This window comes from Drosophila takahashii, unplaced genomic scaffold (assembly GCF_030179915.1).
Source record: "Drosophila takahashii strain IR98-3 E-12201 unplaced genomic scaffold, DtakHiC1v2 scaffold_26, whole genome shotgun sequence".
In the NCBI taxonomy this organism is placed as follows: Eukaryota; Metazoa; Arthropoda; class Insecta; order Diptera; family Drosophilidae; genus Drosophila; species Drosophila takahashii.
In genome coordinates this window covers 1-57,627 of record NW_027221706.1, presented here as the reverse complement: position 1 = coordinate 57,627, position 57,627 = coordinate 1, and the positions used below count along the sequence as shown (strand labels likewise).

The 57,627-nt window shown below is 35.1% G+C and overlaps 11 non-coding genes and 1 pseudogene across 11 annotated transcripts; all 12 read right to left on the bottom strand.

Annotated features, from left to right (window-relative positions):
• Positions 1 to 2,916: 2,916 nt before the first annotated feature.
• On the bottom strand, positions 2,917 to 6,872 carry LOC138914527 (large subunit ribosomal RNA). Its single transcript, XR_011420372.1, has one exon. It is a non-coding gene; the product is annotated as a large subunit ribosomal RNA (ribosomal RNA).
• Positions 6,873 to 7,270: 398 nt separating this feature from the next.
• On the bottom strand, positions 7,271 to 7,449 carry LOC138914532 (5.8S ribosomal RNA). Its single transcript, XR_011420376.1, has one exon. It is a non-coding gene; the product is annotated as a 5.8S ribosomal RNA (ribosomal RNA).
• Positions 7,450 to 8,072: 623 nt separating this feature from the next.
• Positions 8,073 to 10,067, bottom strand: LOC138914525 (small subunit ribosomal RNA). Its single transcript, XR_011420370.1, has one exon. It is a non-coding gene; the product is annotated as a small subunit ribosomal RNA (ribosomal RNA).
• A 13,202-nt stretch (positions 10,068 to 23,269) lies between these two features.
• On the bottom strand, positions 23,270 to 26,018 carry LOC138914529 (large subunit ribosomal RNA; annotated as a pseudogene).
• A 397-nt stretch (positions 26,019 to 26,415) lies between these two features.
• On the bottom strand, positions 26,416 to 26,594 carry LOC138914531 (5.8S ribosomal RNA). Its single transcript, XR_011420375.1, has one exon. It is a non-coding gene; the product is annotated as a 5.8S ribosomal RNA (ribosomal RNA).
• A 623-nt stretch (positions 26,595 to 27,217) lies between these two features.
• On the bottom strand, positions 27,218 to 29,212 carry LOC138914524 (small subunit ribosomal RNA). The gene has a single exon (XR_011420369.1). It is a non-coding gene; the product is annotated as a small subunit ribosomal RNA (ribosomal RNA).
• Positions 29,213 to 35,289: 6,077 nt separating this feature from the next.
• LOC138914526 (large subunit ribosomal RNA) lies at positions 35,290 to 39,246 on the bottom strand. The gene has a single exon (XR_011420371.1). It is a non-coding gene; the product is annotated as a large subunit ribosomal RNA (ribosomal RNA).
• A 398-nt stretch (positions 39,247 to 39,644) lies between these two features.
• On the bottom strand, positions 39,645 to 39,823 carry LOC138914530 (5.8S ribosomal RNA). The gene has a single exon (XR_011420374.1). It is a non-coding gene; the product is annotated as a 5.8S ribosomal RNA (ribosomal RNA).
• Positions 39,824 to 40,446: 623 nt separating this feature from the next.
• Positions 40,447 to 42,441, bottom strand: LOC138914523 (small subunit ribosomal RNA). The gene has a single exon (XR_011420368.1). It is a non-coding gene; the product is annotated as a small subunit ribosomal RNA (ribosomal RNA).
• A 5,630-nt stretch (positions 42,442 to 48,071) lies between these two features.
• LOC138914528 (large subunit ribosomal RNA) lies at positions 48,072 to 52,023 on the bottom strand. Its single transcript, XR_011420373.1, has one exon. It is a non-coding gene; the product is annotated as a large subunit ribosomal RNA (ribosomal RNA).
• Positions 52,024 to 52,421: 398 nt separating this feature from the next.
• Positions 52,422 to 52,600, bottom strand: LOC138914522 (5.8S ribosomal RNA). The gene has a single exon (XR_011420367.1). It is a non-coding gene; the product is annotated as a 5.8S ribosomal RNA (ribosomal RNA).
• A 623-nt stretch (positions 52,601 to 53,223) lies between these two features.
• LOC138914533 (small subunit ribosomal RNA) lies at positions 53,224 to 55,218 on the bottom strand. Its single transcript, XR_011420377.1, has one exon. It is a non-coding gene; the product is annotated as a small subunit ribosomal RNA (ribosomal RNA).
• Positions 55,219 to 57,627: the final 2,409 nt, after the last annotated feature.

The following is a 57,627-nucleotide window of genomic DNA, read 5'->3' as shown; positions in this document are numbered from 1 at the left end:
TTGTATGTCAATGTATATTTTATTATACATTTTTTTTTCTTTATACATATAATATGGTATTTCCATATCGCTATAATTGAATTATATGTATAAGATATCATTTATATATAGCATTGCCAAATAATATGATAAACATAAATTTTGAACAATACGGCCGGTCGGCGAGCACTGCCTCCCTATATATGTTTTTGGCCACGACGTCTAAATATTGGGTATTTTTCGTACTGCGGCCCCGTGTATGTAAATTGTGCATATTTCGTACTGATGCCTACTTTTCTATATGACTCATTATTTTCTTACATATCAATATAACTTCTTTTATTTCAATATTCAAGTAATTTCTTTATTTGCCATATCAATATAAAATATTTTTGGTCATATTTATATAATCTATATGCCGTATCCATATAATGAATACGGCATATCCATACAACTAGCCATATTTGTATGTCAATGTATATTTTATTATACATTTTTTTTCTTTATACATATAATATGGTATTTCCATATCGCTATAATTGAATTATATGTATAAGATATCATTTATATATAGCATTGCCAAAATAATATGAAAAACATAAATTTTGAACAATACAACCGGTCGGCGAGCACTGCCTCCCTATATATGTTTTTGGCCACGACGTCTAAATATTGGGTATTTATCGTACTGCGGCTCCGTGTATGTAAATTTGCCATATTTCGTACTGATGCCACCATATCCATATAACTTATTTTTTGTTCTATATCTATATAATTAATTTTTTTCCATACCTATAACTATTAAACTAATTTTTTTTCCATATCCATACTTGAACTTATTATTTTTCCCATATCCATATAACTCGTTTTTTCCATATCCACACTAGAATTTAGTATTTATCCCATATCCATATAAATCATTATTTACCATATCAATATAAATAATATTTTCCATATTCATACTAGAACTTATTATTTCTTTAATATTCATATAACTCAATATTTTTTCATATCCATACTAGAACTTATTCTTTTTCCCATATCCATACTAGAACTTATAAATTTTCCCATATTCATATAACTAATTTTTTCATATCCATACTAGAACATTATATTTTTGCCATATCTATATAACTCATTTTATTCCATATCCATACTAGAACTTATTATTTCTTTAATATCCATATAACTTAATATTTTTCCATATCCATACCAGAACTTTTTATTTTTCCCATATCCATAGAACTAATTTTTTTCATATCCATACTAGAACCTAATTTTCTTCCTATATCCATATAACTTATTATTTACTATTACATATAATTAATTTTTTCCATATCCATACTAGAGCTTATTATCTCTTCAATATCCATAAAACTCAATATTTTTTCATATCCATACTAGAACTGATTATTTTCCCATATCCATACTAGAACTCAGTATTCTTCCCATATCCATACTACAACTTAGTATTTTTCCCATATGCATATAACTCATTATTTAGCATATCAATATAACTAATTTTTTCCATATCCATACTAGAACTTATTATTTCTTTAATATCCATATAACTCAATATTTTTTATATCCATACTAGAACTTATTATTTTTCCCATATCCATACTAGAACTTATAAATTTTCCCATATTCATATAACTAATTTTTTTCATATCCATACTAGAACATTAAATTTTTTGCCATATCTATATAACTCATTTTATTCCATATCCATACTAGAACTTATTATTTCTTTAATATCCATATAACTCAATATTTTTTCATATCCATACTAGAACTTATCATTTTTCCCATATTCATATAACTCATTTTTCCATATCCATACTAGAACTCTGTATTCTTTTCCATATCCATATAACTCATTTTTTTTTTCATATCCATACTAGAACTTATTATTTTTCCCATATCCACATAACTCATTTTTTTCATATCCATACTAGAACTTGTTATTTTTCCCATATCCATATAACTCATTTTTTTTCATATCCATACTAGAACTTAATATTATTTTCATATCCATATAACTCATGTTTGGACTTGGAATATTTTTATACACGTCACTAATAGGATGACGATTCAGTTGGCTACCTTAAGAGGTACATATACTTGCATATGTCTCTTACTTGTATGTTCGGACTTAGAATATTTTTATACACGTCACTAATAGGATGACGATTCAGTTGGCTACCTTAAGAGGTACATATACTTGCATATGTCTCTTACTTGTATGTTCGGACTTAGAATATTTTTATACACGTCACTAATAGGATGACGATTCAGTTGGCTACCTTAAGAGGTACATATACTTGCATATGTCTCTTATTTGCATGTTCGGACTTAGAATATTTTTATACGCGTCACTAATAGGATGACGATTCAGTTGGCTACCTTAAGAGGTACATATACTTGCATATGTCTCTTCATTGTATGTTCGGACTTAGAATATTTTTATACACGTCACTAATAGGATGACGATTCAGTTGGCTACCTTAAGAGGTACATATACTTGCATATGTCTCTTACTTGTATGTTCGGACTTAGAATATTTTTATACACGTCACTAATAGGATGACGATTCAGTTGGCTACCTTAAGAGGTACATATACTTGCATATGTCTCTTACTTGTATGTTCGGACTTAGAATATTTGTATACACGTCACTAATAGGATGACGATTCAGTTGGCTACCTTAAGAAGTACATATACTTGCATATGTCTCTTATTTGCATGTTCGGACTTAGAATATTTTTATACGCGTCACTAATAGGATGACGATACATATGGCTACCATTGTTAAATATATTTAAATAAAATTTATTTAAATATAATTATTATTTTATATATATATATTTTATATATATATATATTCTGACTTAAAAAAGCCAAACAAAATAAACACAATTAAATTTATGTTTATTATCGAATCATCAAGCAAAGGATAAGCTTCAGTGGATCGCAGTATGGCAGCTGCTCAACCACTTACAACACCTTGCCTGTTACAAAAGTCGTTTACAATTGATTCTAGGCTTTGTCATTGTATTAAATAATGCTTTTATATGTAACTAGCGCGGCATCAGGTGATCGAAGATCCTCCCAATTTACTATGTTACAAATTACATTGGCATCACATCCATTGTCGTTTATAAAGTAAATTATAAACTTTAAATGGTTTAGAAGCCATACAATGCAAATTGCCCCTTATTTATCATTGCAGTCCAGCACGGATACGACCTTAGAGGCGTTCAGGCATAATCCAACGGACGTAGCGTCATACCACTGTTCGCTCGAACAAGTATTGTGCCATTGGTCCGTACCTGCGGTTCCTCTCGTACTACGCAGGAATGCTGTCGCAACAACGTTTTGTCATTAGTAGGGTAAAACTAACCTGTCTCACGACGGTCTAAACCCAGCTCACGTTCCCTTGCATGGGTGAACAATCCAACGCTTGGTGAATTTTGCTTCACAATGATAGGAAGAGCCGACATCGAAGGATCAAAAAGCGACGTCGCTATGAACGCTTGGCCGCCACAAGCCAGTTATCCCTATGGTAACTTTTCTGACACCTCTTGTTAAAAACTCTTTAAACCAAAAGGATCGATAGGCCGAGCTTTTGCTGTCCCTGTGTGTACTGAACACCGAGATCAAGTCAGCATTTGCCCTTTTGCTCTATGTGTGGTTTCTGTCCGCACTGAGCTGGCCTTGGGACACCTCCGTTATTATTTGAGAGATGTACCGCCCCAGTCAAACTCCCTACCTGGCAATGTCCTTGAATTGGATCATACCTGAGTAATTGGAGTTATACCAAATTTTCAAATCAAAAATACATAAATGCACCGTTTTATTAAAGAATTTGTTTGCGATTATATAACAAACTCGTGATACTTTGATCAAGAAGCTTGCATCAAAACCCAATACCATAAGATATAATAAATATATCCGTATAATGGCTAGGAAATGATACACGTTCCATTTAATCAAGTAAGTAAGGAAACAATAAGAGTAGTGGTATTTCATTGACGATACCAAACCGAAGTCTAATATCTCCCACTTATTCTACACCTCTTATGTCTCCTTACACTGCCAGATTAGAGTCAAGCTCAAAAGGGTCTTCTTTCCCCGCTAATTATTCCAAGCCCGTTCCCTTGGCTGTGGTTTCGCTAGATAGTAGATAGGGACAGTAGGAATCTCGTTAATCCATTCATGCGCGTCACTAATTAGATGACGAGGCATTTGGCTACCTTAAGAGAGTCATAGTTACTCCCGCCGTTGACCCGCGCTTACTTGAATTTCTTCACTTTGACATTCAGAGCACTGGGCAGAAATCACATTGTGTCAACACCCGCTAGGGCCATCACAATGCTTTGTTTTAATTAGACAGTCGGATTCCCCAAGTCCGTGCCAGTTCTGAATTGATTGTTAATTGATAATCGTTATAATTAATAAGAACTAATTGGTTTGACCCAATTAGTATTCTTAAAAATTTTAGCAAGAAAGTTCCACAATTGGCTACGTAACTAACTATCCGGGAACAAGTAACTAACATAAATGCTAGAAACTCTATTTACCCAGAACGAGCACATAAACCATGTTATTGTTTCCCAATCAAGCCCGACTATCTCAATCTTCAGAGCCAATCCTTATCCCGAAGTTACGGATCTAATTTGCCGACTTCCCTTACCTACATTATTCTATCGACTAGAGACTCTTCACCTTGGAGACCAGCTGCGGATATTGGTACGGCCTGTTGAGAAGTTTGCGTGTCCCCACCATAAATTTTCAAGGTCCGAGGAGAAAATATCGACACAACAGTATATGTCATGCTCTTCTAGCCCATCTACCATATCTCTCTGCGAAAGACTTCCATGGTAGTACGGCTATAAAACAGAAAAGAAAACTCTTCCGATATCTCTCGACGGCTTCTTTATGGTCGTTCCTGTTGCCAGGATGAGCACGAGGCCCATATTTAATAACAAACGGATACTCAACAGGTTACGGAATTGGAACCGTATTCCCTTTCGTTCAAAATTATTCAAGTATATTATATTAGCTTGATTTGTATATATTGCGTTTTTGGTTTTACTTGAAAATTTTCGGCTTTCGCCTTGAACTTAGGACCGACTAACTCGTGATCAACCACTGTTCACACGAAACCCTTCTCCACTTCAGTCCTCCAAGGTCTCATTCGATTATTTGCTACTACCACCAAGATCTGTACCAATGGCAGCTCCATGCAGGCTTACGCCAAACACTTCTACGCATACCATTGTACCTTCCTACTCACTAAAGTTTCAAAATTTATATCACAAGTAATATAAATCATCTACTTTAGCGGTAATGTATAGGTATACAACTTAAGCGCCATCCATTTTAAGGGCTAGTTGCTTCGGCAGGTGAGTTGTTACACACTCCTTAGCGGATTTCGACTTCCATGATCACCGTCCTGCTGTTTTAAGCAACCAACGCCTTTCATGGTATCTGCATGAGTTGTTAATTTGGGCACCGTAACATTACGTTTGGTTCATCCCACAGCGCCAGTTCTGCTTACCAAAAGTGGCCCACTGGGCACATTATATCATAACCTTAAACTTCATATCAAGAAAGTTAAGGTTCTTACCCATTTAAAGTTTGAGAATAGGTTAAGATCGTTTCGACCCTAAGGCCTCTAATCATTCGCTTTACCAGATAAGATTATTTTATATAATATTAAAATGCACCAGCTATCCTGAGGGAAACTTCGGAAGGAACCAGCTACTAGATGGTTCGATTGGTCTTTCGCCCCTATACTCAATTCTGACAATCGATTTGCACGTCAGAACTGTTTCGGTCTTCCATCAGGGTTTCCCCTGACTTCAACCTGATCAAGTATAGTTCACCATCTTTCGGGTCACAGCATATATGCTCAAGGTACGTTCCAGTTAGAGGCATAAATAATATAAATATCATTATACATAACTATATAGAACGCCCCGGGATTGTGTTAATTAGCTATAAATAGTTAAAAAACTAATCCCATTATTAGTCAAGTTAATTACGCTATTAGGTTTATATCCCAATAACTTGCACATATGTTAGACTCCTTGGTCCGTGTTTCAAGACGGGTCCCGAAGGTATCCTGAATCTTTCGCATTGTTAATCCTACAAGTGCATATAATAAACACAAAAATCAATGATAATCATGCCATTATATAATTCCGAAAAATTAACGCACTGTATTCATATAAATCTATCAGCACTTTATCAAATTAATAACATTTATTCTGTGTTAAAATGCAAGCAATTTAATTTGAATAAACTATAAGTTATATTTTATGATAAATTTGGTATGCTAATAGATTACAATGTCCTTATATGGAAAAAATGCACACTATTATCATAATATTGTTTAAATATTACAATTTTAATGATGAATTTTCCATAACGGATATTCAGGTTCATCGGGCTTAACCTCTAAGCAGTTTCACGTACTGTTTAACTCTCTATTCAGAGTTCTTTTCAACTTTCCCTCACGGTACTTGTTTACTATCGGTCTCATGGTTATATTTAGTTTTAGATGGAGTTTACCACCCACTTAGTGCTGCACTATCAAGCAACACGACTCTTTGGAAACATCATCTAGTAATCATTAACGTTATACGGGCCTGGCACCCTCTATGGGTAAATGGCCTCATTTAAGAAGGACTTAAATCGTTAATTTCTCATACTAGAATATTGACGCTCCATACACTGCATCTCACATTTGCCATATAGACAAAGTGACTTAGTGCTGAACTGATTTCTTTTCGCTCGCCGCTACTAAGAAAATCCTTGTTAGTTTCTTTTCCTCCCCTAATTAATATGCTTAAATTCAGGGGGTAGTCCCATATGAGTTGAGGTTGTATATAACTTTTATTTGCAATTAATTCTTTATATATAATGATAAAACATTTTATTAAATTCGTTTAAAGCTGACGTATATATATATTAATGGCATTTATTTGTAACGAATTAACGAAGAATAATAATATTGTCAACGTTTTTCATATTTCAAATCATTAATAAGAGACAATTCTAGATAATATTTTATGCTAGACATTTCTCAGTATTATTTGATTGAAAAAGAAAATATTCCTCTTCGTTTTTCTCAAAGTTTAATTACTATTGTGAGATAATGTTTTTCATATATTTGTTAATATTATGAATAAAATAATTAAATTATTTTTATCCAATAATATACCATATGCTTATAAAATTTTATTATAAAATTTGTATAAACAACTTAATTAGCATAGTCTTACAACCCTCAACCATATGTAGTCCAAGCAGCACTATAAAATTAATTAAAGTACATAACAGCATGGACTGCGATATGCGTTCAAAATGTCGATGTTCATGTGTCCTGCAGTTCACACGATGACGCACAGTTTGCTGCGTTCTTCATCGACCCATGAGCCGAGTGATCCACCGCTTAGAGTTTTATAATATTGGTTTTAAATTTGGTCAAATATGTTTTTATTGAAAGAAATTAAAAATACACCATTTTACTGGCATATATCAATTCCTTCAATAAATGTATTTATATACCTAAAATAAATGCTGCGAAATGTCTTAGTTTTATATAAACAATATATATCAAAGTATTATTTGTAATGGCATTTGTTTGTTAATATATATTGATAATTTTATATAAAACATTAACCTGAAACCAGGTACAACATTGTATATTTTAGGTTGTTGCATTATCCAATGTATGATCATCATCAAATTAGTTGGCCAATACATCTCGCAACGCGTGTATATTATGGTCCATATACACACAAAAGTTTATAATAAATATATAAAATATATTTTATTATATTAATAATTCGATTTGCTTGTTCGAATTTTATGTTTGTTTCTATTTAATTTATTTGTAATAATATTATATTATTACAATATTTCGATTTGCTTGTTCGAAATTTATTTGATCTTTTACTTTTAAGATCATATTTTTGGTATAATTATTATTATAATTATTATGTATATATATATATATATTGGTAATTTGTATTAAATTTGTATTAACAAATTTTTTTATTAACGGTAAGGATATTATACAATAATGATCCTTCCGCAGGTTCACCTACGGAAACCTTGTTACGACTTTTACTTCCTCTAAATAATCAAGTTCGGTCAACTTTTGCGAAACAACCGTAACACACAAGGCGTCACAGTGATCACGTCCGGAGACCTCACTAAATAATTCAATCGGTAGTAGCGACGGGCGGTGTGTACAAAGGGCAGGGACGTAATCAATGCGAGTTAATGACTCACACTTACTGGGAATTCCAAGTTCATGTGAACAGTTTCAGTTCACAATCCCAAGCATGAAAGTGGTTCAGCGGTTTACCCGGACCTCTCGGTCTAGGAAATACACGTTGATACTTTCATTGTAGCGCGCGTGCAGCCCAGGACATCTAAGGGCATCACAGACCTGTTATTGCTCAATCTCATTATTGCTAGACGCAATTTGTCCATTTAAGAAGCTAGTGTCCTTATAATGGGACAAACCAACAGGTACGGCTCCACTTATATAAACACATTCAAACACAATAAACATTTTACTGCCACCATGAATGAAGGCTATATAAGCTTCAACACCATAATCCTGAAGATATCTATTTAATATATTTGAGTCTCGTTCGTTATCGGAATTAACCAGACAAATCACTCCACGAACTAAGAACGGCCATGCACCACCACCCATAGATTCGAGAAAGAGCTATCAATCTGTCTTACACACTTATGTTCGGACCTGGTAAGTTTTCCCGTGTTGAGTCAAATTAAGCCGCAGGCTCCACTCCTGGTGGTGCCCTTCCGTCAATTCCTTTAAGTTTCAGCTTTGCAACCATACTTCCCCCGGAGCCCAAAAGCTTTGGTTTCCCGGGAAGCGACTGAGAGAGCCATAAAAGTAGCTACACCCAATTGCTAGCTGGCATCGTTTATGGTTAGAACTAGGGCGGTATCTGATCGCCTTCGAACCTCTAACTTTCGTTCTTGATTAATGAAAACATCTTTGGCAAATGCTTTCGCTTAAGTTAGTCTTACGACGGTCCAAGAATTTCACCTCTCGCGTCGTAATACTAATGCCCCCAAACTGCTTCTATTAATCATTACCTCTTGATCTGAAAACCAATGAAAGCAGAACAGAGGTCTTATTTCATTATCCCATGCACAGAATATTCAGGCATTTGAAGCCTGCTTTAAGCACTCTAATTTGTTCAAAGTAATTGTACCGGCCCACAATAACACTCGTTTAAGAGCACTAATGCAGGTTTTTAAATAGGAGGAACATATGAAAAAATACAAGTATTTAAACACATATAAGAACTCCACCGGTAATACGCTTACATACATAAAGGTATAGTACTAACCACAATTGTAAGTTGTACTACCCGTATGAAGCACAAGTTCAACTACGAACGTTTTAACCGCAACAACTTTAATATACGCTATTGGAGCTGGAATTACCGCGGCTGCTGGCACCAGACTTGCCCTCCAATTGGTCCTTGTTAAAGGATTTAAAGTGTACTCATTCCAATTACAGGGCCTCGGATATGAGTCCTGTATTGTTATTTTTCGTCACTACCTCCCCGAGCTGGGAGTGGGTAATTTACGCGCCTGCTGCCTTCCTTAGATGTGGTAGCCGTTTCTCAGGCTCCCTCTCCGGAATCGAACCCTGATTCCCCGTTACCCGTTGCAACCATGGTAGTCCTAGATACTACCATCAAAAGTTGATAGGGCAGACATTTGAAAGATCTGTCGTCGGTACAAGACCATACGATCTGCATGTTATCTAGAGTTCAACCAATATAACGATCTTGCGATCGCTTGGTTTTAGCCTAATAAAAGCACATGTCCCATAAGGTTCATGTTTTAATTGCATGTATTAGCTCTAGAATTACCACAGTTATCCAAGTAACTGTTAACGATCTAAGGAACCATAACTGATATAATGAGCCTTTTGCGGTTTCACTTTTAATTCGTGTGTACTTAGACATGCATGGCTTAATCTTTGAGACAAGCATATAACTACTGGCAGGATCAACCAGAATAATGTTTTCGTTCATATTTCATTCATATTTTTTGAATAGAAATTAGTAATATAAATATAATAGATTTTATTTCCATTTTATATGTTCGGTTTTTCTTAAATATTGATTTTAATTCAATATTTTTTTTTTGCTTTGTGAAATAATTCTATTTTAATTCGAATACGGCCATTTTTATATGGCATTCGTATACGTTCTTTAATTTTTACTTGTTTCGCCACTAATATAACAAGTTTATAATTGATGTTAAAGAAAAAGTACAACTTTTTTATAACACAATTTTCAATATATATTGTTCTTTCTATAAGTTTTTATTATATTATATATACATATTTCATTCTAAAATATCATTTTTGTTCAACATACATAATTATTGTATCCACACATGTACAATTTTTGTTTAACCAATATAAATATTGAGTTAAATCATTTGCATTTTGATGATAAATTTAAAATTTATCTTTTCCATATAACTCTCTGGTAATATATGATATAAAACCGAGCGCATATGAAATTATTTTGATCACTAATATTGCAATTATATTTTATTATAATGCTTTTTGTAAACACATTGTACCGGCAAGCGATACTCTGTGCCCAAACGACAGGGGATATAATAATTTAATATAAATTATCATATATACCTGCCACCAAAGATTAACGATAAAAGTCGGAAACAATTTGTTATTCTATATATAATAGAAACTTGACCTCTGTTTCACTTTATTATCATGGGTTTATAATATTAACCGCGTAGCCAAGTCTTAATTTCATTTAAGAAACAAATTTATACGGATAATATTTTGATTTTAATATATGTTGTTCTATTGATAACAAAAGTATATATTATAATATATTTTGTTCAATAGTAGATGGACTACTTACTGTACCATCCTTATTTTTTATTATTATTGATATACATTATATTGACAACAGCATATGATATTCATATGGTTTGTTCAATAATTAATTGGTGGACAACCACTGACCATCCTATAGTAGTTTTTGGCCACGACGTCTAAATATCGAAATTATTTAATTCCGTTTGCCACCCATACGATAGATATTAACTATCTATAATAATAATGTGTACGCATAAAATATTATATGTATATATATAGACCAACAGACAAGCACTTCACCCTATAGTAGTTTTTGGCCACGACGTCTATATATCGGGCATATTTAATTCTCTTTGCCACCCAACCAAAGATATTCACTTTTTTATATAAAGTATTATTTGATCATATTAATATAACCAATTATTTCTGCCATATTCATATAATTTCTTTATGAATTATTTTTTGGTCATATCCATATAATCTATATGCCGTATCCATATAATGAATACGGCATATCCATACAACTAGCCATATTTGTATGTCAATGTATATTTTATTATACATTTTTTTTCTTTATACATATAATATGGTATTTCCATATCGCTATAATTGAATTATATGTATAAGATATCATTTATATATAGCATTGCCAAAATAATATGATAAACATAAATTTTGAACAATACGGCCGGTCGGCGAGCACTGCCTCCCTATATATGTTTTTGGCCACGACGTCTAAATATTGGGTATTTTTCGTACTGCGGCCCCGGTGTATGTAAATTGGGCATATTTCGTACTGATGCCAACATATCTATATGACTCATTATTTTCTTCCATATCAATATAACTTCTTTTATTTCCATATTCAAGTAATTTCTTTATTTGCCATATCAATATAAAATATTTTTTAGTCATATTTATATAATCTATATGCCGTATCTATATAATGAATACGGCATATCCATACAACTAGCCATATTTGTATGTCAATGTATATTTTATTATACATTTTTTTTCTTTATACATATAATATGGTATTTCCATATCGCTATAATTGAATTATATGTATAAGATATCATTTATATATAGCATTGCCAAAATAATATGATAAACATAAATTTTGAACAATACGGCCGGTCGGCGAGCACTGCCTCCCTATATATGTTTTTGGCCACGACGTCTAAATATTGGGTATTTTTCGTACTGCGGCCCCGGTGTATGTAAATTGGGCATATTTCGTACTGATGCCAACATATCTATATGACTCATTATTTTCTTCCATATCAATATAACTTCTTTTATTTCCATATTCAAGTAATTTCTTTATTTGCCATATCAATATAAAATATTTTTTGGTCATATTTATATAATCTATATGCCGTATCCATATAATGAATACGGCATATCCATACAACTAGCCATATTTGTATGTCAATGTATATTTTATTATACATTTTTTTTCTTTATACATATAATATGGTATTTCCATATCGCTATAATTGAATTATATGTATAAGATATCATTTATATATAGCATTGCCAAAATAATATGATAAACATAAATTTTGAACAATACGGCCGGTCGGCGAGCACTGCCTCCCTATATATGTTTTTGGCCACGACGTCTAAATATTGGGTATTTTTCGTACTGCGGCCCCGGTGTATGTAAATTGGGCATATTTCGTACTGATGCCAACATATCTATATGACTCATTATTTTCTTCCATATCAATATAACTTCTTTTATTTCCATATTCAAGTAATTTCTTTATTTGCCATATCAATATAAAATATTTTTTGGTCATATTTATATAATCTATATGCCGTATCCATATAATGAATACGGCATATCCATACAACTAGCCATATTTGTATGTCAATGTATATTTTATTATACATTTTTTTTCTTTATACATATAATATGGTATTTCCATATCGCTATAATTGAATTATATGTATAAGATATCATTTATATATAGCATTGCCAAAATAATATGATAAACATAAATTTTGAACAATACGGCCGGTCGGCGAGCACTGCCTCCCTATATATGTTTTTGGCCACGACGTCTAAATATTGGGTATTTTTCGTACTGCGGCCCCGGTGTATGTAAATTGGGCATATTTCGTACTGATGCCAACATATCTATATGACTCATTATTTTCTTCCATATCAATATAACTTCTTTTATTTCCATATTCAAGTAATTTCTTTATTTGCCATATCAATATAAAATATTTTTTGGTCATATTTATATAATCTATATGCCGTATCCATATAATGAATACGGCATATCCATACAACTAGCCATATTTGTATGTCAATGTATATTTTATTATACATTTTTTTTCTTTATACATATAATATGGTATTTCCATATCGCTATAATTGAATTATATGTATAAGATATCATTTATATATAGCATTGCCAAAATAATATGATAAACATAAATTTTGAACAATACGGCCGGTCGGCGAGCACTGCCTCCCTATATATGTTTTTGGCCACGACGTCTAAATATTGGGTATTTTTCGTACTGCGGCCCCGGTGTATGTAAATTGGGCATATTTCGTACTGATGCCAACATATCTATATGACTCATTATTTTCTTCCATATCAATATAACTTCTTTTATTTCCATATTCAAGTAATTTCTTTATTTGCCATATCAATATAAAATATTTTTTGGTCATATTTATATAATCTATATGCCGTATCCATATAATGAATACGGCATATCCATACAACTAGCCATATTTGTATGTCAATGTATATTTTATTATACATTTTTTTTCTTTATACATATAATATGGTATTTCCATATCGCTATAATTGAATTATATGTATAAGATATCATTTATATATAGCATTGCCAAAATAATATGATAAACATAAATTTTGAACAATACGGCCGGTCGGCGAGCACTGCCTCCCTATATATGTTTTTGGCCACGACGTCTAAATATTGGGTATTTTTCGTACTGCGGCCCCGGTGTATGTAAATTGGGCATATTTCGTACTGATGCCAACATATCTATATGACTCATTATTTTCTTCCATATCAATATAACTTCTTTTATTTCCATATTCAAGTAATTTCTTTATTTGCCATATCAATATAAAATATTTTTTGGTCATATTTATATAATCTATATGCCGTATCCATATAATGAATACGGCATATCCATACAACTAGCCATATTTGTATGTCAATGTATATTTTATTATACATTTTTTTTCTTTATACATATAATATGGTATTTCCATATCGCTATAATTGAATTATATGTATAAGATATCATTTATATATAGCATTGCCAAAATAATATGAAAAACATAAATTTTGAACAATACGGCCGGTCGGCGAGCACTGCCTCCCTATATATGTTTTTGGCCACGACGTCTAAATATTGGGTATTTATCGTACTGCGGCTCCGGTGTATGTAAATTGGGCATATTTCGTACTGATGCCACCATATCCATATAACTTATTTTTTGTTCTATATCTATATAATTATCCATATCCACACTAGAATTTAGTATTTATCCCATATCCATATAAATCATTATTTACCATATCAATATAAATAATATTTTTCCATATTCATACTAGAACTTATTATTTCTTTAATATTCATATAACTCAATATTTTTTCATATCCATACTAGAACTTATTCTTTTTCCCATATCCATACTAGAACTTATAAATTTTCCCATATTCATATAACTAATTTTTTTCATATCCATACTAGAACATTATATTTTTGCCATATCTCTACAACTCATTTTATTCCATATCCATACTAGAACTTATTATTTCTTAAATATCCATATAACTTAATATTTTTCCATATCCATACCAGAACTTTTTATTTTTCCCATATCCATAGAACTAATTTTTTTCATATCCATACTAGAACCTAATTTTCTTCCTATATCCATATAACTTATTATTTACTATTACAATATAATTAATTTTTTCCATATCCATACTAGAGCTTATTATCTCTTCAATATCCATAAAACTCAATATTTTTTCATATCCATACTAGAACTGATTATTTTTCCCATATCCATACTAGAACTCAGTATTCTTCCCATATCCATACTACAACTTAGTATTTTTCCCATATGCATATAACTCATTATTTAGCATATCAATATAACTAATTTTTTTCCATATCCATACTAGAACTTATTATTTCTTTAATATCCATATAACTCAATATTTTTTTATATCCATACTAGAACTTATTATTTTTCCCATATCCATACTAGAACTTATAAATTTTCCCATATTCATATAACTAATTTTTTTCATATCCATACTAGAACATTAAATTTTTTGCCATATCTATATAACTCATTTTATTCCATATCCATACTAGAACTTATTATTTCTTTAATATCCATATAACTCAATATTTTTTCATATCCATACTAGAACTTATCATTTTTCCCATATTCATATAACTCATTTTTCCATATCCATACTAGAACTCTGTATTCTTTTCCATATCCATATAACTCATTTTTTTTTCATATCCATACTAGAAATTATTATTTTTCCCATATCCACATAACTCATTTTTTTCATATCCATACTAGAACTTGTTATTTTTCCCATATCCATATAACTCATTTTTTTCATATCCATACTAGAACTTAATATTATTTTCATATCCATATAACTCATGTTTGGACTTGGAATATTTTTATACACGTCACTAATAGGATGACGATTCAATCATCTATTTTAAGAGGAACATTGACTTGCATATGTCTCTTACTTGCATGTTCGGACTTAGAATATTTTTATACACGTCACTAATAGGATGACGATTCAGTTGGCTACCTTAAGAGGTACATATACTTGCATATGTCTCTTACTTGTATGTTCGGACTTAGAATATTTTTATACACGTCACTAATAGGATGACGATTCAGTTGGCTACCTTAAGAGGTACATATACTTGCATATGTCTCTTATTTGCATGTTCGGACTTAGAATATTTTTATACGCGTCACTAATAGGATGACGATTCAGTTGGCTACCTTAAGAGGTACATATACTTGCATATGTCTCTTATTTGCATGTTCGGACTTAGAATATTTGTATACGCGTCACTAATAGGATGACGATTCAGTTGGCTACCTTAAGAGGTACATATACTTGCATATGTCTCTTACTTGTATGTTCGGACTTAGAATATTTGTATACACGTCACTAATAGGATGACGATTCAGTTGGCTACCTTAAGAAGTACATATACTTGCATATGTCTCTTATTTGCATGTTCGGACTTAGAATATTTTTATACGCGTCACTAATAGGATGACGATACATATGGCTACCATTGTTAAATATATTTAAATAAAATTTATTTAAATATAATTATTATTTTATATATATATATTTTATATATATATATATATATTCTGACTTAAAAAAGCCAAACAAAATAAACACAATTAAATTTATGTTTATTATCGAATCATCAAGCAAAGGATAAGCTTCAGTGGATCGCAGTATGGCAGCTGCTCAACCACTTACAACACCTTGCCTGTTACAAAAGTCGTTTACAATTGATTCTAGGCTTTGTCATTGTATTAAATAATGCTTTTATATGTAACTAGCGCGGCATCAGGTGATCGAAGATCCTCCCAATTTACTATGTTACAAATTACATTGGCATCACATCCATTGTCGTTTATAAAGTAAATTATAAACTTTAAATGGTTTAGAAGCCATACAATGCAAATTGCCCCTTATTTATCATTGCAGTCCAGCACGGATACGACCTTAGAGGCGTTCAGGCATAATCCAACGGACGTAGCGTCATACCACTGTTCGCTCGAACAAGTATTGTGCCATTGGTCCGTACCTGCGGTTCCTCTCGTACTACGCAGGAATGCTGTCGCAACAACGTTTTGTCATTAGTAGGGTAAAACTAACCTGTCTCACGACGGTCTAAACCCAGCTCACGTTCCCTTGCATGGGTGAACAATCCAACGCTTGGTGAATTTTGCTTCACAATGATAGGAAGAGCCGACATCGAAGGATCAAAAAGCGACGTCGCTATGAACGCTTGGCCGCCACAAGCCAGTTATCCCTATGGTAACTTTTCTGACACCTCTTGTTAAAAACTCTTTAAACCAAAAGGATCGATAGGCCGAGCTTTTGCTGTCCCTGTGTGTACTGAACACCGAGATCAAGTCAGCATTTGCCCTTTTGCTCTATGTGTGGTTTCTGTCCGCACTGAGCTGGCCTTGGGACACCTCCGTTATTATTTGAGAGATGTACCGCCCCAGTCAAACTCCCTACCTGGCAATGTCCTTGAATTGGATCATACCTGAGTAATTGGAGTTATACCAAATTTTCAAATCAAAAATACATAAATGCACCGTTTTATTAAAGAATTTGTTTGCGATTATATAACAAACTCGTGATACTTTGATCAAGAAGCTTGCATCAAAACCCAATACCATAAGATATAATAAATATATCCGTATAATGGCTAGGAAATGATACACGTTCCATTTAATCAAGTAAGTAAGGAAACAATAAGAGTAGTGGTATTTCATTGACGATACCAAACCGAAGTCTAATATCTCCCACTTATTCTACACCTCTTATGTCTCCTTACACTGCCAGATTAGAGTCAAGCTCAAAAGGGTCTTCTTTCCCCGCTAATTATTCCAAGCCCGTTCCCTTGGCTGTGGTTTCGCTAGATAGTAGATAGGGACAGGTGTCTATCGGATCCCTCCGAAGCTTATTTAACGTGGCGTGTTCCACACTGAAGGGATTACAACCACGGCACTCTTATACACCCACAAGTGAGTGTATAGTGCAATGTGTCTAGGTTAAGCGCCAGACCAACGCCCCGGACTAGAAGCTATAGCTATGTACATAGCAACCACCCCGGTAGCAATTCGAATGCTTACTTGTCGGGCAAGCATTCCCCCTTGCTGAGGAGCGGGATCTATCTAAATCCCTACTGATCTTTGGGTCACAGCACCCGAGTTGTATGACGCAACTCCACGTCGAACCCGAAGGCTCTACCCGCATATGGGTATCAACCACAGCCACCACGATACTCCCACATGGGGGCCAACCTCAATGAGCAGCCTTGGACAGCTGCTCAACCCGTGGTACCGAAATTACAGGCTCGGTAGGCCTCACCCCTGAAGCTCCGACAAGCTCGGATAGGGCACCCATGTCATATTAGTCGCCTCCTACGACAAGCTATGACAAGCTGTGGTAGAATTCTTCGCCGCTAGCCACACAGCAGGAGTTGATTGGGCTAAGCCCAGCGCCTGTGGTTCATCCATCCGCTGCATCCGTCCTACGCCTTGAAAAGGCAGCATCCGCGAAGACTCCTAGGAGACGCATCCGTTCTGGGGTCTCTACTACTCCCGCGACGATCCATCTTCCCTGGTCCTGGACAATTCCGAGAGCATCGAGGTCACGCAATTCGTTGTACAGCCGGCATTCACATAATACGTGAAGCCAGCTCTCGTCAGCCTCCCCACATGAGCATGCGGTCGTGGTGCTGAGAGTCCTGCCGTGTAAGAATGCGTTTAGCGACCCGTGTCCTGTCAGTAAGAATCCGGCTTTTAGAGTAAAGACAAAGTCTTTCCTCTTGTAGACAAACGCTGCCTCTGGGAAGAATTCGCGAGTCACATGCCCGTGATCGGCGTTATCCCATCTGAGTTGCCACTCATTTAGCAGACTTTCGTCTAGCAGAGCTATCTTGTCCTTCCAGTTCATCCCGGTCATATCCAGTCCATGAAGCCAGTCGTCAGTATCCAGGGGAATTTCCTTCCGAAGTTTGAACTTCAAAGCAGTCCGATGAGCGTCCAGATCCATTGGAGGAGCACCAGCAAGCACCTGCAGTGCCACCGTGGACACTGTGCGGCATACCGGTAGGCATCCCAAAAGGATGGTCCTCTGGCACGAGGTGAGGAGTTTTAGGGATTTACCCCTACTCGCCGCCTTGTACCAGACCGAGGCACCAAAGAGTGCACATGGCATCATGAGTCCCCTATATATGGTTCTCTTTGCGCGGGAACTGAGTCCCCAATCGACTCGAAGCACCCGTGCTAGCCCTGCGACAACTCCAGACAGCCGATCTCGAAGTGTCGAGATATGCGGTAGAAAGCTCAACCGCTCGCCGACTAGGATGCCAAGGTACCGGCATTTGATGACGTACGGTAGGCTTGTTCCAGCAAAACGCACCGTCGGTCTCCTTTGTTGCGAAAGCTTCCCTTTCAGCAACATGATTGCCGTCTTGCTGGTGGACACACTCACTCCAACTTCAGATCCCCAGGCTCCCACGATGCTCATCAACTGCTCGCCTTTTCGCTCCAGATCGGCACGGGAATTCCCGTCGACGAAAAGTAGCAAGTCATCTGCATACGCGCTCACAGCACAATGTGGCTCTAAGCGCTGAAGCAGCACATCCATCAGAAGGTTCCAAATGAATGGACCACTAATGGACCCTTGCGGGCAGCCCCGTGTGACCGAGACTGTGGCTGCTTCATACCTGCTGATGATGCTTGCCCTTCGGCCGGAGAAGTAGCTTTTCCACAAGCTTATCTCACGACAGCCGACGTCGACAAGCCGATTGAGTACTGCGCTCCACTCCACATTGTCAAATGCTCCCTTGAAATCGACAAAGATTCCAAGGACGTATCGCGACGTGGTGTTGGCGACTGTGGTTGAGGCATGCCTCCAGGCATCCTCCACGCAGCGTCCAGGCCGAAATCCAAACTGCCATCTGCATCCATCCGGTAGCACCTCCTTGAGTCGATTCACCATGAGTCCTTCGAGCACCTTTCCGAACACTGGCAAAAGGCATATGCCACGATAGGACGAAGGATCGCTCCTGTCCTTGTCGGGCCCCTTTACCAGCGGTATCACTCTCGGGTGTTTCCACTCGTCAGGGAAGTATCCTTCCGAGAGGCATCGAGAGTACAGCGACGTCAGGTGCTCCGGAATGGCACGCCATACCTCCTTGACGATGCCACCCGTGATGCCATCCATACCCGGAGATCTCCGACTTTTCAGCCTGGAGACGCAGGTCGCCACCTCGAAGGATTCGAGAATTGGCGGTGCACCAGGGTGTACGTCCACGCGTGCAGTCGACTCCGCAACTGGAAAAAAGTTGCGAAGAAGCACGTTTGCGCAGTCGAGCCAATTTACGACAAGCGCGCCGTTCGACCGAAGACATCCGAGATCGGTTGTCTTCTTCCGGCCTCGGCATATTCGGTAGACATGCCCCCATGGATCATCTTTGTGCCGTCCCACGAAGTCCCGCCAGTTTTGCTCCTTTGTCGTCAGGATAAGCTTCTTGTACTGGGCTGAAGCAAGCCTCAGACCAGCAGCAAGTTGCCCAGCGTCATCGGTGCCACTCCGACGAGCTTCCTGCAGCCTCCGCCTCAGTCTCCGGACCTCTTGGCGTTTGGTACTTAGTTCAGGATTCCACCATATTACTTTTCTCCTTTCTGCAGGTATCCTGCGCCCCATCACTCTGTCGCACACGTCCTGTACGGTAGAGCGGAGGGCAGACACTCGTTCATCCAACGGCGATTCCTCCAGTTCCTCGAGACCTCCCGCTGCACTCCTCAATTCTTCACCGAATCTTCGCCAACTTACATTGGAGAGTCTCCATTGCGGTACCGGAGCTAGGCTCTCAACGGCCCTATTGGGATCTGGGGTAACCTCAACAGTGATAATGTTGTGGTCACTGAGATCCCAGAAGTCTACTCTCCACTCGAACATAGCCCATGCTCGCGCTGCTTCGTTGGCAAAGGTCACGTCGATATCGCTACTGGAGCGAATATTATCAAACGTGAACACCTGGCTGGCTGTGTTGAGCACACAGGCACCGCTTGCGATGATCCACTCGGTCAAGTGCTGTCCCCGTTCGCGGCGCAGACTATCTCCAGAGTTGGGTGGAGATTTACTGAACCACATGGGGGACACGGCGTTAGCATCTATTCCGAGGATTGTCGGTGTCGTGCTGGCTAACAGCAGGACCGAATCCAGGTAGTCGGTGTAGGGCTCCAGAGCAGCTCTATGCCGGCAGTATGCGGAGGCCAGAAAGATAGTGCCGTATCTTCCCGTGACACTCACGCACACTCCGTACTCCGTCGTCAGGCTCTCGATGGGCATGCAGATGGCGCTTGCATCATCCACTATGATGGCGGCTTTCCTCCTTCTGTCGGCGAAGATCCTCATCCCTCCAGGGAGTCCAGTGATCCTTTGGGCTGCGTCCACGTAGGGCTCCTGGACTAGTGCGAACAGGTGGCCAGCATCTCTCACCCGCTTGGCAAGCTCGATGAAAGCGCAGCGGCCTCTACCACAATTCGCTTGGATGAAACTAAACATATTAGTGTCTAGCTTGCACCCTCGCTAGCAGTGCGCCATAGATCGGGCAACCACCCGAGAGCATGAAGTGCCCTGAGGGTAGCCCCTTATGGCGGCAGTTTCGACAGTCCACCGGGTTCCTGCACTGCGCCGCGACGTGGTCGTCCTGTCCGCACTGGCGGCAGACCTGATTTTTGTTCCGGCAGTCGACCAGTTTGTGGTCGAAACCTAGGCATCTATGACATGCGTAGGTGCGCACCTGTGAACGGCATCTGTACGAGAACCACTTCACGTACACTCTGCCTTCCAAAACGGCCAGCGCCTGGTCGTTTACCTCCAGCGTCACATTAATTGTGGCGCCGTTTTCGGCTGACCAGGGCTTTGTGGCCAGGACTACCGCCTTCTGGAAGTCCTTCATGGACCATCCCTCGAAGTTCTTCTCCTTCAGCTCCATCATGAACTCCTCGTGCCCGATAGTGGTGTCCACGTCCTGGACGATCACCCGGGGCTTCGCGGCGGTGTTCTGCGACACCTTGAGGCCAACTTCGGCGAACTTGGCGGATGCGACGACCTTTGTCATCTCCGCCTGAGATGGCGTGCGAATAATCGCGCCGCCCCTCTTGAGTTCTCGCACCTCGTGCACCCTAACGCCCAGGGCGGGCGCAACCTCTTTGCGGATTTTGTCCGCAATCTGTCGTCCCGAAAGTGCCGGGTCGTCACAAGCAACGACCGCGGACCACGTTTCGCGAATGGCGCTTCGTGGTGCGGCTACAGGGGCAGCAGGTTGCGCCGCGAGGTGCGCGCCTCGTGCAGCGGTGGCTGCGTAGGAGGCAACCGAAGCGACAGGTGTCAGTGCTGGCTGTCTCCTGGCACGATCTTCCAACACTCCAAATTGCACCATCATGGCAGCGATGACCTCCTCGTATCGATTTATCGTCTCCTGGATTTCCCCTGCCAACCGCGGGGTGGTCGCCGAGGAAACGAGTGCCTTCGAGTGAGCTATGCGGATATCCGCTAGCACTCCCGCGATGGCACCGCTACCCTTCATCACCCTCTCCGTTATGGAGAGCACGGGTGCTGGGGCAACAAACGTTGCAGCGTTGTCAGCGGCAGCTGCAGGGACATTTGCGGCTGGCTTCACGGCGGTGACTCCATATGCGGCAGCATTCCCGGCGGCATTTTCGGCGGCACTCTCGGCGACATTTCCAGTGGCATTTCCGGCGGCGTTCGCTACTGCGATCGCAGCGGCCTTCGCAGCAGCCTTCGCGGTGGCCTTCATTGCGGCGAGTTTAGCGACGATGGACTGAGACTCGTCGTCAGCTACCGGTGCAGCTGGGTGCGTCGGCATCTCAAGGGACGATGGTGCGTCCTCTTCCTCGAATGGCTCCGGCGTGTCCTGCGCACCACCCACGGCGACCACCTTCGCACGCGATGCCTCCCTCGGCGTCGCCTTGTGCCCCTTGCCACGCTTGCGTCCTCTTCCACCGCGGGTTGAGCTACACGCGCGACTGCTGCCACTTTCGCTTCCCGACTCGGCAAGCTCCATTTTGGTGATAGATGATGCCATCTATCGGCCAAAACCCTAACTAAAAATTTAGTTAAGTTGGGACTTACACCCGTTTCTCTTTTCGCTGATCCGGTAGCCCGATCAGCTGATTTGCTGATGCTCCGATGCTTGAACCACTTAGCGAAGACACACACTATTAGCCGAGTTCCACACCCAACAGCTGTTACCAGGCGGTCTGTGCCTAAATAAGGCAAACGCCTCTCTCGAAGAGAGCGTCTCTCTCACCACGCACGTGGTGCGATGGAAAATTCCCGAATGGAAAAACGCGAATTTCCCACTGTCCGCACACTTTTTCACTCAGAAATCACGCACAACGTATTTGCACACGCGAAATACAAATTTCGACACTATTTGCAGCACCGTGGCTAGCGTATTACCGCAGATATTCGATTTCCTCGCGGAGCGTACGAAAAACACGTCTACTCCCGTGAGCAATCCAAAATCGACTGAGTAGATGAGTAGATAGGGACAGTAGGAATCTCGTTAATCCATTCATGCGCGTCACTAATTAGATGACGAGGCATTTGGCTACCTTAAGAGAGTCATAGTTACTCCCGCCGTTGACCCGCGCTTACTTGAATTTCTTCACTTTGACATTCAGAGCACTGGGCAGAAATCACATTGTGTCAACACCCGCTAGGGCCATCACAATGCTTTGTTTTAATTAGACAGTCGGATTCCCCAAGTCCGTGCCAGTTCTGAATTGATTGTTAATTGATAATCGTTATAATTAATAAGAACTAATTGGTTTGACCCAATTAGTATTCTTAAAAATTTTAGCAAGAAAGTTCCACAATTGGCTACGTAACTAACTATCCGGGGAACAAGTAACTAACATAAATGCTAGAAACTCTATTTACCAGAACGAGCACATAAACCATGTTATTGTTTCCCAATCAAGCCCGACTATCTCAATCTTCAGAGCCAATCCTTATCCCGAAGTTACGGATCTAATTTGCCGACTTCCCTTACCTACATTATTCTATCGACTAGAGACTCTTCACCTTGGAGACCAGCTGCGGATATTGGTACGGCCTGTTGAGAAGTTTGCGTGTCCCCACCATAAATTTTCAAGGTCCGAGGAGAAAATATCGACACAACAGTATATGTCATGCTCTTCTAGCCCATCTACCATATCTCTCTGCGAAAGACTTCCATGGTAGTACGGCTATAAAACAGAAAAGAAAACTCTTCCGATATCTCTCGACGGCTTCTTTATGGTCGTTCCTGTTGCCAGGATGAGCACGAGGCCCATATTTAATAACAAACGGATACTCAACAGGTTACGGAATTGGAACCGTATTCCCTTTCGTTCAAAATTATTCAAGTATATTATATTAGCTTGATTTGTATATATTGCGTTTTTGGTTTTACTTGAAAATTTTCGGCTTTCGCCTTGAACTTAGGACCGACTAACTCGTGATCAACCACTGTTCACACGAAACCCTTCTCCACTTCAGTCCTCCAAGGTCTCATTCGATTATTTGCTACTACCACCAAGATCTGTACCAATGGCAGCTCCATGCAGGCTTACGCCAAACACTTCTACGCATACCATTGTACCTTCCTACTCACTAAAGTTTCAAAATTTATATCACAAGTAATATAAATCATCTACTTTAGCGGTAATGTATAGGTATACAACTTAAGCGCCATCCATTTTAAGGGCTAGTTGCTTCGGCAGGTGAGTTGTTACACACTCCTTAGCGGATTTCGACTTCCATGATCACCGTCCTGCTGTTTTAAGCAACCAACGCCTTTCATGGTATCTGCATGAGTTGTTAATTTGGGCACCGTAACATTACGTTTGGTTCATCCCACAGCGCCAGTTCTGCTTACCAAAAGTGGCCCACTGGGCACATTATATCATAACCTTAAACTTCATATCAAGAAAGTTAAGGTTCTTACCCATTTAAAGTTTGAGAATAGGTTAAGATCGTTTTCGACCCTAAGGCCTCTAATCATTCGCTTTACCAGATAAGATTATTTTATATAATATTAAAATGCACCAGCTATCCTGAGGGAAACTTCGGAAGGAACCAGCTACTAGATGGTTCGATTGGTCTTTCGCCCCTATACTCAATTCTGACAATCGATTTGCACGTCAGAACTGTTTCGGTCTTCCATCAGGGTTTCCCCTGACTTCAACCTGATCAAGTATAGTTCACCATCTTTCGGGTCACAGCATATATGCTCAAGGTACGTTCCAGTTAGAGGCATAAATAATATAAATATCATTATACATAACTATATAGAACGCCCCGGGATTGTGTTAATTAGCTATAAATAGTTAAAAAACTAATCCCATTATTAGTCAAGTTAATTACGCTATTAGGTTTATATCCCAATAACTTGCACATATGTTAGACTCCTTGGTCCGTGTTTCAAGACGGGTCCCGAAGGTATCCTGAATCTTTCGCATTGTTAATCCTACAAGTGCATATAATAAACACAAAAATCAATGATAATCATGCCATTATATAATTCCGAAAAATTAACGCACTGTATTCATATAAATCTATCAGCACTTTATCAAATTAATAACATTTATTCTGTGTTAAAATGCAAGCAATTTAATTTGAATAAACTATAAGTTATATTTTATGATAAATTTGGTATGCTAATAGATTACAATGTCCTTATATGGAAAAAATGCACACTATTATCATAATATTGTTTAAATATTACAATTTTAATGATGAATTTTCCATAACGGATATTCAGGTTCATCGGGCTTAACCTCTAAGCAGTTTCACGTACTGTTTAACTCTCTATTCAGAGTTCTTTTCAACTTTCCCTCACGGTACTTGTTTACTATCGGTCTCATGGTTATATTTAGTTTTAGATGGAGTTTACCACCCACTTAGTGCTGCACTATCAAGCAACACGACTCTTTGGAAACATCATCTAGTAATCATTAACGTTATACGGGCCTGGCACCCTCTATGGGTAAATGGCCTCATTTAAGAAGGACTTAAATCGTTAATTTCTCATACTAGAATATTGACGCTCCATACACTGCATCTCACATTTGCCATATAGACAAAGTGACTTAGTGCTGAACTGATTTCTTTTCGCTCGCCGCTACTAAGAAAATCCTTGTTAGTTTCTTTTCCTCCCCTAATTAATATGCTTAAATTCAGGGGGTAGTCCCATATGAGTTGAGGTTGTATATAACTTTTATTTGCAATTAATTCTTTATATATAATGATAAAACATTTTATTAAATTCGTTTAAAGCTGACGTATATATATATTAATGGCATTTATTTGTAACGAATTAACGAAGAATAATAATATTGTCAACGTTTTTCATATTTCAAATCATTAATAAGAGACAATTCTAGATAATATTTTATGCTAGACATTTCTCAGTATTATTTGATTGAAAAAGAAAATATTCCTCTTCGTTTTTCTCAAAGTTTAATTACTATTGTGAGATAATGTTTTTCATATATTTGTTAATATTATGAATAAAATAATTAAATTATTTTTATCCAATAATATACCATATGCTTATAAAATTTTATTATAAATTTGTATAAACAACTTAATTAGCATAGTCTTACAACCCTCAACCATATGTAGTCCAAGCAGCACTATAAAATTAATTAAAGTACATAACAGCATGGACTGCGATATGCGTTCAAAATGTCGATGTTCATGTGTCCTGCAGTTCACACGATGACGCACAGTTTGCTGCGTTCTTCATCGACCCATGAGCCGAGTGATCCACCGCTTAGAGTTTTATAATATTGGTTTTAAATTTGGTCAAATATGTTTTTATTGAAAGAAATTAAAAATACACCATTTTACTGGCATATATCAATTCCTTCAATAAATGTATTTATATACCTAAAATAAATGCTGCGAAATGTCTTAGTTTTATATAAACAATATATATCAAAGTATTATTTGTAATGGCATTTGTTTGTTAATATATATTGATAATTTTATATAAAACATTAACCTGAAACCAGGTACAACATTGTATATTTTAGGTTGTTGCATTATCCAATGTATGATCATCATCAAATTAGTTGGCCAATACATCTCGCAACGCGTGTATATTATGGTCCATATACACACAAAAGTTTATAATAAATATATAAAATATATTTTATTATATTAATAATTCGATTTGCTTGTTCGAATTTTATGTTTGTTTCTATTTAATTTATTTGTAATAATATTATATTATTACAATATTTCGATTTGCTTGTTCGAAATTTATTTGATCTTTTACTTTTAAGATCATATTTTTGGTATAATTATTATTATAATTATTATGTATATATATATATATATTGGTAATTTGTATTAAATTTGTATTAACAAATTTTTTTATTAACGGTAAGGATATTATACAATAATGATCCTTCCGCAGGTTCACCTACGGAAACCTTGTTACGACTTTTACTTCCTCTAAATAATCAAGTTCGGTCAACTTTTGCGAAACAACCGTAACACACAAGGCGTCACAGTGATCACGTCCGGAGACCTCACTAAATAATTCAATCGGTAGTAGCGACGGGCGGTGTGTACAAAGGGCAGGGACGTAATCAATGCGAGTTAATGACTCACACTTACTGGGAATTCCAAGTTCATGTGAACAGTTTCAGTTCACAATCCCAAGCATGAAAGTGGTTCAGCGGTTTACCCGGACCTCTCGGTCTAGGAAATACACGTTGATACTTTCATTGTAGCGCGCGTGCAGCCCAGGACATCTAAGGGCATCACAGACCTGTTATTGCTCAATCTCATTATTGCTAGACGCAATTTGTCCATTTAAGAAGCTAGTGTCCTTATAATGGGACAAACCAACAGGTACGGCTCCACTTATATAAACACATTCAAACACAATAAACATTTTACTGCCACCATGAATGAAGGCTATATAAGCTTCAACACCATAATCCTGAAGATATCTATTTAATATATTTGAGTCTCGTTCGTTATCGGAATTAACCAGACAAATCACTCCACGAACTAAGAACGGCCATGCACCACCACCCATAGATTCGAGAAAGAGCTATCAATCTGTCTTACACACTTATGTTCGGACCTGGTAAGTTTTCCCGTGTTGAGTCAAATTAAGCCGCAGGCTCCACTCCTGGTGGTGCCCTTCCGTCAATTCCTTTAAGTTTCAGCTTTGCAACCATACTTCCCCCGGAGCCCAAAAGCTTTGGTTTCCCGGGAAGCGACTGAGAGAGCCATAAAAGTAGCTACACCCAATTGCTAGCTGGCATCGTTTATGGTTAGAACTAGGGCGGTATCTGATCGCCTTCGAACCTCTAACTTTCGTTCTTGATTAATGAAAACATCTTTGGCAAATGCTTTCGCTTAAGTTAGTCTTACGACGGTCCAAGAATTTCACCTCTCGCGTCGTAATACTAATGCCCCCAAACTGCTTCTATTAATCATTACCTCTTGATCTGAAAACCAATGAAAGCAGAACAGAGGTCTTATTTCATTATCCCATGCACAGAATATTCAGGCATTTGAAGCCTGCTTTAAGCACTCTAATTTGTTCAAAGTAATTGTACCGGCCCACAATAACACTCGTTTAAGAGCACTAATGCAGGTTTTTAAATAGGAGGAACATATGAAAAAATACAAGTATTTAAACACATATAAGAACTCCACCGGTAATACGCTTACATACATAAAGGTATAGTACTAACCACAATTGTAAGTTGTACTACCCGTATGAAGCACAAGTTCAACTACGAACGTTTTAACCGCAACAACTTTAATATACGCTATTGGAGCTGGAATTACCGCGGCTGCTGGCACCAGACTTGCCCTCCAATTGGTCCTTGTTAAAGGATTTAAAGTGTACTCATTCCAATTACAGGGCCTCGGATATGAGTCCTGTATTGTTATTTTTCGTCACTACCTCCCCGAGCTGGGAGTGGGTAATTTACGCGCCTGCTGCCTTCCTTAGATGTGGTAGCCGTTTCTCAGGCTCCCTCTCCGGAATCGAACCCTGATTCCCCGTTACCCGTTGCAACCATGGTAGTCCTAGATACTACCATCAAAAGTTGATAGGGCAGACATTTGAAAGATCTGTCGTCGGTACAAGACCATACGATCTGCATGTTATCTAGAGTTCAACCAATATAACGATCTTGCGATCGCTTGGTTTTAGCCTAATAAAAGCACATGTCCCATAAGGTTCATGTTTTAATTGCATGTATTAGCTCTAGAATTACCACAGTTATCCAAGTAACTGTTAACGATCTAAGGAACCATAACTGATATAATGAGCCTTTTGCGGTTTCACTTTTAATTCGTGTGTACTTAGACATGCATGGCTTAATCTTTGAGACAAGCATATAACTACTGGCAGGATCAACCAGAATAATGTTTTCGTTCATATTTCATTCATATTTTTTGAATAGAAATTAGTAATATAAATATAATAGATTTTATTTCCATTTTATATGTTCGGTTTTTCTTAAATATTGATTTTAATTCAATATTTTTTTTTTGCTTTGTGAAATAATTCTATTTTAATTCGAATACGGCCATTTTTATATGGCATTCGTATACGTTCTTTAATTTTTACTTGTTTCGCCACTAATATAACAAGTTTATAATTGATGTTAAAGAAAAAGTACAACTTTTTTATAACACAATTTTCAATATATATTGTTCTTTCTATAAGTTTTTATTATATTATATATACATATTTCATTCTAAAATATCATTTTTGTTCAACATACATAATTATTGTATCCACACATGTACAATTTTTGTTTAACCAATATAAATATTGAGTTAAATCATTTGCATTTTGATGATAAATTTAAAATTTATCTTTTCCATATAACTCTCTGGTAATATATGATATAAAACCGAGCGCATATGAAATTATTTTGATCACTAATATTGCAATTATATTTTATTATAATGCTTTTTGTAAACACATTGTACCGGCAAGCGATACTCTGTGCCCAAACGACAGGGGATATAATAATTTAATATAAATTATCATATATACCTGCCACCAAAGATTAACGATAAAAGTCGGAAACAATTTGTTATTCTATATATAATAGAAACTTGACCTCTGTTTCACTTTATTATCATGGGTTTATAATATTAACCGCGTAGCCAAGTCTTAATTTCATTTAAGAAACAAATTTATACGGATAATATTTTGATTTTAATATATGTTGTTCTATTGATAACAAAAGTATATATTATAATATATTTTGTTCAATAGTAGATGGACTACTTACTGTACCATCCTTATTTTTTATTATTATTGATATACATTATATTGACAACAGCATATGATATTCATATGGTTTGTTCAATAATTAATTGGTGGACAACCACTGACCATCCTATAGTAGTTTTTGGCCACGACGTCTAAATATCGAAATTATTTAATTCCGTTTGCCACCCATACGATAGATATTAACTATCTATAATAATAATGTGTACGCATAAAATATTATATGTATATATATAGACCAACAGACAAGCACTTCACCCTATAGTAGTTTTTGGCCACGACGTCTATATATCGGGCATATTTAATTCTCTTTGCCACCCAACCAAAGATATTCACTTTTTTATATAAAGTATTATTTGATCATATTAATATAACCAATTATTTCTGCCATATTCATATAATTTCTTTATGAATTATTTTTTGGTCATATCCATATAATCTATATGCCGTATCCATATAATGAATACGGCATATCCATACAACTAGCCATATTTGTATGTCAATGTATATTTTATTATACATTTTTTTTCTTTATACATATAATATGGTATTTCCATATCGCTATAATTGAATTATATGTATAAGATATCATTTATATATAGCATTGCCAAAATAATATGATAAACATAAATTTTGAACAATACGGCCGGTCGGCGAGCACTGCCTCCCTATATATGTTTTTGGCCACGACGTCTAAATATTGGGTATTTTTCGTACTGCGGCCCCGGTGTATGTAAATTGGGCATATTTCGTACTGATGCCAACATATCTATATGACTCATTATTTTCTTCCATATCAATATAACTTCTTTTATTTCCATATTCAAGTAATTTCTTTATTTGCCATATCAATATAAAATATTTTTTGGTCATATTTATATAATCTATATGCCGTATCCATATAATGAATACGGCATATCCATACAACTAGCCATATTTGTATGTCAATGTATATTTTATTATACATTTTTTTTCTTTATACATATAATATGGTATTTCCATATCGCTATAATTGAATTATATGTATAAGATATCATTTATATATAGCATTGCCAAAATAATATGATAAACATAAATTTTGAACAATACGGCCGGTCGGCGAGCACTGCCTCCCTATATATGTTTTTGGCCACGACGTCTAAATATTGGGTATTTTTCGTACTGCGGCCCCGGTGTATGTAAATTGGGCATATTTCGTACTGATGCCAACATATCTATATGACTCATTATTTTCTTCCATATCAATATAACTTCTTTTATTTCCATATTCAAGTAATTTCTTTATTTGCCATATCAATATAAAATATTTTTTGGTCATATTTATATAATCTATATGCCGTATCCATATAATGAATACGGCATATCCATACAACTAGCCATATTTGTATGTCAATGTATATTTTATTATACATTTTTTTTCTTTATACATATAATATGGTATTTCCATATCGCTATAATTGAATTATATGTATAAGATATCATTTATATATAGCATTGCCAAAATAATATGATAAACATAAATTTTGAACAATACGGCCGGTCGGCGAGCACTGCCTCCCTATATATGTTTTTGGCCACGACGTCTAAATATTGGGTATTTTTCGTACTGCGGCCCCGGTGTATGTAAATTGGGCATATTTCGTACTGATGCCAACATATCTATATGACTCATTATTTTCTTCCATATCAATATAACTTCTTTTATTTCCATATTCAAGTAATTTCTTTATTTGCCATATCAATATAAAATATTTTTTGGTCATATTTATATAATCTATATGCCGTATCCATATAATGAATACGGCATATCCATACAACTAGCCATATTTGTATGTCAATGTATATTTTATTATACATTTTTTTTCTTTATACATATAATATGGTATTTCCATATCGCTATAATTGAATTATATGTATAAGATATCATTTATATATAGCATTGCCAAAATAATATGATAAACATAAATTTTGAACAATACGGCCGGTCGGCGAGCACTGCCTCCCTATATATGTTTTTGGCCACGACGTCTAAATATTGGGTATTTTTCGTACTGCGGCCCCGGTGTATGTAAATTGGGCATATTTCGTACTGATGCCAACATATCTATATGACTCATTATTTTCTTCCATATCAATATAACTTCTTTTATTTCCATATTCAAGTAATTTCTTTATTTGCCATATCAATATAAAATATTTTTTGGTCATATTTATATAATCTATATGCCGTATCCATATAATGAATACGGCATATCCATACAACTAGCCATATTTGTATGTCAATGTATATTTTATTATACATTTTTTTTCTTTATACATATAATATGGTATTTCCATATCACTATAATTGAATTATATGTATAAGATATCATTTATATATAGCATTGCCAAAATAATATGATAAACATAAATTTTGAACAATACGGCCGGTCGGCGAGCACTGCCTCCCTATATATGTTTTTGGCCACGACGTCTAAATATTGGGTATTTTTCGTACTGCGGCCCCGGTGTATGTAAATTGGGCATATTTCGTACTGATGCCAACATATCTATATGACTCATTATTTTCTTCCATATCAATATAACTTCTTTTATTTCCATATTCAAGTAATTTCTTTATTTGCCATATCAATATAAAATATTTTTTGGTCATATTTATATAATCTATATGCCGTATCCATATAATGAATACGGCATATCCATACAACTAGCCATATTTGTATGTCAATGTAAAATTTATTATACATTTTTTTTCTTTATACATATAATATGGTATTTCCATATCGCTATAATTGAATTATATGTATAAGATATCATTTATATATAGCATTGCCAAAATAATATGATAAACATAAATTTTGAACAATACGGCCGGTCGGCGAGCACTGCCTCCCTATATATGTTTTTGGCCACGACGTCTAAATATTGGGTATTTATCGTACTGCGGCTCCGGTGTATGTAAATTGGGCATATTTCGTACTGATGCCACCATATCCATATAACTTATTTTTTGTTCTATATCTATATAATTAATTTTTTTCCATACCTATAACTATTAAACTAATTTTTTTCCATATCCATACTTGAACTTATTATTTTTCCCATATCCATATAACTCGTTTTTTCCATATCCACACTAGAATTTAGTATTTATCCCATATCCATATAAATCATTATTTACCAGATCAATATAAATAATATTTTTCCATATTCATACTAGAACTTATTATTTCTTTAATATTCATATAACTCAATATTTTTTCATATCCATACTAGAACTTATTCTTTTTCCCATATCCATACTAGAACTTATAAATTTTCCCATATTCATATAACTAATTTTTTTCATATCCATACTAGAACATTATATTTTTGCCATATCTATATAACTCATTTTATTCCATATCCATACTAGAACTTATTATTTCTTTAATATCCATATAACTTAATATTTTTCCATATCCATACCAGAACTTTTTATTTTTCCCATATCCATAGAACTAATTTTTTTCATATCCATACTAGAACCTAATTTTCTTCCTATATCCATATAACTTATTATTTACTATTACAATATAATTAATTTTTTCCATATCCATACTAGAGCTTATTATCTCTTCAATATCCATAAAACTCAATATTTTTTCATATCCATACTAGAACTGATTATTTTTCCCATATCCATACTAGAACTCAGTATTCTTCCCATATCCATACTACAACTTAGTATTTTTCCCATATGCATATAACTCATTATTTAGCATATCAATATAACTAATTTTTTTCCATATCCATACTAGAACTTATTATTTCTTTAATATCCATATAACTCAATATTTTTTTATATCCATACTAGAACTTATTATTTTTCCCATATCCATACTAGAACTTATAAATTTTCCCATATTCATATAACTAATTTTTTTCATATCCATACTAGAACATTAAATTTTTTGCCATATCTATATAACTCATTTTATTCCATATCCATACTAGAACTTATTATTTCTTTAATATCCATATAACTCAATATTTTTTCATATCCATACTAGAACTTATCATTTTTCCCATATTCATATAACTCATTTTTCCATATCCATACTAGAACTCTGTATTCTTTTCCATATCCATATAACTCATTTTTTTTTTCATATCCATACTAGAACTTATTATTTTTCCCATATCCACATAACTCATTTTTTTCATATCCATACTAGAACTTGTTATTTTTCCCATATCCATATAACTCATTTTTTTTCATATCCATACTAGAACTTAATATTATTTTCATATCCATATAACTCATGTTTGGACTTGGAATATTTTTATACACGTCACTAATAGGATGACGATTCAGTTGGCTACCTTAAGAGGTACATATACTTGCATATGTCTCTTACTTGTATGTTCGGACTTAGAATATTTTTATACACGTCACTAATAGGATGACGATTCAGTTGGCTACCTTAAGAGGTACATATACTTGCATATGTCTCTTACTTGTATGTTCGGACTTAGAATATTTTTATACACGTCACTAATAGGATGACGATTCAGTTGGCTACCTTAAGAGGTACATATACTTGCATATGTCTCTTATTTGCATGTTCGGACTTAGAATATTTTTATACGCGTCACTAATAGGATGACGATTCAGTTGGCTACCTTAAGAGGTACATATACTTGCATATGTCTCTTACTTGTATGTTCGGACTTAGAATATTTTTATACACGTCACTAATAGGATGACGATTCAGTTGGCTACCTTAAGAGGTACATATACTTGCATATGTCTCTTACTTGTATGTTCGGACTTAGAATATTTTTATACACGTCACTAATAGGATGACGATTCAGTTGGCTACCTTAAGAGGTACATATACTTGCATATGTCTCTTACTTGTATGTTCGGACTTAGAATATTTGTATACACGTCACTAATAGGATGACGATTCAGTTGGCTACCTTAAGAAGTACATATACTTGCATATGTCTCTTATTTGCATGTTCGGACTTAGAATATTTTTATACGCGTCACTAATAGGATGACGATACATATGGCTACCATTGTTAAATATATTTAAATAAAATTTATTTAAATATAATTATTATTTTATATATATATATTTTATATATATATATATTCTGACTTAAAAAAGCCAAACAAAATAAACACAATTAAATTTATGTTTATTATCGAATCATCAAGCAAAGGATAAGCTTCAGTGGATCGCAGTATGGCAGCTGCTCAACCACTTACAACACCTTGCCTGTTACAAAAGTCGTTTACAATTGATTCTAGGCTTTGTCATTGTATTAAATAATGCTTTTATATGTAACTAGCGCGGCATCAGGTGATCGAAGATCCTCCCAATTTACTATGTTACAAATTACATTGGCATCACATCCATTGTCGTTTATAAAGTAAATTATAAACTTTAAATGGTTTAGAAGCCATACAATGCAAATTGCCCCTTATTTATCATTGCAGTCCAGCACGGATACGACCTTAGAGGCGTTCAGGCATAATCCAACGGACGTAGCGTCATACCACTGTTCGCTCGAACAAGTATTGTGCCATTGGTCCGTACCTGCGGTTCCTCTCGTACTACGCAGGAATGCTGTCGCAACAACGTTTTGTCATTAGTAGGGTAAAACTAACCTGTCTCACGACGGTCTAAACCCAGCTCACGTTCCCTTGCATGGGTGAACAATCCAACGCTTGGTGAATTTTGCTTCACAATGATAGGAAGAGCCGACATCGAAGGATCAAAAAGCGACGTCGCTATGAACGCTTGGCCGCCACAAGCCAGTTATCCCTATGGTAACTTTTCTGACACCTCTTGTTAAAAACTCTTTAAACCAAAAGGATCGATAGGCCGAGCTTTTGCTGTCCCTGTGTGTACTGAACACCGAGATCAAGTCAGCATTTGCCCTTTTGCTCTATGTGTGGTTTCTGTCCGCACTGAGCTGGCCTTGGGACACCTCCGTTATTATTTGAGAGATGTACCGCCCCAGTCAAACTCCCTACCTGGCAATGTCCTTGAATTGGATCATACCTGAGTAATTGGAGTTATACCAAATTTTCAAATCAAAAATACATAAATGCACCGTTTTATTAAAGAATTTGTTTGCGATTATATAACAAACTCGTGATACTTTGATCAAGAAGCTTGCATCAAAACCCAATACCATAAGATATAATAAATATATCCGTATAATGGCTAGGAAATGATACACGTTCCATTTAATCAAGTAAGTAAGGAAACAATAAGAGTAGTGGTATTTCATTGACGATACCAAACCGAAGTCTAATATCTCCCACTTATTCTACACCTCTTATGTCTCCTTACACTGCCAGATTAGAGTCAAGCTCAAAAGGGTCTTCTTTCCCCGCTAATTATTCCAAGCCCGTTCCCTTGGCTGTGGTTTCGCTAGATAGTAGATAGGGACAGTAGGAATCTCGTTAATCCATTCATGCGCGTCACTAATTAGATGACGAGGCATTTGGCTACCTTAAGAGAGTCATAGTTACTCCCGCCGTTGACCCGCGCTTACTTGAATTTCTTCACTTTGACATTCAGAGCACTGGGCAGAAATCACATTGTGTCAACACCCGCTAGGGCCATCACAATGCTTTGTTTTAATTAGACAGTCGGATTCCCCAAGTCCGTGCCAGTTCTGAATTGATTGTTAATTGATAATCGTTATAATTAATAAGAACTAATTGGTTTGACCCAATTAGTATTCTTAAAAATTTTAGCAAGAAAGTTCCACAATTGGCTACGTAACTAACTATCCGGGGAACAAGTAACTAACATAAATGCTAGAAACTCTATTTACCCAGAACGAGCACATAAACCATGTTATTGTTTCCCAATCAAGCCCGACTATCTCAATCTTCAGAGCCAATCCTTATCCCGAAGTTACGGATCTAATTTGCCGACTTCCCTTACCTACATTATTCTATCGACTAGAGACTCTTCACCTTGGAGACCAGCTGCGGATATTGGTACGGCCTGTTGAGAAGTTTGCGTGTCCCCACCATAAATTTTCAAGGTCCGAGGAGAAAATATCGACACAACAGTATATGTCATGCTCTTCTAGCCCATCTACCATATCTCTCTGCGAAAGACTTCCATGGTAGTACGGCTATAAAACAGAAAAGAAAACTCTTCCGATATCTCTCGACGGCTTCTTTATGGTCGTTCCTGTTGCCAGGATGAGCACGAGGCCCATATTTAATAACAAACGGATACTCAACAGGTTACGGAATTGGAACCGTATTCCCTTTCGTTCAAAATTATTCAAGTATATTATATTAGCTTGATTTGTATATATTGCGTTTTTGGTTTTACTTGAAAATTTTCGGCTTTCGCCTTGAACTTAGGACCGACTAACTCGTGATCAACCACTGTTCACACGAAACCCTTCTCCACTTCAGTCCTCCAAGGTCTCATTCGATTATTTGCTACTACCACCAAGATCTGTACCAATGGCAGCTCCATGCAGGCTTACGCCAAACACTTCTACGCATACCATTGTACCTTCCTACTCACTAAAGTTTCAAAATTTATATCACAAGTAATATAAATCATCTACTTTAGCGGTAATGTATAGGTATACAACTTAAGCGCCATCCATTTTAAGGGCTAGTTGCTTCGGCAGGTGAGTTGTTACACACTCCTTAGCGGATTTCGACTTCCATGATCACCGTCCTGCTGTTTTAAGCAACCAACGCCTTTCATGGTATCTGCATGAGTTGTTAATTTGGGCACCGTAACATTACGTTTGGTTCATCCCACAGCGCCAGTTCTGCTTACCAAAAGTGGCCCACTGGGCACATTATATCATAACCTTAAACTTCATATCAAGAAAGTTAAGGTTCTTACCCATTTAAAGTTTGAGAATAGGTTAAGATCGTTTCGACCCTAAGGCCTCTAATCATTCGCTTTACCAGATAAGATTATTTTATATAATATTAAAATGCACCAGCTATCCTGAGGGAAACTTCGGAAGGAACCAGCTACTAGATGGTTCGATTGGTCTTTCGCCCCTATACTCAATTCTGACAATCGATTTGCACGTCAGAACTGTTTCGGTCTTCCATCAGGGTTTCCCCTGACTTCAACCTGATCAAGTATAGTTCACCATCTTTCGGGTCACAGCATATATGCTCAAGGTACGTTCCAGTTAGAGGCATAAATAATATAAATATCATTATACATAACTATATAGAACGCCCCGGGATTGTGTTAATTAGCTATAAATAGTTAAAAAACTAATCCCATTATTAGTCAAGTTAATTACGCTATTAGGTTTATATCCCAATAACTTGCACATATGTTAGACTCCTTGGTCCGTGTTTCAAGACGGGTCCCGAAGGTATCCTGAATCTTTCGCATTGTTAATCCTACAAGTGCATATAATAAACACAAAAATCAATGATAATCATGCCATTATATAATTCCGAAAAATTAACGCACTGTATTCATATAAATCTATCAGCACTTTATCAAATTAATAACATTTATTCTGTGTTAAAATGCAAGCAATTTAATTTGAATAAACTATAAGTTATATTTTATGATAAATTTGGTATGCTAATAGATTACAATGTCCTTATATGGAAAAAATGCACACTATTATCATAATATTGTTTAAATATTACAATTTTAATGATGAATTTTCCATAACGGATATTCAGGTTCATCGGGCTTAACCTCTAAGCAGTTTCACGTACTGTTTAACTCTCTATTCAGAGTTCTTTTCAACTTTCCCTCACGGTACTTGTTTACTATCGGTCTCATGGTTATATTTAGTTTTAGATGGAGTTTACCACCCACTTAGTGCTGCACTATCAAGCAACACGACTCTTTGGAAACATCATCTAGTAATCATTAACGTTATACGGGCCTGGCACCCTCTATGGGTAAATGGCCTCATTTAAGAAGGACTTAAATCGTTAATTTCTCATACTAGAATATTGACGCTCCATACACTGCATCTCACATTTGCCATATAGACAAAGTGACTTAGTGCTGAACTGATTTCTTTTCGCTCGCCGCTACTAAGAAAATCCTTGTTAGTTTCTTTTCCTCCCCTAATTAATATGCTTAAATTCAGGGGGTAGTCCCATATGAGTTGAGGTTGTATATAACTTTTATTTGCAATTAATTCTTTATATATAATGATAAAACATTTTATTAAATTCGTTTAAAGCTGACGTATATATATATTAATGGCATTTATTTGTAACGAATTAACGAAGAATAATAATATTGTCAACGTTTTTCATATTTCAAATCATTAATAAGAGACAATTCTAGATAATATTTTATGCTAGACATTTCTCAGTATTATTTGATTGAAAAAGAAAATATTCCTCTTCGTTTTTCTCAAAGTTTAATTACTATTGTGAGATAATGTTTTTCATATATTTGTTAATATTATGAATAAAATAATTAAATTATTTTTATCCAATAATATACCATATGCTTATAAAATTTTATTATAAAATTTGTATAAACAACTTAATTAGCATAGTCTTACAACCCTCAACCATATGTAGTCCAAGCAGCACTATAAAATTAATTAAAGTACATAACAGCATGGACTGCGATATGCGTTCAAAATGTCGATGTTCATGTGTCCTGCAGTTCACACGATGACGCACAGTTTGCTGCGTTCTTCATCGACCCATGAGCCGAGTGATCCACCGCTTAGAGTTTTATAATATTGGTTTTAAATTTGGTCAAATATGTTTTTATTGAAAGAAATTAAAAATACACCATTTTACTGGCATATATCAATTCCTTCAATAAATGTATTTATATACCTAAAATAAATGCTGCGAAATGTCTTAGTTTTATATAAACAATATATATCAAAGTATTATTTGTAATGGCATTTGTTTGTTAATATATATTGATAATTTTATATAAAACATTAACCTGAAACCAGGTACAACATTGTATATTTTAGGTTGTTGCATTATCCAATGTATGATCATCATCAAATTAGTTGGCCAATACATCTCGCAACGCGTGTATATTATGGTCCATATACACACAAAAGTTTATAATAAATATATAAAATATATTTTATTATATTAATAATTCGATTTGCTTGTTCGAATTTTATGTTTGTTTCTATTTAATTTATTTGTAATAATATTATATTATTACAATATTTCGATTTGCTTGTTCGAAATTTATTTGATCTTTTACTTTTAAGATCATATTTTTGGTATAATTATTATTATAATTATTATGTATATATATATATATATTGGTAATTTGTATTAAATTTGTATTAACAAATTTTTTTATTAACGGTAAGGATATTATACAATAATGATCCTTCCGCAGGTTCACCTACGGAAACCTTGTTACGACTTTTACTTCCTCTAAATAATCAAGTTCGGTCAACTTTTGCGAAACAACCGTAACACACAAGGCGTCACAGTGATCACGTCCGGAGACCTCACTAAATAATTCAATCGGTAGTAGCGACGGGCGGTGTGTACAAAGGGCAGGGACGTAATCAATGCGAGTTAATGACTCACACTTACTGGGAATTCCAAGTTCATGTGAACAGTTTCAGTTCACAATCCCAAGCATGAAAGTGGTTCAGCGGTTTACCCGGACCTCTCGGTCTAGGAAATACACGTTGATACTTTCATTGTAGCGCGCGTGCAGCCCAGGACATCTAAGGGCATCACAGACCTGTTATTGCTCAATCTCATTATTGCTAGACGCAATTTGTCCATTTAAGAAGCTAGTGTCCTTATAATGGGACAAACCAACAGGTACGGCTCCACTTATATAAACACATTCAAACACAATAAACATTTTACTGCCACCATGAATGAAGGCTATATAAGCTTCAACACCATAATCCTGAAGATATCTATTTAATATATTTGAGTCTCGTTCGTTATCGGAATTAACCAGACAAATCACTCCACGAACTAAGAACGGCCATGCACCACCACCCATAGATTCGAGAAAGAGCTATCAATCTGTCTTACACACTTATGTTCGGACCTGGTAAGTTTTCCCGTGTTGAGTCAAATTAAGCCGCAGGCTCCACTCCTGGTGGTGCCCTTCCGTCAATTCCTTTAAGTTTCAGCTTTGCAACCATACTTCCCCCGGAGCCCAAAAGCTTTGGTTTCCCGGGAAGCGACTGAGAGAGCCATAAAAGTAGCTACACCCAATTGCTAGCTGGCATCGTTTATGGTTAGAACTAGGGCGGTATCTGATCGCCTTCGAACCTCTAACTTTCGTTCTTGATTAATGAAAACATCTTTGGCAAATGCTTTCGCTTAAGTTAGTCTTACGACGGTCCAAGAATTTCACCTCTCGCGTCGTAATACTAATGCCCCCAAACTGCTTCTATTAATCATTACCTCTTGATCTGAAAACCAATGAAAGCAGAACAGAGGTCTTATTTCATTATCCCATGCACAGAATATTCAGGCATTTGAAGCCTGCTTTAAGCACTCTAATTTGTTCAAAGTAATTGTACCGGCCCACAATAACACTCGTTTAAGAGCACTAATGCAGGTTTTTAAATAGGAGGAACATATGAAAAAATACAAGTATTTAAACACATATAAGAACTCCACCGGTAATACGCTTACATACATAAAGGTATAGTACTAACCACAATTGTAAGTTGTACTACCCGTATGAAGCACAAGTTCAACTACGAACGTTTTAACCGCAACAACTTTAATATACGCTATTGGAGCTGGAATTACCGCGGCTGCTGGCACCAGACTTGCCCTCCAATTGGTCCTTGTTAAAGGATTTAAAGTGTACTCATTCCAATTACAGGGCCTCGGATATGAGTCCTGTATTGTTATTTTTCGTCACTACCTCCCCGAGCTGGGAGTGGGTAATTTACGCGCCTGCTGCCTTCCTTAGATGTGGTAGCCGTTTCTCAGGCTCCCTCTCCGGAATCGAACCCTGATTCCCCGTTACCCGTTGCAACCATGGTAGTCCTAGATACTACCATCAAAAGTTGATAGGGCAGACATTTGAAAGATCTGTCGTCGGTACAAGACCATACGATCTGCATGTTATCTAGAGTTCAACCAATATAACGATCTTGCGATCGCTTGGTTTTAGCCTAATAAAAGCACATGTCCCATAAGGTTCATGTTTTAATTGCATGTATTAGCTCTAGAATTACCACAGTTATCCAAGTAACTGTTAACGATCTAAGGAACCATAACTGATATAATGAGCCTTTTGCGGTTTCACTTTTAATTCGTGTGTACTTAGACATGCATGGCTTAATCTTTGAGACAAGCATATAACTACTGGCAGGATCAACCAGAATAATGTTTTCGTTCATATTTCATTCATATTTTTTGAATAGAAATTAGTAATATAAATATAATAGATTTTATTTCCATTTTATATGTTCGGTTTTTCTTAAATATTGATTTTAATTCAATATTTTTTTTTTGCTTTGTGAAATAATTCTATTTTAATTCGAATACGGCCATTTTTATATGGCATTCGTATACGTTCTTTAATTTTTACTTGTTTCGCCACTAATATAACAAGTTTATAATTGATGTTAAAGAAAAAGTACAACTTTTTTATAACACAATTTTCAATATATATTGTTCTTTCTATAAGTTTTTATTATATTATATATACATATTTCATTCTAAAATATCATTTTTGTTCAACATACATAATTATTGTATCCACACATGTACAATTTTTGTTTAACCAATATAAATATTGAGTTAAATCATTTGCATTTTGATGATAAATTTAAAATTTATCTTTTCCATATAACTCTCTGGTAATATATGATATAAAACCGAGCGCATATGAAATTATTTTGATCACTAATATTGCAATTATATTTTATTATAATGCTTTTTGTAAACACATTGTACCGGCAAGCGATACTCTGTGCCCAAACGACAGGGGATATAATAATTTAATATAAATTATCATATATACCTGCCACCAAAGATTAACGATAAAAGTCGGAAACAATTTGTTATTCTATATATAATAGAAACTTGACCTCTGTTTCACCTTATTATCATGGGTTTATAATATTAACCGCGTAGCCAAGTCTTAATTTCATTTAAGAAACAAATTTATACGGATAATATTTTGATTTTAATATATGTTGTTCTATTGATAACAAAAGTATATATTATAATATATTTTGTTCAATAGTAGATGGACTACTTACTGTACCATCCTTATTTTTTATTATTATTGATATACATTATATTGACAACAGCATATGATATTCATATGGTTTGTTCAATAATTAATTGGTGGACAACCACTGACCATCCTATAGTAGTTTTTGGCCACGACGTCTAAATATCGAAATTATTTAATTCCGTTTGCCACCCATACGATAGATATTAACTATCTATAATAATAATGTGTACGCATAAAATATTATATGTATATATATAGACCAACAGACAAGCACTTCACCCTATAGTAGTTTTTGGCCACGACGTCTATATATCGGGCATATTTAATTCTCTTTGCCACCCAACCAAAGATATTCACTTTTTTATATAAAGTATTATTTGATCATATTAATATAACCAATTATTTCTGCCATATTCATATAATTTCTTTATGAATTATTTTTTGGTCATATCCATATAATCTATATGCCGTATCCATATAATGAATACGGCATATCCATACAACTAGCCATATTTGTATGTCAATGTATATTTTATTATACATTTTTTTTCTTTATACATATAATATGGTATTTCCATATCGCTATAATTGAATTATATGTATAAGATATCATTTATATATAGCATTGCCAAAATAATATGATAAACATAAATTTTGAACAATACGGCCGGTCGGCGAGCACTGCCTCCCTATATATGTTTTTGGCCACGACGTCTAAATATTGGGTATTTTTCGTACTGCGGCCCCGGTGTATGTAAATTGGGCATATTTCGTACTGATGCCAACATATCTATATGACTCATTATTTTCTTCCATATCAATATAACTTCTTTTATTTCCATATTCAAGTAATTTCTTTATTTGCCATATCAATATAAAATATTTTTTGGTCATATTTATATAATCTATATGCCGTATCCATATAATGAATACGGCATATCCATACAACTAGCCATATTTGTATGTCAATGTATATTTTATTATACATTTTTTTTCTTTATACATATAATATGGTATTTCCATATCGCTATAATTGAATTATATGTATAAGATATCATTTATATATAGCATTGCCAAAATAATATGATAAACATAAATTTTGAACAATACGGCCGGTCGGCGAGCACTGCCTCCCTATATATGTTTTTGGCCACGACGTCTAAATATTGGGTATTTTTCGTACTGCGGCCCCGGTGTATGTAAATTGGGCATATTTCGTACTGATGCCAACATATCTATATGACTCATTATTTTCTTCCATATCAATATAACTTCTTTTATTTCCATATTCAAGTAATTTCTTTATTTGCCATATCAATATAAAATATTTTTTGGTCATATTTATATAATCTATATGCCGTATCCATATAATGAATACGGCATATCCATACAACTAGCCATATTTGTATGTCAATGTATATTTTATTATACATTTTTTTTCTTTATACATATAATATGGTATTTCCATATCGCTATAATTGAATTATATGTATAAGATATCATTTATATATAGCATTGCCAAAATAATATGATAAACATAAATTTTGAACAATACGGCCGGTCGGCGAGCACTGCCTCCCTATATATGTTTTTGGCCACGACGTCTAAATATTGGGTATTTTTCGTACTGCGGCCCCGGTGTATGTAAATTGGGCATATTTCGTACTGATGCCAACATATCTATATGACTCATTATTTTCTTCCATATCAATATAACTTCTTTTATTTCCATATTCAAGTAATTTCTTTATTTGCCATATCAATATAAAATATTTTTTGGTCATATTTATATAATCTATATGCCGTATCCATATAATGAATACGGCATATCCATACAACTAGCCATATTTGTATGTCAATGTATATTTTATTATACATTTTTTTTCTTTATACATATAATATGGTATTTCCATATCGCTATAATTGAATTATATGTATAAGATATCATTTATATATAGCATTGCCAAAATAATATGATAAACATAAATTTTGAACAATACGGCCGGTCGGCGAGCACTGCCTCCCTATATATGTTTTTGGCCACGACGTCTAAATATTGGGTATTTTTCGTACTGCGGCCCCGGTGTATGTAAATTGGGCATATTTCGTACTGATGCCAACATATCTATATGACTCATTATTTTCTTCCATATCAATATAACTTCTTTTATTTCCATATTCAAGTAATTTCTTTATTTGCCATATCAATATAAAATATTTTTTGGTCATATTTATATAATCTATATGCCGTATCCATATAATGAATACGGCATATCCATACAACTAGCCATATTTGTATGTCAATGTATATTTTATTATACATTTTTTTCTTTATACATATAATATGGTATTTCCATATCGCTATAATTGAATTATATGTATAAGATATCATTTATATATAGCATTGCCAAAATAATATGAAAAACATAAATTTTGAACAATACAACCGGTCGGCGAGCACTGCCTCCCTATATATGTTTTTGGCCACGACGTCTAAATATTGGGTATTTATCGTACTGCGGCTCCGGTGTATGTAAATTGGGCATATTTCGTACTGATGCCACCATATCCATATAACTTATTTTTTGTTCTATATCTATATAATTAATTTTTTTCCATACCTATAACTATTAAACTAATTTTTTTCCATATCCATACTTGAACTTATTATTTTTCCCATATCCATATAACTCGTTTTTTCCATATCCACACTAGAATTTAGTATTTATCCCATATCCATATAAATCATTATTTACCATATCAATATAAATAATATTTTTCCATATTCATACTAGAACTTATTATTTCTTTAATATTCATATAACTCAATATTTTTTCATATCCATACTAGAACTTATTCTTTTTCCCATATCCATACTAGAACTTATAAATTTTCCCATATTCATATAACTAATTTTTTTCATATCCATACTAGAACATTATATTTTTGCCATATCTATATAACTCATTTTATTCCATATCCATACTAGAACTTATTATTTCTTTAATATCCATATAACTTAATATTTTTCCATATCCATACCAGAACTTTTTATTTTTCCCATATCCATAGAACTAATTTTTTTCATATCCATACTAGAACCTAATTTTCTTCCTATATCCATATAACTTATTATTTACTATTACAATATAATTAATTTTTTCCATATCCATACTAGAGCTTATTATCTCTTCAATATCCATAAAACTCAATATTTTTTCATATCCATACTAGAACTGATTATTTTTCCCATATCCATACTAGAACTCAGTATTCTTCCCATATCCATACTACAACTTAGTATTTTTCCCATATGCATATAACTCATTATTTAGCATATCAATATAACTAATTTTTTTCCATATCCATACTAGAACTTATTATTTCTTTAATATCCATATAACTCAATATTTTTTTATATCCATACTAGAACTTATTATTTTTCCCATATCCATACTAGAACTTATAAATTTTCCCATATTCATATAACTAATTTTTTTCATATCCATACTAGAACATTAAATTTTTTGCCATATCTATATAACTCATTTTATTCCATATCCATACTAGAACTTATTATTTCTTTAATATCCATATAACTCAATATTTTTTCATATCCATACTAGAACTTATCATTTTTCCCATATTCATATAACTCATTTTTCCATATCCATACTAGAACTCTGTATTCTTTTCCATATCCATATAACTCATTTTTTTTTTCATATCCATACTAGAACTTATTATTTTTCCCATATCCACATAACTCATTTTTTTCATATCCATACTAGAACTTGTTATTTTTCCCATATCCATATAACTCATTTTTTTCATATCCATACTAGAACTTAATATTATTTTCATATCCATATAACTCATGTTTGGACTTGGAATATTTTTATACACGTCACTAATAGGATGACGATTCAGTTGGCTACCTTAAGAGGTACATATACTTGCATATGTCTCTTACTTGTATGTTCGGACTTAGAATATTTTTATACACGTCACTAATAGGATGACGATTCAGTTGGCTACCTTAAGAGGTACATATACTTGCATATGTCTCTTACTTGTATGTTCGGACTTAGAATATTTTTATACACGTCACTAATAGGATGACGATTCAGTTGGCTACCTTAAGAGGTACATATACTTGCATATGTCTCTTATTTGCATGTTCGGACTTAGAATATTTTTATACGCGTCACTAATAGGATGACGATTCAGTTGGCTACCTTAAGAGGTACATATACTTGCATATGTCTCTTACTTGTATGTTCGGACTTAGAATATTTTTATACACGTCACTAATAGGATGACGATTCAGTTGGCTACCTTAAGAGGTACATATACTTGCATATGTCTCTTACTTGTATGTTCGGACTTAGAATATTTTTATACACGTCACTAATAGGATGACGATTCAGTTGGCTACCTTAAGAGGTACATATACTTGCATATGTCTCTTACTTGTATGTTCGGACTTAGAATATTTGTATACACGTCACTAATAGGATGACGATTCAGTTGGCTACCTTAAGAAGTACATATACTTGCATATGTCTCTTATTTGCATGTTCGGACTTAGAATATTTTTATACGCGTCACTAATAGGATGACGATACATATGGCTACCATTGTTAAATATATTTAAATAAAATTTATTTAAATATAATTATTATTTTATATATATATATTTTATATATATATATATTCTGACTTAAAAAAGCCAAACAAAATAAACACAATTAAATTTATGTTTATTATCGAATCATCAAGCAAAGGATAAGCTTCAGTGGATCGCAGTATGGCAGCTGCTCAACCACTTACAACACCTTGCCTGTTACAAAAGTCGTTTACAATTGATTCTAGGCTTTGTCATTGTATTAAATAATGCTTTTATATGTAACTAGCGCGGCATCAGGTGATCGAAGATCCTCCCAATTTACTATGTTACAAATTACATTGGCATCACATCCATTGTCGTTTATAAAGTAAATTATAAACTTTAAATGGTTTAGAAGCCATACAATGCAAATTGCCCCTTATTTATCATTGCAGTCCAGCACGGATACGACCTTAGAGGCGTTCAGGCATAATCCAACGGACGTAGCGTCATACCACTGTTCGCTCGAACAAGTATTGTGCCATTGGTCCGTACCTGCGGTTCCTCTCGTACTACGCAGGAATGCTGTCGCAACAACGTTTTGTCATTAGTAGGGTAAAACTAACCTGTCTCACGACGGTCTAAACCCAGCTCACGTTCCCTTGCATGGGTGAACAATCCAACGCTTGGTGAATTTTGCTTCACAATGATAGGAAGAGCCGACATCGAAGGATCAAAAAGCGACGTCGCTATGAACGCTTGGCCGCCACAAGCCAGTTATCCCTATGGTAACTTTTCTGACACCTCTTGTTAAAAACTCTTTAAACCAAAAGGATCGATAGGCCGAGCTTTTGCTGTCCCTGTGTGTACTGAACACCGAGATCAAGTCAGCATTTGCCCTTTTGCTCTATGTGTGGTTTCTGTCCGCACTGAGCTGGCCTTGGGACACCTCCGTTATTATTTGAGAGATGTACCGCCCCAGTCAAACTCCCTACCTGGCAATGTCCTTGAATTGGATCATACCTGAGTAATTGGAGTTATACCAAATTTTCAAATCAAAAATACATAAATGCACCGTTTTATTAAAGAATTTGTTTGCGATTATATAACAAACTCGTGATACTTTGATCAAGAAGCTTGCATCAAAACCCAATACCATAAGATATAATAAATATATCCGTATAATGGCTAGGAAATGATACACGTTCCATTTAATCAAGTAAGTAAGGAAACAATAAGAGTAGTGGTATTTCATTGACGATACCAAACCGAAGTCTAATATCTCCCACTTATTCTACACCTCTTATGTCTCCTTACACTGCCAGATTAGAGTCAAGCTCAAAAGGGTCTTCTTTCCCCGCTAATTATTCCAAGCCCGTTCCCTTGGCTGTGGTTTCGCTAGATAGTAGATAGGGACAGTAGGAATCTCGTTAATCCATTCATGCGCGTCACTAATTAGATGACGAGGCATTTGGCTACCTTAAGAGAGTCATAGTTACTCCCGCCGTTGACCCGCGCTTACTTGAATTTCTTCACTTTGACATTCAGAGCACTGGGCAGAAATCACATTGTGTCAACACCCGCTAGGGCCATCACAATGTTTTAATTAGACAGTCGGATTCCCCAAGTCCGTGCCAGTTCTGAATTGATTGTTAATTGATAATCGTTATAATTAATAAGAACTAATTGGTTTGACCCAATTAGTATTCTTAAAAATTTTAGCAAGAAAGTTCCACAATTGGCTACGTAACTAACTATCCGGGGAACAAGTAACTAACATAAATGCTAGAAACTCTATTTACCCAGAACGAGCACATAAACCATGTTATTGTTTCCCAATCAAGCCCGACTATCTCAATCTTCAGAGCCAATCCTTATCCCGAAGTTACGGATCTAATTTGCCGACTTCCCTTACCTACATTATTCTATCGACTAGAGACTCTTCACCTTGGAGACCAGCTGCGGATATTGGTACGGCCTGTTGAGAAGTTTGCGTGTCCCCACCATAAATTTTCAAGGTCCGAGGAGAAAATATCGACACAACAGTATATGTCATGCTCTTCTAGCCCATCTACCATATCTCTCTGCGAAAGACTTCCATGGTAGTACGGCTATAAAACAGAAAAGAAAACTCTTCCGATATCTCTCGACGGCTTCTTTATGGTCGTTCCTGTTGCCAGGATGAGCACGAGGCCCATATTTAATAACAAACGGATACTCAACAGGTTACGGAATTGGAACCGTATTCCCTTTCGTTCAAAATTATTCAAGTATATTATATTAGCTTGATTTGTATATATTGCGTTTTTGGTTTTACTTGAAAATTTTCGGCTTTCGCCTTGAACTTAGGACCGACTAACTCGTGATCAACCACTGTTCACACGAAACCCTTCTCCACTTCAGTCCTCCAAGGTCTCATTCGATTATTTGCTACTACCACCAAGATCTGTACCAATGGCAGCTCCATGCAGGCTTACGCCAAACACTTCTACGCATACCATTGTACCTTCCTACTCACTAAAGTTTCAAAATTTATATCACAAGTAATATAAATCATCTACTTTAGCGGTAATGTATAGGTATACAACTTAAGCGCCATCCATTTTAAGGGCTAGTTGCTTCGGCAGGTGAGTTGTTACACACTCCTTAGCGGATTTCGACTTCCATGATCACCGTCCTGCTGTTTTAAGCAACCAACGCCTTTCATGGTATCTGCATGAGTTGTTAATTTGGGCACCGTAACATTACGTTTGGTTCATCCCACAGCGCCAGTTCTGCTTACCAAAAGTGGCCCACTGGGCACATTATATCATAACCTTAAACTTCATATCAAGAAAGTTAAGGTTCTTACCCATTTAAAGTTTGAGAATAGGTTAAGATCGTTTCGACCCTAAGGCCTCTAATCATTCGCTTTACCAGATAAGATTATTTTATATAATATTAAAATGCACCAGCTATCCTGAGGGAAACTTCGGAAGGAACCAGCTACTAGATGGTTCGATTGGTCTTTCGCCCCTATACTCAATTCTGACAATCGATTTGCACGTCAGAACTGTTTCGGTCTTCCATCAGGGTTTCCCCTGACTTCAACCTGATCAAGTATAGTTCACCATCTTTCGGGTCACAGCATATATGCTCAAGGTACGTTCCAGTTAGAGGCATAAATAATATAAATATCATTATACATAACTATATAGAACGCCCCGGGATTGTGTTAATTAGCTATAAATAGTTAAAAAACTAATCCCATTATTAGTCAAGTTAATTACGCTATTAGGTTTATATCCCAATAACTTGCACATATGTTAGACTCCTTGGTCCGTGTTTCAAGACGGGTCCCGAAGGTATCCTGAATCTTTCGCATTGTTAATCCTACAAGTGCATATAATAAACACAAAAATCAATGATAATCATGCCATTATATAATTCCGAAAAATTAACGCACTGTATTCATATAAATCTATCAGCACTTTATCAAATTAATAACATTTATTCTGTGTTAAAATGCAAGCAATTTAATTTGAATAAACTATAAGTTATATTTTATGATAAATTTGGTATGCTAATAGATTACAATGTCCTTATATGGAAAAAATGCACACTATTATCATAATATTGTTTAAATATTACAATTTTAATGATGAATTTTCCATAACGGATATTCAGGTTCATCGGGCTTAACCTCTAAGCAGTTTCACGTACTGTTTAACTCTCTATTCAGAGTTCTTTTCAACTTTCCCTCACGGTACTTGTTTACTATCGGTCTCATGGTTATATTTAGTTTTAGATGGAGTTTACCACCCACTTAGTGCTGCACTATCAAGCAACACGACTCTTTGGAAACATCATCTAGTAATCATTAACGTTATACGGGCCTGGCACCCTCTATGGGTAAATGGCCTCATTTAAGAAGGACTTAAATCGTTAATTTCTCATACTAGAATATTGACGCTCCATACACTGCATCTCACATTTGCCATATAGACAAAGTGACTTAGTGCTGAACTGATTTCTTTTCGCTCGCCGCTACTAAGAAAATCCTTGTTAGTTTCTTTTCCTCCCCTAATTAATATGCTTAAATTCAGGGGGTAGTCCCATATGAGTTGAGGTTGTATATAACTTTTATTTGCAATTAATTCTTTATATATAATGATAAAACATTTTATTAAATTCGTTTAAAGCTGACGTATATATATATTAATGGCATTTATTTGTAACGAATTAACGAAGAATAATAATATTGTCAACGTTTTTCATATTTCAAATCATTAATAAGAGACAATTCTAGATAATATTTTATGCTAGACATTTCTCAGTATTATTTGATTGAAAAAGAAAATATTCCTCTTCGTTTTTCTCAAAGTTTAATTACTATTGTGAGATAATGTTTTTCATATATTTGTTAATATTATGAATAAAATAATTAAATTATTTTTATCCAATAATATACCATATGCTTATAAAATTTTATTATAAAATTTGTATAAACAACTTAATTAGCATAGTCTTACAACCCTCAACCATATGTAGTCCAAGCAGCACTATAAAATTAATTAAAGTACATAACAGCATGGACTGCGATATGCGTTCAAAATGTCGATGTTCATGTGTCCTGCAGTTCACACGATGACGCACAGTTTGCTGCGTTCTTCATCGACCCATGAGCCGAGTGATCCACCGCTTAGAGTTTTATAATATTGGTTTTAAATTTGGTCAAATATGTTTTTATTGAAAGAAATTAAAAATACACCATTTTACTGGCATATATCAATTCCTTCAATAAATGTATTTATATACCTAAAATAAATGCTGCGAAATGTCTTAGTTTTATATAAACAATATATATCAAAGTATTATTTGTAATGGCATTTGTTTGTTAATATATATTGATAATTTTATATAAAACATTAACCTGAAACCAGGTACAACATTGTATATTTTAGGTTGTTGCATTATCCAATGTATGATCATCATCAAATTAGTTGGCCAATACATCTCGCAACGCGTGTATATTATGGTCCATATACACACAAAAGTTTATAATAAATATATAAAATATATTTTATTATATTAATAATTCGATTTGCTTGTTCGAATTTTATGTTTGTTTCTATTTAATTTATTTGTAATAATATTATATTATTACAATATTTCGATTTGCTTGTTCGAAATTTATTTGATCTTTTACTTTTAAGATCATATTTTTGGTATAATTATTATTATAATTATTATGTATATATATATATATATTGGTAATTTGTATTAAATTTGTATTAACAAATTTTTTTATTAACGGTAAGGATATTATACAATAATGATCCTTCCGCAGGTTCACCTACGGAAACCTTGTTACGACTTTTACTTCCTCTAAATAATCAAGTTCGGTCAACTTTTGCGAAACAACCGTAACACACAAGGCGTCACAGTGATCACGTCCGGAGACCTCACTAAATAATTCAATCGGTAGTAGCGACGGGCGGTGTGTACAAAGGGCAGGGACGTAATCAATGCGAGTTAATGACTCACACTTACTGGGAATTCCAAGTTCATGTGAACAGTTTCAGTTCACAATCCCAAGCATGAAAGTGGTTCAGCGGTTTACCCGGACCTCTCGGTCTAGGAAATACACGTTGATACTTTCATTGTAGCGCGCGTGCAGCCCAGGACATCTAAGGGCATCACAGACCTGTTATTGCTCAATCTCATTATTGCTAGACGCAATTTGTCCATTTAAGAAGCTAGTGTCCTTATAATGGGACAAACCAACAGGTACGGCTCCACTTATATAAACACATTCAAACACAATAAACATTTTACTGCCACCATGAATGAAGGCTATATAAGCTTCAACACCATAATCCTGAAGATATCTATTTAATATATTTGAGTCTCGTTCGTTATCGGAATTAACCAGACAAATCACTCCACGAACTAAGAACGGCCATGCACCACCACCCATAGATTCGAGAAAGAGCTATCAATCTGTCTTACACACTTATGTTCGGACCTGGTAAGTTTTCCCGTGTTGAGTCAAATTAAGCCGCAGGCTCCACTCCTGGTGGTGCCCTTCCGTCAATTCCTTTAAGTTTCAGCTTTGCAACCATACTTCCCCCGGAGCCCAAAAGCTTTGGTTTCCCGGGAAGCGACTGAGAGAGCCATAAAAGTAGCTACACCCAATTGCTAGCTGGCATCGTTTATGGTTAGAACTAGGGCGGTATCTGATCGCCTTCGAACCTCTAACTTTCGTTCTTGATTAATGAAAACATCTTTGGCAAATGCTTTCGCTTAAGTTAGTCTTACGACGGTCCAAGAATTTCACCTCTCGCGTCGTAATACTAATGCCCCCAAACTGCTTCTATTAATCATTACCTCTTGATCTGAAAACCAATGAAAGCAGAACAGAGGTCTTATTTCATTATCCCATGCACAGAATATTCAGGCATTTGAAGCCTGCTTTAAGCACTCTAATTTGTTCAAAGTAATTGTACCGGCCCACAATAACACTCGTTTAAGAGCACTAATGCAGGTTTTTAAATAGGAGGAACATATGAAAAAATACAAGTATTTAAACACATATAAGAACTCCACCGGTAATACGCTTACATACATAAAGGTATAGTACTAACCACAATTGTAAGTTGTACTACCCGTATGAAGCACAAGTTCAACTACGAACGTTTTAACCGCAACAACTTTAATATACGCTATTGGAGCTGGAATTACCGCGGCTGCTGGCACCAGACTTGCCCTCCAATTGGTCCTTGTTAAAGGATTTAAAGTGTACTCATTCCAATTACAGGGCCTCGGATATGAGTCCTGTATTGTTATTTTTCGTCACTACCTCCCCGAGCTGGGAGTGGGTAATTTACGCGCCTGCTGCCTTCCTTAGATGTGGTAGCCGTTTCTCAGGCTCCCTCTCCGGAATCGAACCCTGATTCCCCGTTACCCGTTGCAACCATGGTAGTCCTAGATACTACCATCAAAAGTTGATAGGGCAGACATTTGAAAGATCTGTCGTCGGTACAAGACCATACGATCTGCATGTTATCTAGAGTTCAACCAATATAACGATCTTGCGATCGCTTGGTTTTAGCCTAATAAAAGCACATGTCCCATAAGGTTCATGTTTTAATTGCATGTATTAGCTCTAGAATTACCACAGTTATCCAAGTAACTGTTAACGATCTAAGGAACCATAACTGATATAATGAGCCTTTTGCGGTTTCACTTTTAATTCGTGTGTACTTAGACATGCATGGCTTAATCTTTGAGACAAGCATATAACTACTGGCAGGATCAACCAGAATAATGTTTTCGTTCATATTTCATTCATATTTTTTGAATAGAAATTAGTAATATAAATATAATAGATTATATTTACATTTTATATGTTCGGTTTTTCTTAAATATTGATTTTAATTCAATATTTTTTTTTTGCTTTGTGAAATAATTCTATTTTAATTCGAATACGGCCATTTTTATATGGCATTCGTATACGTTCTTTAATTTTTACTTGTTTCGCCACTAATATAACAAGTTTATAATTGATGTTGAAGAAAAAGTACAACTTTTTTATAACACAATTTTCAATATATATTGTTCTTTCTATAAGTTTTTATTATATTATATATACATATTTCATTCTAAAATATCATTTTTGTTCAACATACATAATTATTGTATCCACACATGTACAATTTTTGTTTACCCAATATAAATATTGAGTTAAATCATTTGCATTTTGATGATAAATTTAAAATTTATCTTTTCCATATAACTCTCTGGTAATATATGATATAAAACCGAGCGCATATGAAATTATTTTGATCACTAATATTGCAATTATATTTTATTATAATGCTTTTTGTAAACACATTGTACCGGCAAGCGATACTCTGTGCCCAAACGACAGGGGATATAATAATTTAATATAAATTATCATATATACCTGCCACCAAAGATTAACGATAAAAGTCGGAAACAATTTGTTATTCTATATATAATAGAAACTTGACCTCTGTTTCACCTTATTATCATGGGTTTATAATATTAACCGCGTAGCCAAGTCTTAATTTCATTTAAGAAACAAATTTATACGGATAATATTTTGATTTTAATATATGTTGTTCTATTGATAACAAAAGTATATATTATAATATATTTTGTTCAATAGTAGATGGACTACTTACTGTACCATCCTTATTTTTTATTATTATTGATATACATTATATTGACAACAGCATATGATATTCATATGGTTTGTTCAATAATTAATTGGTGGACAACCACTGACCATCCTATAGTAGTTTTTGGCCACGACGTCTAAATATCGAAATTATTTAATTCCGTTTGCCACCCATACGATAGATATTAACTATCTATAATAATAATGTGTACGCATAAAATATTATATGTATATATATAGACCAACAGACAAGCACTTCACCCTATAGTAGTTTTTGGCCACGACGTCTATATATCGGGCATATTTAATTCTCTTTGCCACCCAACCAAAGATATTCACTTTTTTATATAAAGTATTATTTGATCATATTAATATAACCAATTATTTCTGCCATATTCATATAATTTCTTTATGAATTATTTTTTGGTCATATCCATATAATCTATATGCCGTATCCATATAATGAATACGGCATATCCATACAACTAGCCATATTTGTATGTCAATGTATATTTTATTATACATTTTTTTTCTTTATACATATAATATGGTATTTCCATATCGCTATAATTGAATTATATGTATAAGATATCATTTATATATAGCATTGCCAAAATAATATGATAAACATAAATTTTGAACAATACGGCCGGTCGGCGAGCACTGCCTCCCTATATATGTTTTTGGCCACGACGTCTAAATATTGGGTATTTTTCGTACTGCGGCCCCGGTGTATGTAAATTGGGCATATTTCGTACTGATGCCAACATATCTATATGACTCATTATTTTCTTCCATATCAATATAACTTCTTTTATTTCCATATTCAAGTAATTTCTTTATTTGCCATATCAATATAAAATATTTTTTGGTCATATTTATATAATCTATATGCCGTATCCATATAATGAATACGGCATATCCATACAACTAGCCATATTTGTATGTCAATGTATATTTTATTATACATTTTTTTTCTTTATACATATAATATGGTATTTCCATATCGCTATAATTGAATTATATGTATAAGATATCATTTATATATAGCATTGCCAAAATAATATGATAAACATAAATTTTGAACAATACGGCCGGTCGGCGAGCACTGCCTCCCTATATATGTTTTTGGCCACGACGTCTAAATATTGGGTATTTTTCGTACTGCGGCCCCGGTGTATGTAAATTGGGCATATTTCGTACTGATGCCAACATATCTATATGACTCATTATTTTCTTCCATATCAATATAACTTCTTTTATTTCCATATTCAAGTAATTTCTTTATTTGCCATATCAATATAAAATATTTTTTGGTCATATTTATATACTATATGCCGTATCCATATAATGAATACGGCATATCCATACAACTAGCCATATTTGTATGTCAATGTATATTTTTTATTATACATTTTTTTTCTTTATACATATAATATGGTATTTCCATATCGCTATAATTGAATTATATGTATAAGATATCATTTATATATAGCAATTGCCAAATAAATGATAACATAAATTTTGAACA